The sequence below is a fragment of the Gasterosteus aculeatus genome, chromosome 3 (assembly GCF_964276395.1).
Source record: "Gasterosteus aculeatus chromosome 3, fGasAcu3.hap1.1, whole genome shotgun sequence".
In the NCBI taxonomy this organism is placed as follows: domain Eukaryota; kingdom Metazoa; phylum Chordata; class Actinopteri; order Perciformes; family Gasterosteidae; genus Gasterosteus; species Gasterosteus aculeatus.
The window spans coordinates 16,538,826-16,608,033 of record NC_135690.1 but is presented as its reverse complement, the minus strand read 5'-3'; the positions used below and the strand labels follow the sequence as shown (position 1 = coordinate 16,608,033).

General features: G+C 42.4%; 7 protein-coding genes and 1 pseudogene across 18 annotated transcripts; 7 read left to right on the top strand and 1 right to left on the bottom strand.

The window, feature by feature from the left end:
• Positions 1 to 3,486: 3,486 nt before the first annotated feature.
• LOC120815720 (acyl-coenzyme A thioesterase 1-like) lies at positions 3,487 to 5,277 on the top strand. Its single transcript, XM_078099798.1, has 3 exons — positions 3,487 to 4,089; positions 4,235 to 4,438; positions 4,578 to 5,277. The coding sequence occupies exons 1-3, from the start codon at positions 3,618 to 3,620 to the stop codon at positions 5,183 to 5,185; spliced, it is 1,284 nt and encodes a 427-aa protein (XP_077955924.1). The 5' UTR covers positions 3,487 to 3,617; the 3' UTR covers positions 5,186 to 5,277.
• A 6,990-nt stretch (positions 5,278 to 12,267) lies between these two features.
• On the top strand, positions 12,268 to 14,614 carry LOC144405549 (acyl-coenzyme A thioesterase 1-like). Its single transcript, XM_078099745.1, has 3 exons — positions 12,268 to 13,013; positions 13,146 to 13,348; positions 13,906 to 14,614. Exons 1-3 carry the CDS (start codon positions 12,548 to 12,550, stop codon positions 14,512 to 14,514), a joined length of 1,278 nt encoding a protein of 425 aa, XP_077955871.1. The 5' UTR covers positions 12,268 to 12,547; the 3' UTR covers positions 14,515 to 14,614.
• A 3,668-nt stretch (positions 14,615 to 18,282) lies between these two features.
• LOC144405550 (acyl-coenzyme A thioesterase 1 pseudogene) lies at positions 18,283 to 19,508 on the top strand (annotated as a pseudogene). The gene is made up of 2 exons (XR_013467200.1): positions 18,283 to 18,334; positions 18,807 to 19,508. The product of XR_013467200.1 is annotated as an acyl-coenzyme A thioesterase 1 pseudogene (transcript).
• Positions 19,509 to 24,089: 4,581 nt separating this feature from the next.
• On the top strand, positions 24,090 to 25,854 carry LOC120815721 (acyl-coenzyme A thioesterase 1-like). Its single transcript, XM_078098924.1, has 3 exons — positions 24,090 to 24,315; positions 24,379 to 24,466; positions 25,132 to 25,854. The coding sequence occupies exons 1-3, from the start codon at positions 24,090 to 24,092 to the stop codon at positions 25,745 to 25,747; spliced, it is 930 nt and encodes a 309-aa protein (XP_077955050.1). The 3' UTR covers positions 25,748 to 25,854.
• A 5,230-nt stretch (positions 25,855 to 31,084) lies between these two features.
• Positions 31,085 to 34,781, top strand: LOC120815726 (acyl-coenzyme A thioesterase 1-like). The gene is made up of 3 exons (XM_078099746.1): positions 31,085 to 33,598; positions 33,725 to 33,927; positions 34,067 to 34,781. Exons 1-3 carry the CDS (start codon positions 33,136 to 33,138, stop codon positions 34,673 to 34,675), a joined length of 1,275 nt encoding a protein of 424 aa, XP_077955872.1. The 5' UTR covers positions 31,085 to 33,135; the 3' UTR covers positions 34,676 to 34,781.
• Positions 34,782 to 36,233: 1,452 nt separating this feature from the next.
• Positions 36,234 to 44,761, top strand: LOC120815719 (acyl-coenzyme A thioesterase 1). Of its 8 annotated transcripts, none has more exons than XM_078099741.1 (4): positions 36,234 to 36,361; positions 38,375 to 38,868; positions 38,994 to 39,193; positions 44,061 to 44,761. In XM_078099741.1, the coding sequence occupies exons 2-4, from the start codon at positions 38,415 to 38,417 to the stop codon at positions 44,667 to 44,669; spliced, it is 1,263 nt and encodes a 420-aa protein (XP_077955867.1). In that variant the 5' UTR covers positions 36,234 to 36,361; positions 38,375 to 38,414; the 3' UTR covers positions 44,670 to 44,761. The 8 variants fall into 8 exon arrangements, with proteins under 8 accessions (XP_077955867.1, XP_077955870.1, XP_040026570.2 ...); XM_078099744.1 differs by lacking the exon at positions 44,061 to 44,761 and adding an exon at positions 39,330 to 40,032; XM_078099740.1 differs by having other exon boundaries at positions 36,281 to 37,456.
• A 6,812-nt stretch (positions 44,762 to 51,573) lies between these two features.
• LOC120815727 (acyl-coenzyme A thioesterase 1) lies at positions 51,574 to 57,669 on the top strand. Of its 3 annotated transcripts, none has more exons than XM_078099748.1 (4): positions 51,574 to 51,723; positions 55,989 to 56,478; positions 56,611 to 56,813; positions 56,955 to 57,669. In XM_078099748.1, the coding sequence occupies exons 2-4, from the start codon at positions 56,016 to 56,018 to the stop codon at positions 57,561 to 57,563; spliced, it is 1,275 nt and encodes a 424-aa protein (XP_077955874.1). In that variant the 5' UTR covers positions 51,574 to 51,723; positions 55,989 to 56,015; the 3' UTR covers positions 57,564 to 57,669. The 3 variants fall into 3 exon arrangements, with proteins under 3 accessions (XP_077955874.1, XP_077955873.1, XP_040026574.2); XM_078099747.1 differs by lacking the exon at positions 51,574 to 51,723 and adding an exon at positions 52,511 to 52,576; XM_040170640.2 differs by lacking the exon at positions 51,574 to 51,723 and having other exon boundaries at positions 55,512 to 56,478.
• A 4,855-nt stretch (positions 57,670 to 62,524) lies between these two features.
• LOC120814427 (acyl-coenzyme A thioesterase 6-like) lies at positions 62,525 to 66,272 on the bottom strand. Of its 2 annotated transcripts, XM_040169749.2 has the most exons (4): positions 66,088 to 66,272; positions 63,707 to 64,209; positions 63,372 to 63,574; positions 62,525 to 63,234 (listed from the first exon to the last, which is right to left on the bottom strand). In XM_040169749.2, the coding sequence occupies exons 2-4, from the start codon at positions 64,167 to 64,169 to the stop codon at positions 62,590 to 62,592; spliced, it is 1,311 nt and encodes a 436-aa protein (XP_040025683.2). In that variant the 5' UTR covers positions 64,170 to 64,209; positions 66,088 to 66,272; the 3' UTR covers positions 62,525 to 62,589. The 2 variants fall into 2 exon arrangements, with proteins under 2 accessions (XP_040025683.2, XP_077955862.1); XM_078099736.1 differs by lacking the exon at positions 66,088 to 66,272 and having other exon boundaries at positions 63,707 to 66,079.
• Between the last annotated feature and the right edge of the window lie 2,936 nt (positions 66,273 to 69,208).

Here is a 69,208-nt window from a genome sequence, read left to right as displayed (position 1 = left end):
GGAGTTCAGATGCTGGAGGATGTAGTGGAGAGCCATGTTGACAGCATCGTCCACAGACCTGTTGGCTCTGTAGGCGAACTGCAGGGGGTCCAGGAGGGGGTTAGTGAGGGTCTTCAGGTGGGACAGGACTAGCCGTTCAAAAGACTTCATGACTACAGAGGTCAGGGTGACAGGCCTGTAGTCATTGAGTCCTGTGATCCTGGGCTTCTTGGGAACAGGGATGATGGTGGAGGCCTTGAAGCAGGCTGGTACGTGGCATGTCTCCAAGAAGGTGTTGAAGATGTCAGTGAACACCGGAGACAGCTGGTCAGCACAATGCTTCAGGGTGAGGGGAGACGCAGTCCGGGCCGGCTGCCTTACGGGGGTTTTGTCTTTTAAAGAGCCGGTTAACGTGTATATGAAATAATGTAAATACATAAATGTAAAACAAATACAAATAACTTTATGTAATCTATTTTCCCCAAGACTCCCGCTGACGTCATCAGTCTTTAAATAAAGGAAACAGATTGGCTCCTGCAGGCTCTGTTTCTTAGCATATACATTACATTACAGGTCATTTAGCAGACGCTTTTATCCAAAGCGACTTACATTACACTTTAAACCCATGGCTTTTTCACATTTTTGCCCGGGGAGCAATTAGGGGTTAGGTGTCTTGCTCAGGGACACTTCGACATGGAACATGGGGCAGCCTGGACTCGAACCAACAACCTTGTGCTTCCCAGCACACCTTCTCTAACCCCTGCGCCACGACGACCCATATACCATGTGTGTTCCAAAAGAGATACTGATTATCTGATGAAATGCACAAATCAATCCCTGAATAGCTAAAGTTAAGTACTGAAGAATACTTTGATCACTAATATTGATGTTATATGAACTGTAATTAAACACAAACTGGATAATAAATGTCTGAAGGTTCAGATCACACTGGAACTGTGGCTGAAAATCAATTAACAAGGATTAGTCTAAATATGGCTGTGAATAATGGGGACAAATGATAAGTTGTCACCCACTTTCACATTGAGTTTAACCAATAAAAGCAATTTTAAGATGCTGCCTTGGGCTCTGTAAATATTCAACATTCTTCACATAATTTATGTTTTGAACCATTGAAATCCCCATTTGACGATATAGAAACACACACACACTAATTACACCTGCTCATTCATTCCCAGCTGCTTCTCATTCTCTCATCTCAACATCCGCTCTTCCCCTCACCTGTTCCTACTTCCTCGAATTAGATGCTCTATTTCTAGCCTGCCTCTCCCACTTGTTCTCCGCCAGAGTATTATCTACCCGCCCGACGTACCTAAATCTGCTGTCCTGTACCCGCTGCCTCGTTGTGTCCTGACGGTTCGTACTGAACTGTGTTGTCCCGTTGCTAACCTCTGTTTCCAGCCTCCTGTTTGACGTGGGTGGCCTGCTGTCTGGTGCGCGCTCCCTCGGCCTGGAACTCGTTCCCTGCGCTCACCGGGATTCCCCGTAGCCGGCCAAGCGCCCGCATCTCTTCTGTTAAGCCTTAAGAGCCTTTTGTTTGTGAGACCACCTTGTGGCTACCTTAGTTCCAATTTTGCCTTTTCCGTCCTGAGTTAATTAAAACAGACTTTACCTTCCCTTGCGTTTGGGTCCTCTCCCCTTCACATAGCAACAATTTGAGTGAAGCACAGATACAGAGAGTCTTTTCATGTCTGAAAGCATTGACCGTCATCAAGGACAATCATCTGTCAGCGTGGTTACATGGATTTGAAGGCTTAGTCGGACTGAAATCGAATTATCCGTTTCATTTAAACCCCTTTGTCTGACTGTGCGGTCCGACTACGAGCCGACTAACACCCCTGGATAACTCGATCCGATCCAGCTGGTAGTTCGACTATTGCGGCATGTAACGGTGAATCGGATAAGGAACTGGACTTTGCGTCTTTGCGCATGCTTGAGATCCCGATGGCGTCTTCTCTCCGTTATCAAATCAGCCAATAGCGCCATTCACATTCGCTGTACTCCTATTAACATCATGCAAACATAGTAGAGGGACGTAGCTTCACCTTGCTCTCCGTTCGCCATCTTTCTCGTGATGTTGATGTTGGTAGTGGTGAAGAGGTCAAGCGGAAATTGCTGTATCACAAGTAGTGGTAATGAAAACAGCTTCAGCTATCGGATATGACATGATTCGATTTATTCACTGCCATGTATATTGGGATAATAGCACTTGCCCCGAAAGATGGCATAGTCCAAGTAAGCAAAGATTTGAATTATACCGTCATGTAAACAGAGTCTTGCGGGTTGCAGATGTTCACATCTGGGCATACCAGAATGCTTACTTTAACTTCCTCTCCACCAATTGCATCAAATCCAAAATACCAGAAAATGTATTTTCTGTCTGTAAAAAAATACCAACATATTCATGTAATTACTGTTTACTCTCAGGCTAATTTTGAGAAACAAAGATTCACTGTTAATTAAAGAATAGTCTTTAAATAACCTTTTAGGATCTGAACTTCTGATCAAGGATCACTACTGTTACCGTCGCCCCTTCTGAGACGAGAAGTCAAAAAGAGTCAACTAACTTGTTTAAAAATGATATAGAATTAACTAGCAGAAGCAATACAATTGCAAAGTTAATAACAGTATGAATAGTATAATATTTTGTGAAAAAGAGAAGTCCCATGGTCCAGGTGTAAAGCTAAACTTATCAAGCCGGTTCCAAAAGAATTCTACCATTACCACTGTCTTTGTCCTTCAAAAACTGCTCCAAGGTATTTATGACTCCGTCCTGGCTCCATCTGATGGTCGAATCTGAAATCCCTGACAGACCCGACCGACCCCTGTTCCCTTAATACCACAGTACATTCAATGATCACACCTGAGGCTTAAAGCTTCTTCATGTAAACATGACATAACATGCATAATAACATCATCTAATAGCTAGTACACTTTAACAAAAACACATCCTAAATCATTAGTTCATCTCATTTTAACCATAATATTTAACAGTTTATATGGTACATCCTTTGCCCATAAACAACAAGACAGGAGACACAAAACCTCCATAAAACCATCTTTGGGGAGAAAATGTGGAAGAAATACATCAAGGAAGAATTAAGAGTCCTTCCTCAGATTTAACATTACATTGTGACAGGATGTTAATGTGAACAGTAATTAAATGACTATAAATCGTTTGATTCATATTGTAATTCTTAATATAACATGCAAATGTTTTATAACTAATTTCTAATAACCCACAGAACTACAATTCTATCACTAAATATGATCACATGTATAATATTTTCTACCACTAGGTGTGCTCTTCTGCTTAATCCCTAACAGATTTGAGCATAAGAGAATTCTTTATAAGAGCCAACCATGTGTTCAATCTATTGACTATCAGCGTAGGAACAGTACTTCACCTCTAAATATGAGTCCAAGAGCAAGAGTTAGCTGGTTATATATTATTTAATGTGCTAAATAAGCGAGGAGAAACTTTTACAGAAAAACATTCATGACGTGTTCATCTGCTTTGTCAAAGTGTTTCAAACTCAAGTGAATTTTCAATTTCCAATTTCCTCTTTTACAATTACAGTGAAGATTTGTAAAGAACAAACCACCGCATTTACAGAAAGATGTCCTCCCAAGTCCGCCTGAGTCTGCTGCCGAGAGCCAGATGCATGTTCGACGAGCCCGTCCAGGTGAAGGTGGCCGGTCTCAGGTCGAGACAGATGGTCACCCTGAGAGCCAGATCCACTGACGAGAAGGGAGTGGTGTTCAGCTCCTCGGCCACCTTCAGGGCTGATGGGAGCGGGCAGATCGACCTGGAGAGGGACCCCTCCCTCGGTGGGACCTACACCGGCGTTGAACCCATGGGTCTGCTTTGGTCCATGAGGCCGGACACTTTGCACAAGAGGTTCCAAATAACTAAGTCTCTAAACCCCCACGTGGTGAAGATCTCCGTGCACGAGGAGGAGGAGGAGGAGGGAGACGAGGAGGGCAGGATGCTGGCAGAAGCGACCAATGAGAGGCTCCTGATTGGAGACGCGGTCATTCGGCACACGGTCAGAGAGGGGAATATTCGTGGGGTCCTCTTCACTCCGCCAGGTCGGTGGCCCTTAAGCCTCTAAGTTGCATAAAAAATCTTCACCCAAGAGATCAAAGATACAAAAAAAAGTGACAAAAACAGAACACACATGGCAGCTAGCATGTAGCATGTTCTCTGAATCCTCCCATGTCTTTTCCGATCCAGGAGTGGGTCCATTCCCTGCAGTGCTGGATTTATACATTTTAGGGGGAGGTTTCTCTGAGAAGAGGGGCGCTCTGCTCGCCACTCGAGGATTTGTGGTCCTGACCGTAGTGGCGTACGGTTACGATGACTTGCCCAAGAAGATGAAAGAGATCCATCTGGATTATTTTGAAGAAGCAATACAGTTTTTGAGAAAACAAGATAAGGGGAGTTCTCTAAATCTTTTGAGATTTTTAGTGACATATTTCAGAGTGTGGTTGTCTAACCACCCTTAGAGGACTTAGAGAATACTTCATGCCTATCTGCAGGAAAACTAATGCGTAATTCATTTTGTTCCCCCTGCAGGTTGGCGGTAAAGGAGTTGGTGTGATTTCCATTTCAAAAAGTGGAGATCTGGCACTGTCGATGGCCTCTTACCTGCAAGGTGTCGAGGCCGTAGTGTGGATCAACGGCTGCTCCGCCAACACGCTTCTTCCTCTCTACTATAAGAAGAGCCAGATCCTCCCTGCGTTAATGATTGACCTCAGCAAGCTGATTCCCACTGAGTCCGAGGCCTTCAATACCAAGAAGGTTCTGAACGACCCTCTTGCAGAGGAGAATGAGGCCACGCTGATCCCTGTGGAGCGGGCGGAGGGACGTCTCCTCTTTGTGGCCTCAGAGGACGACCTCAACTGGGACAGCAAGGCTTACGTGGACATGATGGTGGAGCGACTGCAGCGTCACGGGAAGGACAACTTTGAGAGTGTATGTTACCCCGGAGCGGGACACTATCTAGAGCCGCCTTACGGACCCTACTGCCCCTCCAGTTTTCATGCAGTTGTGGGCGGGTCGGTCCTGTGGGGGGGCGAGGCCTGGTCCCACGCTGCAGCTGAGGTCCACCTGTGGAAGAAGATCCAGGAGTTCTTCAGGACTCACATGAGCTGTGATGCTACGCAGACTAAAGCTAAACTCTAGATGCAAATATCACGATGTGAGAGAGATGGGTAACACCTGAGGGGGGTTACAACTGCAATCAAATAATAAAACTACCAAAATATAAACACAAAGCAGGATTACTGAGTTTGTATTAGTATGTGAATTTAACGTATTATATTGATGTTTTATCAAATATACAAAGCAGTCTGTAGTGTTTGCGTTGTGTGGGTTTATACACCAGACAGTTTGATTCATATCCACGGGCGTTTATTCTCCGGCTCTCGCTTACACGTTACTGTTTGCGTACTTCCTGCTCACGTGTCTTGCACGTCTATATCTGCAGGTGACGTGGTTACGTCATGAACATCACACTGTCTAATTGTCTCTTTGTCTTTCGCGAACACTCAAATTCTGACATTACATTCTCTATTAATTTGTCAGCGTCACGACCCGGCAGAACACAGGACACAGTTGCAGGGTTTTAAGGAATTTGTAGTCTTTATTAGTAAGACTGGATCTCCAAGGCAGAGAAATGAATACGAGCTATAACAATTTAGATTACACTTCTACCGATGAATCATTTAGGAAGAAGTGTGGCTATGAAAATGATAAGCACTCTTTGGACGGAGGCAACGTCACTTAACAAAAAACACTCCTTAAAACTGGAGGCACTATGAAAGATTATCAAAACAAAATTCACTCCTTAATAGGAAACAAAGGACGATGAAAACATTAACCATTAACCTAAATGTATGATTTCACAAAATCAGAATTACTCTCTAGGAAGAAAAACAACGGAGCAGAACACCATGACGTGGTTTTAGAGGCTAAGAAACTACGGCGAGGCCGAAGTGAACACAAGGACACAAGGACGGAAACAAAGACACTGCACCGGACAAAGGGAGACGCAGATTATGAGTAGACATGGAGGGCGATGGGGAACAGGTGGACACAACTGGGAATCAGGGAACTGGTGACACATGTGGAAAGGGTAAGTGAGAGTTATTTCAGAATAAAACATAAAATGACAAGACAAACGGACCAGACAAAATAAAACAAACCCAAAAGGTTCACTGCGGTGTGACAGGCAGATTGTCATATTTAGGGGTTTTAATTGAGGAAAGTAGCCTCTAGATGCTGACGTAAGCTTTAAAATAAGGTGATCGAGTCCTGCATTTGTTACAGAACAGTTGATATGGAGATTTTTATCTGCAACTGCTTTGAGCACAATATAAGCAAAATACAAACATTTAAATCAATTACAAATAACTTTATGTAATATATTTTCCCCCAGACTCCCCGCTGACGCCATCAGTGTTTAAATAGAGGGAACAGATCGGCTCCGGCTCCTGCAGGCTGTTTCTTAGCATATACCCTGTGTGTTCCAAAAGAGATAATGATTATCTGATGAAATGCACAAATCAATCACTGGATAGCCAAAGTTAAGTACTGAAGAGTACCTTGTTCACTGATACTGATGTTATATGAACTGTCATTAAACACAAACTGGATCATAAATGTCTGAAGGTTCAGATCCCACTGGAACTGTGGCTGTAAATCAATTAACAAGGATTAGTCAAAATATGGCTGTGAGTAATGGGGACAAATGATAAGTTGTCTTTCACATTGAGTTTAAACAATGAAAGGAATTTTAAGATGTAGAAAAGAGAACTTATATGAGTTAATGAGTTATAGTAACTCATTGTTATAAGTAGGTTTACTCCTGAAACATGGTTCTCTTATTTATTGTCTATTCAACAAATCAGATGAACTCACCCTGTCCAGTCTCTGTTTGTCACACACACGCACGCACACACTTAAGAACGCTCCGTCCCATCGATCAACGTAAAATGATTAACAAGATCAGAGAGGTGACTTTAAAACCCACATCCAACCGTCCGATTCTAAGTGGGCGCCGTGCCGCAGGTAAGACACATTCCTATTTTATTTCTCTTTTATATCTCATGACTTTCTGACAGGAAATAAGATAAAACAAGACAAGTAGTTATTTAAAAACAAACTCTCATATCAATAGTGTGAGTTTGAGTCTGTGTTTTCATGGACAGGCTAATGTCATTACAGCCATTTATTACACACGTCTTGTGAGCGAGTCCTCTCCTGTCGTAGGGAATTCAAACTATTTTTTGAGTGAAGCAGATACAGAGAGTCATTCCATGTCTGAAAGCATTGACCGTCATCAAGGACAATCACGTGTCTTACAGGTTGCAGATGTTCACATCTGGGCATACCTGTATGCTTACTTTAACATCTTCTCCACCAATTGCATCAAATCCAAAATACCAGACAATTTATTTTCTGTCTTTAAAAAATACCAAAATATTCATGTAATTACTCGGTTTACTTTCAGGCTAATTTTGAGAAACGAAGATTCACTGTTAAATAATACTCGAGTTTAAAAATTATAAAGGATTTATTAACCACAGTACATTCAATGATAACACCTGAGGCTTAAAGCTTCTTCATGTAAACATGACATAACATGCATAATAACATCATGCTGCTATTTGGTCGCCCTGACTTGGTCCAGGTCCTTGCCAGGTCCCTCGGCCCACTAGCACCTTACATAGGTTCCCAGGCCAGAAACCTTGGTGTGATTACTGATGGGGCGTTTAAATTGGACAAGCAGGTCGGCTCTGTGGTTAAGGCTAGCTTCTTCCAGCTTCGGCTTCTAGCCAAAGTCCAACCTTATCTAAACAGGGCTGACCTCGAAAAAGTCATGCATGCTTTTATATCTTCGCGCTTGGACCATTGCAACTCCCTGTAAGTCGGTATTAGCCAGTCTGAACTCAACCGTCTACAGCTTGTGCAGAATGCAGCAGCCCGTCTCCTGACCGGGACAAAGAAGCATGGGCACATAAAGACAGTGCTTTCCTCTCTCCACTGGCTTCCGGTTAGGTACAGAATTGATTTTAAGAATCTTTTATTTGTTTTTAAGTCTCTGCATGGACTGGTCCCAGAATATTTATCCAGCCTTATTAATATACATCAATCCTCCAGAGCCCTGAGGTCAGCTGACCAACTGGTTCTGATCGTTCCTCAGTCGTTCCTTAAAACAAAAGAAGATCGAGCTTTCGCAGTAGAGGCTCCCAGACTGTGGAATGCTTTGCCATTTTCTGTGCGGTCTGCGACGAGCCTTTCCACTTTTAAAACTCGCCTTAAGACTCACTTGTTCACATTGGCCTTTGGCTGAGTTAAGTCACCTGCATTGGATCTTTTATTTGTTTGCCTTTTACTGTTTTTTTCTTTTATTTGTGTTGTTTTATTGATGCTGATTGTTTTTTATCCTGTAAAGCACTTTGGCTGACATTGACATCTAATAGATACACTAGTACACTTTAACGATAACACATCCTAAATCATCACAGTTCATCACGTTAACTATAATGTTTAAAAGTTTATATGGTCCAAAATCAAAATATTTGCCTTGCAGGGCTGTCTTACGTAAAAGGAAGGTCAAATGAATGGCAGCTGCGGCTGCCAAACAAAAACCATAAAATTGAGGTTAAATACCTTAATTCAAATAAAATGCTAAAAACCATCCATTTACGGTAATTTTCATTTATGGTTATATAGATAAATACTGTTATTTTACAGATTATTCCTGTATTATTATGATCAGACACCTTCAATAAAGGGATATTGCTAAACATTCTGCCGCAAAAATTTTTTATTTTACAGATTTTTCCTGTTTTTTCATACAGAAACACCTTCAAAAAAGTCATATTACAAAAGGTTTTGCAGTGAAACACTGTTATTTCACAAGTTTTTACTGAATTATTACAATCAAACACCTTCAATAAAGGGATACCCATAAAGCAGTGGTTCTCAACTGGTCTCACTCCGGGACCCACCATCACCCCTTAATGACAAGCTGCGACCCAAATAGAGGAACATTCTCACCGTCTCAAATGTATTTAATGAAAATATGGTGCAGTTTGAACCTGAGATAGTGTCGGGACACAATAGTATGGAGACAGAATACATATACAAACACAAAAACAAGTTTAATGAAAAAAACAAACAGCCAGTTACCTGCTAGTGAGGTCAACAAGCTAACGTTACCTGTTAGTGAGGTAAACAGGCTAACGTTACCTGCTAGTGAGGTCAACAAGCTAACGTTACCTGTTGGTGAGGTAAACAGGCTAACGTTAGCTTGTTTACCTCACTAGAGTTCGCTAACGTTAATATATATAATACAGGGCTCTCAATGCGTGACACTAACTCATTTTGGTCTTTAGTTCCGCTACACATCCAATCTCTCACGCTAAAAAAAGAACCGGTCCGAGCCGCGGTTCCTCTTCAACCTCCCTCCGTCGGCCGTCTTTTGTTCTTCCACAACTCAAATTCGCCTCCATATGTAAGTTAAAAATACTCAGGTCATAATGTAGGTAACAGCAGGGACCAGCAGACCAACCGTGCTGTGCTGCTGTGCCCGGAGCAGCTTTCCGGTAGCAGCCTCCCGCTCAAACAGACGTACTTTCAAATGTGAGCGAGCACACTTCTCATTGGCCAGTTTTCTGAATGACAGGCAGATTATCCGATCTTGTCCAAATCAACGTGGTGAGACAGGCAATAGCAATTGCTTTAGCGTGGTAACTGTCAGGATCTCCTATTCCCCCGAGTCGGTTGATGAGAAGGATCCAGCACGTTGATCAGTTAAGTCAAGTTAAGTCAAAAAGTTAACTTTTATTTAGAAGAGAAAAAGATTACATGAGCAATTCTCCGCAGATATCTGGCTCTAACGATTGCTTGCAAGCAGGAGGTCAAACACACAAGCACGTATCTCTGCATTCTGTGTAATCGCATCGCCGAGCAGTAAAAACGCTGGGTTTTTATACACTTGAAGACAGTTCTTAGCGCCAGTTACGAGAAGCGACAAATTGAGATGAGAACTCAGGTGGAGCTGAGGGTAACACCCAATGCTCCTCTGATCGAAGGTCTGTGAGAGCAAGATAACCCCCTTCCCCAAACACAGCTGCAAACTGTCTTTTTGTATCATGTTGCTCCTTGCACATCAGGGTCAAATACAGGACACTTGAGACACGACTTTAGCGCAAAACAATGTTATAATATATTTCACCAGTACATGCATCTGACATGTGACATATGCACACATAAGAAAATATGATTAGTTTTAAAATAAACAAAAGAAATGTGTGGATTTAGTTTTATTTGTGGGCTGTTAGATTTAATTGATTGGTTGAATGGTGTTTTCATTGCAGTTTCTGAATAAAAATGTAATAATATGGTAAAGTTGTATTAATACCTACAGGCTCACACAAACACATTGCCATTAGGTATCGGGATGAAATCTTTAAACCCATGGTCAGACCCTACACTGATGCATGACATTATGTTTCAATCAGACACCGCCAAGTTTCTCCTCAGACTTTACAGGAGTTCAATGATGCCCTTAGACAGATCGGGGAGGACATCCCATAAGACACCATCCGTTGTCTCGTTGCTCTCGGAGCATGCTGCAATGTTGTCAAGATTGCATACAAGGACGTGATATAGAGAAAATTGAAATTTGGCAAAATGGACTACTCTGCCACATCATTTTATTCACTTTGATTTTTGGGGTGGCTATAAAAGTAAGGCCTCTGATGAAACTTTTATTTCCATCAAAAGATGTGGCGTCCTTTCGGTCCTAAGACATTAATCTGTCCACATCAGTATAGATATTACAAATGATTTTTCACATTGAGATCTGATGTGTTTCCAAAGTGTTCCTTTAATTTTTTTGAGCAGTGTATTTAGTTGTTGATGGAAGCGAGGTCAAATCAACAGCAATTGTGCAGTTTGATAATGCACTACGTCAGTGTATACTCCAGGCTAAATAGTTTGAATATAACCTAGGGATCTCTGCAAATTTGTGTCAAAACGTTCATCAGCAGGCTCAAAACGCTGACCCACAAAACACCATTGATTTTTGGATGCACATTCGGCGCTACCGGAGCTCTGCGTCCGGGTTAAAGTGGCGGAATTAAAGCCGGCCAACACTTTATTTCGCAGATGAAATGTTACCACTACTGCCCTCCCTTACCCCGTCTAAATGCAGTCTTTAGCCAGATTACGCATGCCCATGACAGCATGCACTGCAGCAGCACTGGGTTCCGTTACAAGGTCTAAGGACACCCTCTTAAACCAGCCTCAGGACGCCCAAGGTGAGCTGCCATTACTGCAGAATCGAGCCTCAATCATAAGGTCAGACTCAGCCTCTTTACCCAGTCTGGAGGTGCCCATGTCGGCATAAACTGTAGCAGCCAGGCCCTTCCAAACTCAACATCTATTTAAAAAACACTAAATTATAAATAATAAATTAGATTAGCACTTTTTCGGCCCAGAATATTTAGTGATATCCCTTTATTAAAAGTTGTTTCATCTTAATACTACTGGAAATATCTATAAAATAAATGTGTTTCTCTGTAAAATTGTTAAGGAAAATGTATTTAAATCTATGGTTTTCACACTTAATTTGAATTAAGTTATTTAACCTTTATTTTACGGTTTTTGTTTGGCAGCCACAGCTGCCAGTCATTTTGACAGACAGTTTTTTGTTTATATGATTTGAATGTAATTTTAAAAAACTGTAAAAAAAAACTAGAATTACATTATTTCTTCCGTAAAAAAAGGAGATAAAAATGTAATTTGTAATTATGAGCATAATACTTCAATTTAAAGTTGGACTGTTAATTTACAGATAATATCTTTGTTTTTACAGAGTTTTGCACATAATTTGAAAAACAGAAAAAGTACTGTAAAAATTTAAAGTTATTTCCCGTAAATTAGGATCTTTTTTTATAGTAGACAACCTAACAGGGGACAAAAACTTCCACAAAACAATATTTGGTTAGAAAATGTGGAAGAAATCCATCAAGGTTTAACATTACATTGTAACAGGATGTGACTGAACAGTAATTAAAAAAAATAGTTTGATTCATATTGCAATTATTAATATTACATGCTAATGTTTTAACTAATTTCTAATAACCCACAAACTACAATTCTATCACTAAATATGATGACATGTATTATATTTCTACCACTAAGTGTGCTCTTCTGCTTAAATCAGATGAGCATATAAGAAGAATTCTTTTTAAGAGCCAACAATGTGTTCAATCTATTGACTATCAGCGTAGGAACAGTACTTCACCTCTAAATAGTAGAGTCCAAGAGCAATAATTGGCTGGTAAGATATTATTTAATGTGCGAAATTGGTGAAGAGAAAACATGAAAAAAAAAAACATTTTACAGAAAAATATTCATTACATATGCATCTGCTTTGTCAAAGTGTTTCAAACTAAAGTGAATCTCCAATTTCTCTTTTACAATTACAGTGAAGATTTGTAGAGAACAAACCACCGCATTTTCAGAAAGATGTCCTCCCAAGTCCGCCTGAGTCTGCTGCCGAGAGCCAGATGCATGTTCGACGAGCCCGTCCAGGTGAAGGTGGCCGGTCTCAGGTCGGGACAGATGGTCACCCTGAGAGCCAGATCCACTGACGAGAAGGGAGTGGTGTTCAGCTCCTCGGCCACCTTCAGGGCTGATGGGAGCGGGCAGATCGACCTGGAGAGGGACCCCTCCCTCGGAGGAACCTACACCGGCATTGAACCCATGGGTCTGCTTTGGTCCATGAGGCCGGACGCTCTGCACAAGAGGTTCCAAAGAACAAAGTCTCTAAACCCCCACGTGGTGAAGATCTCAGTGCACGAGGAGGAGGAGGGAGACGAGGAGGGCAGGATGCTGGCAGAAGCGACCAATGAAAGGCTCCTGATCGGAGACGGGGTCATCAGGCGCACGGTCAGAGAGGGGAATATTCGTGGGGTCCTCTTCACTCCGCCAGGTTCTTCTTTGTCTCTATCAAATATTCAAATCCTTTAATAACCAACATTAAAAGTAATGGATTATCAATTATGTTTTGATAAGATTTATCTGCAATGTTATAGTAGTGTTAACCTTCTGTGTTTCGATCCAGGAGAAGGTCCGTTCCCCGCTGTGTTGGATCTCTACACCTCCGGTGGAGGTTTGTCAGAGAAAAGGCCCTCCCTGCTGGCAAGCCGAGGGTTTGTGGTTCTGACTGTAGCGCTCTACGGTCAAAGCGACATGACGAGGAACATCAGAGAGATCCATCTGGATTATTTAGCGGAAGCAGTGGAGTTTTTGAAAAAACAATATAAGGCAAGTTGTTTAAACTGTAAACTCTTAATCTCTGAGAACTGTCAGGATCTCCGATCCCCCCGAGTTGGTTGATGAGAAGGATCCAGCCCATTGATCAATTAAGGTCAAAAAGTTAACATTTATTTAGAAGAGAAAAAGATTACATGAGCAATTCTCCGCAGATATCTGTCTCTAACTATTGCTTGCAAGCAGGAGGTCAAACACACAAGCACGTATTCCAGCGTTCTGTGTAATGGCGTCCCCGAGCAGTCAAAACGCTGAGTTTTTATACACTTGAAGACAGTTCCTAGCGCCAGTTACGAGAAGCCACAAATCAAGTTGAGATAAGAACTCAGGTGAAGCTGAGGGTAACACACAATGCTCCTCTGATCAAAGGTCCGTGAGAGCAAGATGACCCCCTTCCCCAAACACAGCTGCAAACCCTAAATCTTTCTACCTCTCTCCATCTCAGGGTCAACCACTGCGACCTGGCTTTTAGCACAAGACAATTGTTTACTGAATGTTTTTACCACTACATGCATCTCACAGAACACAGTTGTTGTTTTGTTGGACCACAGGTTGGCAGTAAAGGAGTTGGTGTGATATCCCTTTCAAAAAGTGGAGATCTGGCACTGTCGATGGCCTCTTACCTGCAAGGTGTCGAGGCCGTAGTGTGGATCAACGGCTGCTCCGCCAACACGCTTCTTCCTCTCTACTATAAGAAGAGCCAGATCCTCCCTGCGTTAATGGGTGACCTCAGCAAGCTGATTCCCACTGAGTCAGAGGCCTTTAATGGCAAGAAGGTTGTGAACGACCCTCTGGCAGAGGAGAACAAGGCCACGCTGATCCCTGTGGAGCGGGCGGAGGGACGTCTCCTCTTCGTGGCCGCAGAGGACGACCTCAACTGGGACAGCAAGGCTTACGTGGACATGATGGTGGAGCGACTGCAGCGTCACAGGAAGGACAACTTTGAGAGTGTGTGTTACCCCGGAGCGGGACACTATCTAGAGCCGCCTTACGGACCCTACTGCCCCTCCAGTTTGCATGCAGTTGTAGGCGGGCCGGTCCTGTGGGGGGGCGAGGCCAGGTCCCACGCTGCAGCTGAGGTCCACCTGTGGAAGAAGATCCAGGAGTTCTTCAGGGCTCACCTGAGCTGTGATGCTACACAGACTAAAGCTAAACTCTAGATGCAAATATCACGATGTGAGAGAGAGGGGTAACACCTGAGGGGGGGTTACAACTGCAATCAAATAAAACAAGCAAATAATAAAACTACCGAAATATAAACACAAAGATTACTGAGTTTGTATTAGTATGTGAATTTAACGTATTATATTGAGATTTTTTATCAAATATACAAAGCTGTCTAATTGCCTTCTTGCCTTTCGCCAACACTCAAATTATGACATTGATTCGCTATCAATTTCGTAGCGTCACGACCCGGCAGAACACAGGACACAGTTGCAGGGTTTTAAGGGATTTGTAGTCTTTATTAGTAAGACTGGATCTCCAAGGCAGAGAAATAAATACGAGCTGTATATATTATCCATGTGACCGGGGCAACTGATGTGCCTGGCTGCAATGAAACAACGCCACTCTGGGACTTTAACGCAGAGAGTACCACAAATGAATAAAGGTTCTTATTTGTTCAAGAAAAGGTGAGCAGAGAGGTGAATTTCTAGTTTTGAATAGTGTCCAGTTTTATTTATAAGTAAGCTTCAGATTGGCTAGATAACGGTCTAAAAATACGGCTTTTATTACAAAAATACATTCTTCATACTAAAAAAAAATTATGTCAATTGTTACGTCCGGCTGCTCTGTATGTGTTTTCTCCTCCCCCGTGTCTTGGTTTCCAGTCTGTTCCTCACTGGTGTGGCGAGTTGCTGCTGACGATGCAGGCGTGGCCAGCTGTTTCTCCAGCCAATCCAGCGCAGCTCTGCACTATAAATGTTTTGTTTGTGAGAGCTTGGAGGGGGTTGTGTTGGGAGAGATTGACCGAGAGATTGATTGATTGATTGATTAATTGATTGAGAGAGAGAGACATTGAAGTATACATGGTTTATGTTGCTTGTTTAAACTGTGGTCTATTGTACCCTAGTGATGGCAAAGTGAAGCTTTCCAGCCAATTGTATAGTAAAAAGGTTCATTCATTCAATGCATCGCAAACTCTATGATGACCTCTGCTGTTGAAAACCTATAGTGCAAATGTTTCGAATAGACTACCAGTATATTTTGGCCCAATCTCTGTGGGTTGAACATGATTATGAATAGTTGAACCAATAACTCATCTAATAAATACATGGATTCCTATATAAATAAAACGATTGTTTTCCAGGTTTGAATTGTGTCCTTATTTGTGTATTTCAATTCTCTGTACATTGACAAGAAGTGGAACACACTTAGATTCTGCACCTTTGTGCATGTATGTTTGTGATCATGCTAGCAGAAGAATTAATAGAAGCAATGTGTGTAAGCAATGTAATTTTTATTGAGAAACACAATTTTCTTTTTGTAGTTACTATTTCCCCTGCCTTAGAAAAAACGCGCTCACGCGACACGGATGAGGCAGCAATGCTCATAAGATTACGTGCTAATACAAATAGATGTGGGTACACAGGTTTGTGTTTGACCCAATATTTTAGCGGGTCTTCACTCCGAGGAATGTTTGATTCAGCCAAATATCGGGTGGTCTCCTCAATAAACATCCATAATTCCACAATACAAATGACACTTTGCCTGCCTATTGCCAACCTTGTTAGAGGCAATCAAATTGAAGTGCTGCCACATTGTAAATTTGCTCTTTGCTACTACTACTACTACTCGCAAGTTGCAACAACAATGACTTTGACTGTATCAAACAGACAAGCCCGAACCCTGTTTCGATACCATTTGAAACAAATCGAAGCGGTCACGTGACTGTGCGCCGGACCGAAGCTTCAGACGTCACTAATCACGTGATATGTAGCGAACGAACCAAGCACCGATACATTTGCTTCGCCTTGCACTGGTTCATATTTTGACACAGGCTTCAAAGCAGGAGGGTCGGAGGTAACAACACTAGTTCTTACCCCAAGAGCGCTGTGGAGCAAGGCTAGGTAAGATACCCTGGGGTCTACATTCACCCGTAGGAAAAAACTCTGTTAGATTCACTAGATTAGGCGACAGCCGCTGGCTTCTAGTGTATTGTAGCAGTGAGGTAAGTGGTGCGATAGGTTAGTTTGTGGTAGGTAGGTTTAGAGGAGTAGGGAAGCTCAGGGTCCTTTGTTTAGTTTCTTTGCTTTGACCGACCGCTGGCACCGCCCTACTCCACAGGCCTTGTTACCTGTTAGTCCTCCTATCCCGTGTCTTTGTACTTGTGTGTAATTGTTTGTGTTGAAATGTATGTATTGTCACCATAATTTATCAGTGTGTGGAAAATAAACCCACTGTTTATCCATCCATTGTAGCAGCGTGTGTTTTACTTATCGTAGTAGCAAGCTGGTGCCTTAGAATACAGGTTCCCTTATCCAGCGGGCGTGGTCTTGGGTAGTTACGCCCTCCTCCTCTCCAGAGCCGGGGTGGAGGAGTAACATTACTGTACTGCGGTGTTTTTACCAGCACAAGGTGACTGTATCAGGGAGGTCTAAAGGAGTGGGGGAGTGAAGGGGCCACCACCAGGTACCAGAAAGGAAAAGACAGACAGACACAAAAAGTCACATTAGAACAAATATAAAACATGCCAAATAAACAAAAATGAAGCCGTCCACCTAGTGGACCACCACCTATAGACCTATGACCAGCCCACCTGTACTGATATTGAGAGGACCTCAATATAGGACCTACTCTAGTTGGCTTACAAAAAAGAAAAATCAATTAAACACCAGCTTGTCTAGGAAGAAAATAAATTTACTAACAATTCATGAATCTAAATACTAACATAAACAAGGTAACCGTATGAAAACGGAAATGTGAGACTCCCTAAAGGACGTAGTTAGCGGACCAATCGCAGCCTGGTGCGCTGCAGGAGGCTTGCGTTGCAAGCCTAGAAAAATGTCTCGACACACGCAAGGACGCAAGGAGGTGTGAAACGACACGCAAGGGACCCGCAAGGGGGGCTTGCGTCTGCGTCGCTCTGAAAACGCAGAAGCATAAATTAGGCTTTATTCGCTTTGCTCGTTTCGCCTCATTCGTGCCGGATGTTTAAAATTCACCTTATTCGCGACCAGACGCTTCTGTGGATTGACTTTACATGGAATCTACTCGCGCGAATACTGCGAAACTGCTTCGCTTTTGGTGTGAACGCACCATAGGAGCCAACCATGTGTTCTATGTTCTACATCTAATCTATTTACCATCAGCGTAGGAACAGTACTTCACCTCTAAATATGAGTCCAAGAGAAACAATTAGCTGGTTACATATTATTTAATGCCCTAAATTGGCGAGGAGAAACTTTTACATGAAAACATTCATGACGTGTTCATCTGCTTTGTCAAAGTGTTTCAAACTCAAGTGAATTTTCAATTACAGTGAACGTTTGTAAAGAACAAACCACCGCATTTTTAGAAAGATGTCCTCCCAAGTCCGCCTGAGTCTGCTGCCGAGAGCCAGATGCATGTTCGACGAGCCCGTCCAGGTGAAGGTGGCCGGTCTCAGGTCGAGACAGATGGTCACCCTGAGAGCCAGATCCACTGATGAGAAGGGAGTGGTGTTCAGCTCCTCGGCCACCTTCAGGGCTGATGGGAGCGGGCAGATCGACCTGGAGAGGGACCCCTCCCTTGGTGGGACCTACACCGGCGTTGAACCCATGGGTCTGCTTTGGTCCATGAGGCCGGACACTTTGCACATGAAGTTCCAAAGAACTAAGTCTCTAAACCCCCACGGGGTGAAGATCTCAGTTCATGACCAGGAAAAGGAGGAGGGCAGGATCCTGGCAGAAGCGACCAATGAAAGGCTCCTGATCGGAGACGGGGTCATCCGGCGCACGGTCAGAGAGGGGAATATTCGTGGTGTCCTCTTCACTCCGCCAGGTTCTTCTTTGTCTCTATCAAATATTCAAATCCTTTAATAACCAACATTAAAAATAATGGATTATCAATTATGTTTGATAGGATTTAGCTGCAGTGTTATAGCAGTGTTAACCTTCTGCGTTTCAATCCAGGAGAAGGTCCGTTCCCCGCTGTGTTGGATCTCTACACCTTCAGTGGAGGTTTGTCAGAGAAAAGGGCCTCCCTGCTGGCCGGCCGAGGGTTTGTGGTTCTGACTGTAGCGCTGTACGGTCACAGCGACAGGGCGAGGAACATCAAAGAGATCCATCTGGATTATTTAGAGGAGGCAGTGGAATTTTTGAAAAAACAATATAAGGCAAGTTGTTTGAACTGTAAACTCTTAATCTCTGAGAATACAGTTGTTTTTTGGGACACCTTTTTGCAGGTTTTCTGTCTATAACACTGCCAAAATATTTAATAACAAGCAGCTAATCGTTGGTGTGTTGGACCACAGGTTGGTGGTAAAGGAGTTGGTGTGATATCCATTTCAAAAAGTGGAGATCTGGCACTGTCGATGGCCTCTTACCTGCAAGGTGTCGAGGCCGTAGTGTGGATCAACGGCTGCTCCGCCAACACGCTTCTTCCTCTCTACTATAAGAAGAGCCAGATCCTCCCCGCGTTAATGATTGACCTCAGCAAGCTGATTCCCACTGAGTCGGAGGCCTTCAATGGCAAGAAGGTTATGAACGACCCTCTGGCAGAGGAGAACGAGGCCACGCTGATCCCTGTGGAGCGGGCGGAGGGACGTCTCCTCTTCGTGGCCTCAGAGGACGACCTCAACTGGGACAGCACGGCTTACGTGGACATGATGGTGGAGCGACTGCAGCGTCACGGGAAGGACAACTTTGAGACTGTATGTTATCCCGGAGCGGGACACTATCTAGAGCCGCCTTACGGACCATACTGCCCCTCCAGTTTTCATGCAGTTGCGGGCGGGCCGGTCCTGTGGGGGGGCGAGGCCAGGTCCCACGCTGCAGCTGAGGTCCACCTGTGGAAGAAGATCCAAGAGTTCTTCAGGGCTCACCTGAGCTGTGATGCTACACAGACTAAAGCTAAACTCTAGATGCAAATATCACGATGTGAGAGAGATGGGTAACAGCTGAGGGGGGATTACAACTGCAATCAAATAATAAAACTACCAAAATATAAACACAAAGCAGGATTACTGAGTTTGTATTAGTATGTGAATTTAACGTATTATATTGATGTTTTATCAAATATACAAAGCAGTCTGTAGTGTTTGCGTTGTGTGGGTTTATACACCAGACAGTTTGATTCATATCCACGGGCGTTTATTCTCCGGCTCTCGCTTACACGTTACTGTTTGCGTACTTCCTGCTCACGTGTCTTGCACGTCTATATCTGCAGGTGACGTGGTTACGTCATGAACATCACACTGTCTAATTGTCTCTTTGTCTTTCGCGAACACTCAAATTCTGACATTACATTCTCTATTAATTTGTCAGCGTCACGACCCGGCAGAACAGCCTTTCCACTTTTAAAACTCGCCTTAAGACTCACTTGTTCACATTGGCCTTTGGCTGAGTTAAGTCACCTGCATTGGATCTTTTATTTGTTTGCCTTTTACTGTTTTTTTCTTTTATTTGTGTTGTTTTATTGATGCTGAATGTTTTTTATCCTGTAAAGCACTTTGGCTGACATTGACATCTAATAGATACACTAGTACACTTTAACGATAACACATCCTAAATCATCACAGTTCATCACGTTAACTATAATGTTTAAAAGTTTATATGGTCCAAAATCAAAATATTTGCCTTGCAGGGCTGTCTTACGTAAAAGGAAGGTCAAATGAATGGCAGCTGCGGCTGCCAAACAAAAACCATAAAATTGAGGTTAAATACCTTAATTCAAATAAAATGCTAAAAACCATCCATTTACGGTAATTTTCATTTATGGTTATATAGATAAATACTGTTATTTTACAGATTATTCCTGTATTATTATGATCAGACACCTTCAATAAAGGGATATTGCTAAACATTCTGCCGCAATTTTTTTTTATTTTACAGATTTTTCCTGTTTTTTCATACAGAAACACCTTCAAAAAAGTCATATTACAAAAGGTTTTGCAGTGAAACACTGTTATTTCACAAGTTTTTACTGAATTATTACAATCAAACACCTTCAATAAAGGGATACCCATAAAGCAGTGGTTCTCAACTGGTCTCACTCCGGGACCCACCATCACCCCTTAATGACAAGCTGCGACCCAAATAGAGGAACATTCTCACCGTCTCAAATGTATTTAATGAAAATATGGTGCAGTTTGAACCTGAGATAGTGTCGGGACACAATAGTATGGAGACAGAATACATATACAAACACAAAAACAAGTTTAATGAAAAAAACAAACAGCCAGTTACCTGCTAGTGAGGTCAACAAGCTAACGTTACCTGTTAGTGAGGTAAACAGGCTAACGTTACCTGCTAGTGAGGTCAACAAGCTAACGTTACCTGTTGGTGAGGTAAACAGGCTAACGTTAGCTTGTTTACCTCACTAGAGTTCGCTAACGTTAATATATATAATACAGGGCTCTCAATGCGTGACACTAACTCATTTCGGTCTTTAGTTCCGCTACACATCCAATCTCTCACGCTAAAAAAAGAACCGGTCCGAGCCGCGGTTCCTCTTCAACCTCCCTCCGTCGGCCGTCTTTTGTTCTTCCACAACTCAAATTCGCCTCCATATGTAAGTTAAAAATACTCAGGTCATAATGTAGGTAACAGCAGGGACCAGCAGACCAACCGTGCTGTGCTGCTGTGCCCGGAGCAGCTTTCCGGTAGCAGCCTCCCGCTCAAACAGACGTACTTTCAAATGTGAGCGAGCACACTTCTCATTGGCCAGTTTTCTGAATGACAGGCAGATTATCCGATCTTGTCCAAATCAACGTGGTGAGACAGGCAATAGCAATTGCTTTAGCGTGGTAACTGTCAGGATCTCCTATTCCCCCGAGTCGGTTGATGAGAAGGATCCAGCACGTTGATCAGTTAAGTCAAGTTAAGTCAAAAAGTTAACATTTATTTAGAAGAGAAAAAGATTACATGAGCAATTCTCCGCAGATATCTGGCTCTAACGATTGCTTGCAAGCAGGAGGTCAAACACACAAGCACGTATCTCTGCATTCTGTGTAATGCATTCTGCCGAGCAGTAAAAACGCTGGGTTTTTATACACTTGAAGACAGTTCTTAGCGCCAGTTACGAGAAGCCACAAATTGAGATGAGAACTCAGGTGGAGCTGAGGGTAACACCCAATGCTCCTCTGATCGAAGGTCTGTGAGAGCAAGATAACCCCCTTCCCCAAACACAGCTGCAAACTGTCTTTTTGTATCATGTTGCTCCTTGCACATCAGGGTCAAATACAGGACACTTGAGACACGACTTTAGCGCAAAACAATGTTATAATATATTTCACCAGTACATGCATCTGACATAACTTAGCACACATAAGAAAATATGATTAGTTTTAAAATAAACAAAAGAAATGTGTGGATTTAGTTTTATTTGTGGGCTGTTAGATTTAATTGATTGGTTGAATGGTGTTTTCATTGCAGTTTCTGAATAAAAATGTAATAATATGGTAAAGTTGTATTAATACCTACAGGCTCACACAAACACATTGCCATTAGGTATCGGGATGAAATCTTTAAACCCATGGTCAGACCCTACACTGAATGCATGACATTATGTTTCAATCAGACACCGCCAAGTTTCTCCTCAGACTTTACAGGAGTTCAATGATGCCCTTAGACAGATCGGGGAGGACATCCCATAAGACACCATCCGTTGTCTCGTTGCTCTCGGAGCATGCTGCAATGTTGTCAAGATTGCATACAAGGACGTGATATAGAGAAAATTGAAATTTGGCAAAATGGACTACTCTGCCACATCATTTTATTCACTTTGATTTTTGGGGTGGCTATAAAAGTAAGGCCTCTGATGAAACTTTTATTTCCATCAAATGATGTGGCGTCCTTTCGGTCCTAAGACATTAATCTGTCCACATCAGTATAGATATTACAAATGATTTTTCACATTGAGATCTGATGTGTTTCCAAAGTGTTCCTTTAATTTTTTTGAGCAGTGTATTTAGTTGTTGATGGAAGCGAGGTCAAATCAACAGCAATTGTGCAGTTTGATAATGCACTACGTCAGTGTATACTCCAGGCTAAATAGTTTGAATATAACCTAGGGATCTCTGCAAATTTGTGTCAAAACGTTCATCAGCAGGCTCAAAACGCTGACCCACAAAACACCATTGATTTTTGGATGCACATTCGGCGCTACCGGAGCTCTGCGTCCGGGTTAAAGTGGCGGAATTAAAGCCGGCCAACACTTTATTTCGCAGATGAAATGTTACCACTACTGCCCTCCCTTACCCCGTCTAAATGCAGTCTTTAGCCAGATTACGCATGCCCATGACAGCATGCACTGCAGCAGCACTGGGTTCCGTTACAAGGTCTAAGGACACCCTCTTAAACCAGCCTCAGGACGCCCAAGGTGAGCTGCCATTACTGCAGAATCGAGCCTCAATCATAAGGTCAGACTCAGCCTCTTTACCCAGTCTGGAGGTGCCCATGTCGGCATAAACTGTAGCAGCCAGGCCCTTCCAAACTCAACATCTATTTAAAAAACACTAAATTATAAATAATACATTAGATTAGGACTTTTTCGGCCCAGAATATTTAGTGATATCCCTTTATTAAAAGTTGTTTCATCTTAATACTACTGGAAATATCTATAAAATAAATGTGTTTCTCTGTAAAATTGTTAAGGAAAATGTATTTAAATCTATGGTTTTCACACTTAATTTGAATTAAGTTATTTAACCTTTATTTTACGGTTTTTGTTTGGCAGCCACAGCTGCCAGTCATTTTGACAGACAGTTTTTTGTTTATATGATTTGAATGTAATTTTAAAAAACTGTAAAAAAAAAACTAGAATTACATTATTTCTTCCGTAAAAAAAGGAGATAAAAATGTAATTTGTAATTATGAGCATAATACTTCAATTTAAAGTTGGACTGTTAATTTACAGATAATATCTTTGTTTTTACAGAGTTTTGCACATAATTTGAAAAACAGAAAAAGTACTGTAAAAATTTAAAGTTATTTCCCGTAAAATTAGGATCTTTTTTTATAGTAGACAACCTAACAGGAGACAAAAACTTCCACAAAACAATATTTGGTTAGAAAATGTGGAAGAAATCCATCAAGGTTTAACATTACATTGTAACAGGATGTGACTGAACAGTAATTAAAAAAAATAGTTTGATTCATATTGCAATTATTAATATTACATGCTAATGTTTTAACTAATTTCTAATAACCCACAAACTACAATTCTATCACTAAATATGATGACATGTATTATATTTCTACCACTAAGTGTGCTCTTCTGCTTAAATCAGATGAGCATATAAGAAGAATTCTTTTTAAGAGCCAACAATGTGTTCAATCTATTGACTATCAGCGTAGGAACAGTACTTCACCTCTAAATAGTAGAGTCCAAGAGCAATAATTGGCTGGTAAGATATTATTTAATGTGCGAAATTGGTGAAGAGAAAACATGAAAAAAAAACAACATTTTACAGAAAAATATTCATTACATATGCATCTGCTTTGTCAAAGTGTTTCAAACTAAAGTGAATCTCCAATTTCTCTTTTACAATTACAGTGAAGATTTGTAGAGAACAAACCACCGCATTTTCAGAAAGATGTCCTCCCAAGTCCGCCTGAGTCTGCTGCCGAGAGCCAGATGCATGTTCGACGAGCCCGTCCAGGTGAAGGTGGCCGGTCTCAGGTCGGGACAGATGGTCACCCTGAGAGCCAGATCCACTGACGAGAAGGGAGTGTTGTTCAGCTCCTCGGCCACCTTCAGGGCTGATGGGAGCGGGCAGATCGACCTGGAGAGGGACCCCTCCCTCGGAGGAACCTACACCGGCATTGCAGATAAGATTTATCTGCAATGTTATAGTAGTGTTAACCTTCTGTGTTTCGATCCAGGAGAAGGTCCGTTCCCCGCTGTGTTGGATCTCTACACCTCCGGTGGAGGTTTGTCAGAGAAAAGGCCCTCCCTGCTGGCAAGCCGAGGGTTTGTGGTTCTGACTGTAGCGCTCTACGGTCAAAGCGACATGACGAGGAACATCAGAGAGATCCATCTGGATTATTTAGCGGAAGCAGTGGAGTTTTTGAAAAAACAATATAAGGCAAGTTGTTTAAACTGTAAACTCTTAATCTCTGAGAACTGTCAGGATCTCCGATCCCCCCGAGTTGGTTGATGAGAAGGATCCAGCCCATTGATCAATTAAGGTCAAAAAGTTAACATTTATTTAGAAGAGAAAAAGATTACATGAGCAATTCTCCGCAGATATCTGTCTCTAACTATTGCTTGCAAGCAGGAGGTCAAACACACAAGCACGTATTCCAGCGTTCTGTGTAATGGCGTCCCCGAGCAGTCAAAACGCTGAGTTTTTATACACTTGAAGACAGTTCCTAGTGCCAGTTCCGAGAAGCCACAAATCAAGTTGAGATAAGAACTCAGGTGAAGCTGAGGGTAACACACAATGCTCCTCTGATCAAAGGTCCGTGAGAGCAAGATGACCCCCTTCCCCAAACACAGCTGCAAACCCTAAATCTTTCTACCTCTCTCCATCTCAGGGTCAACCACTGCGACCTGGCTTTTAGCACAAGACAATTGTTTACTGAATGTTTTTACCACTACATGCATCTCACAGAACACAGTTGTTGTTTTGTTAGACCACAGGTTGGCAGTAAAGGAGTTGGTGTGATATCCCTTTCAAAAAGTGGAGATCTGGCACTGTCGATGGCCTCTTACCTGCAAGGTGTCGAGGCCGTAGTGTGGATCAACGGCTGCTCCGCCAACACGCTTCTTCCTCTCTACTATCAGAAGAGCCAGATCCTCCCTGCGTTAATGATTGACCTCAGCAAGCTGATTCCCACTGAGTCGGAGGCCTTCAATGGCAAGAAGGTTATGAACGACCCTCTGGCAGAGGAGAACGAGGCCACGCTGATCCCTGTGGAGCGGGCGGAGGGACGTCTCCTCTTCGTGGCCTCAGAGGACGACCTCAACTGGGACAGCACGGCTTACGTGGACATGATGGTGGAGCGACTGCAGCGTCACAGGAAGGACAACTTTGAGATTGTGTGTTACCCCGGAGCGGGACACATTCTAGAGCCGCCTTACGGACCCTACTGCCCCTCCAGTTTGCATGCAGTTGTCGGGAGTCCGGTCCTTTTGGGGGGAGAGGCCTGGTCCCACGCTGCTGCTGAGGTCCACCTGTGGGAGAAGATCCAGGAGTTCTTCAGGACTCACCTGAGCTGTGATGCTACGCAGACTAAAGCTAAACTCTAGATGCAAATATCACGATGTGAGAGAGATGGGTAACAGCTGAGGGGGGGGTTACAACTGCAATCAAATAAAACAAGCAAATAATAAAACTACCGAAATATAAACACAAAGCATGATTACTGAGTTTGTATTAGTACGTGAATTCAACGTATTATATTGAGATGTTTTATCAAATATACAAAGCTTTCTAATTGCCTCTGTCTTTGGCCCACTCAAATTATGACATTACATTCTCTATTTGGCAGCGTCACGCCTGGCAGAACACAGTTGCAAGGTTTTAAGGGATTTGTAGTCTTTATTAGTAAGACTGGATCTCCAAGGCAGAGAAATAAATACGATCTGTAACTATTGTCTAGATCACACTTCCACCAATAAATAATTTAGGAAGAAGTGTGGCTATAAAAACTAAATCGACCAAAAGTCGCTTCACTCGAGGAAAACAAAAAGGCTTCTAACTTCATCAGAATACTGGGTAAGCACTCTTTGGACGGAGGCAACGTCACTTAACAAAAAACACTCCTTAAAACTGGAGGCACTACGAAAGATTATCAAAACAAAATTCACTCCTTACGGAGGGAACAAAGGACGATGAAAACATTAACCATTAACCTAAATGTATGACTGCACCTGTGGAAGAAGATCCAGGAGGTCTTCAGGACTCACCTGAGCTGTGATGCTACGCAGACTAAAGCTAAACTCTAGATGCAAATATCACGATGTGAGAGAGATGGGTAACAGCTGAGGGGGGGTTACAAATGCAATCAAATAAAACAAGCAAATAATAAAACTACTACTAAAAAAAACACAAAGCTTGGTCAGGAGTTTGTATTAGAATTTTAATTTAACTTATTATATTGAGATGTTTTATCAAATATACAAAGCTTACATACAAAAAAATTTCCTCTTTGCCTTTTGCCAACACTCAATTTATGACATTACATTCTCTAGATTTGGCGGAGTCACGACCCGGCAGAACACAGGACACAGTTGCAGGGTTTTAAGAGATTTGTAATCTTCATTAGTAAGACCAGGGCTGTAGTGGAGGGTAAACGCACGTAAACGCCGTTTACGCACCTCTAGAATTTTGGAAATAGCGTTTACGCACCTCTAAGCGGCATTTACGCACCTCAAAGTTCCCTGTAAACACACGTTGTGGATCAGCCCAGTGGTCCCCAACCTTTCTTACCTCACGGACCGGTTTCATGTCAGACAATATTTTGCGGACTGGTCGAGACGGTCCGACGGGGTGGGTAGTAGTCGCGCGCTCTGTGTTCACCGGTCGTGCACGGTAAAAGGACAAGAAAAACGCCTGGTGACGCGTAGATTACAAAACAAGTCAGTTCTCAATGTGAAAAAAAAAACATGCTGTATAGGCTATTTATGGGGACATAGGTAGTACATGAGTGTTCCTTTAACTCATGTTGTCAGTGTAATTGACAGGCTGCTTTACTGGTTAACTCTTAAATTCAACATATTTTTCAGGCAGTGAGAGGACAGGAGAAACACCAGGTCCAATAGAGAGGAGAAGCACAGAGGAGCCATGAACCCCAGAACGCCCAGGAGGCCCTCTGGGCACTACTGTAAAAAGGAGACTCCATATGTAGATAGTTCTTAATCTGCAATTGTCTTGTTGTGTTGTCATACTTTTCTTTAGTGTTTTCTTAAATTTAACGTTTAACATAATGCAATATAGCCAGGACAGCCTTACAGAGTCGCGACGCTTTGTGTTGCGTTCCTTCGCATCGCGTTGAGGTCTGTATGATCACAAAATTCAGAGTTTGCCCACCTCCAATTTTACCACTACAGCACTGAGTAAGACTGATCTCCAAGGCAGAGAAATAAATACGAGCTGTATATATTATCCATGTGACCGGGGCAACTGATGTGCCTGGCCGCAATGAAACAATGCCACTCTGGGACTATAACCCAGAGAGTACCACAAATGAGTAAAGGTTCTTATTGGTTCAAGAAAGGGGAGCAAAGAGATGAATTTCCAGTTTTGAATAGTGTCCAGTTTTATTTATAAGTAAGCCTCAGATTGGTTAGATAACTGTCTTGGTTTAAAAATACAGCTTTTGTTAGAAAAATATCTTTATGCTAAAAAATTGTCACTATAGTGCAGCGTTTTTACCAGCACAAGGTGACTGTATCAGGGTAGTCTAAACTAGCGGGGGAGTGAAGGGGGACGGGACACACACACGCCAAATAGAAAAAAATGAAGCCCTCCACCTAGTGGACCACCACCTATAGACCTATGACCAGCCCACCTGTACTGATATTGAGAGGACCTCAGTATAGGACCTACCCCAGTTGGCTTACAAAAAGGAAAAAAACAAAAGAAACACCAGCTTGTCTAGGAAGAAAATTAATTTACTAACAATTCAGGAATCTAAATACTAACATAAACATGGTAACCATAAATACAAAACATTTGCAAAAGAGGGGCAAAAACCGCAGTGGCTAGAGCTCAGCTACCACCAACAGCAGACATCACTTCCCCGTTCCTGTTACAAAAAAAGAAGCACGTCATACACAATGTGTAAAATTCCACTTAACATCATGGCACCACTATGTAGTGTTGTTACCTCCCACCCTCCTGCTTCGAAGCTTGTGTTGAAATATGAACCAGTGCAGGGCGAAGCAATCAGTGACGTCCGAAGCTTCGTTCCGGCGCACAGTCATGTGACCGCTTCGAATTGATTCAAATGGGCGCAAAACAGGGTTGGGGCTTGTCTGTTTGATACAGTCAAAGTCAGTGTTGTTGTAGTAGTATTAGTAGCAAATTTACAATGGAACTTGTGGCAAAGAGAGGTCGCTCCGAGATGTGGGAGCACTTCAATTTGATTTCCTCTAACAAGGTTTGTAATAGGCAGACAAAGTGTCATTTGTATTGTGTAATTATAGATGTTTATTTTTATTGTGGAGACCACCCGATATTTGGCTGAATCAAACATTCCACAGAGTGAAGACCCGCTAAAATATTGGATCAAACACAAACATGTGTACCCACATCTATTTGTATTAGCACGTAATCTTATGAGCATTCCTGCCTCATCGTGTCGTGTAAGCGCCTTTTTTGTAAGGCAGGGGAAATAGTATCCAAGAAACCGACTCAACCCCAATTCTGTGGAGAAAATTGTGTTTCTCAATGAAAATCAATAATAACTTCATGCCCCATCCCATGTGTCCACAAGCACTTCAATATCCTGTCATAAGAAACCTGCCCAAAAGCACAATCACTGCCCCACTGACCTTTCCTCTGCAAATCACTGCCCACATTCAAACAATTCACATAAGTCCCTATGACTGCCATGAACTGCACATGCAGTAGGAAGCACTTGCTGATATTTTAAATTATATTGCCTACATCACACACACACCTCTATTATATATCTTCTATTAATTATTCTGCTAGTATGATCACAAACATACATGCACAAAGGTGCAGAATCTAAGTGTTAAAATTCTTTCCAATGTACAGAGAATTGAAATACACAAACAAGGACACAATTCAAACCTGAAAAACAATAGTTTTATTCATATAGGAATCCATGTATTTATTAGATGATTTATTGGTTAACTTTTCATAATCATGTTCAACCCACAGAGACTGGGCCAAAATATACTGGTGGGCTATTCGATACATTTGCACTACAAGTTTTCAACAGCAGAGGTCATCGTAGAGTTTGCGATGCATTGAATGAATGAACCTTTTTCCGATACAATTGGCTGGAAAGCTTCACTGGTTCAGAAAGCTTCACTTTGCCATCACTACCGCTATGGAGCATATTAAAACAAAAGCAATGAAAACCCTGCTCTACTTCAAAAACAGACATACCTGGAAATTGCACACTGTATAGTCACACATGGCGAGTTCTGCACAGATGGGGTGGGAGCTCTGTGACGAATCTCCTTTAGCGCTCAGTCCTGCACCTTGACTACCTGTAGTCATTCCTGAGACCAGTGTGGAGATGGGAAAACCTGAGGCAAAGCCTACATTTAAAGGAAACCAGGAAGTAATCTGGCCTCACCTGTTGGGAATCGCTAATTAGAGGGGTGTGGCCCAACAGGTAGAGGGAGGGGGAGATCTACCCATCACATCTAGATTAGCTTCTACCAATAAATAATTTAGGAAGAAGTGTGGCTATAAAAATGATGGAGCAAAAGTCGCTCTACTCGAGGAGGAAAACAAAAAGGCTTTTAACTTCATCAGAATACCTAGAGAATAAACTAGAGGCACTATGAAAGATTATCGAAACAAAATTCACTCCTTACGGAGGAAACAAAGGACGATGAAGACAATAACCATAACCCTAAAGGTATGATACAAAATCAAAATTACTCTCTTGGGGGAAAAACAACGGAGCAGAACACCATGACGTAGTTTTAGAGGCTCAGAAACTACGGCGAGGCTGAAGCGAACACAAAGACACAAGGACGGAAACAAAGACACTGGCACCGGACAAAGGGAGACGCAGACTATTAGTACACATGGAGGGCGATGGGGAACAGGTGGACACAACCGGGAATCAGGTAACTGGTGACACATGAGGAAAGGATAACTGACCGGAAACGAGAGGAGAGTTCAAGCAGATTGTCATATTTAGGGGTTTTAATCACCTGCATTTGTTACAGAACAGTTGAAATGGAGATTTTATCTGCAACTGCTTTGAGGACAATATAAGCTAAGCACATACATTTAAAACAATTACAAATAACTGTGTTCAATGTAATCTTTTTTCCCCCAGACTCCCTGCTGACGTTATCACTGTTTAAATAGAGGGAACAGATCGGCTCTGGCTCTTGCAGGCTCTGTTTCTTAGCATATACCCTGTGTGTTCCAAAAGAGATAATGATTATCTGATGAAATGCACAAATCAATCACTGAATAGCTAAAGTTAAGTACTGAAGAGTACTTTGATCACTGATACTGATGTTATATGAACTGTCATTAAACACAAACTGGATAATAAATGTCTGAAGGTTCAGATCACACTGGAACTGTGGCTGTAAATAAATTAACAAGGATTAGTCAAAATATGGCTGTGAATAATGGGGACAAATGATAAGTTGTCACCCACTTTCACATTGAGTTTAAACAATGAAAGGAATTTTAAGATGCTGCCTTGGGCTCTGTAAATATTCAACATTCTTCACATAAATGTTTTGAACCATTGAAATACCCGTTTGACGATGTAGAAAAAATAACTTATATGAATTGTTATAAGTAGGTTTACTCCTGAAACATGATTCTCTTCTTTATTGTCTATTCAACAAATCAGATGAACTCACCCTGTCCAGTCTCTGTTTGGCTCACACACACACACACACAAACACACACACTTAGGAACGCTCCGTCCCATCGATCAACATAAAATGATTGACAGGATCAGAGAGGTGACTTTAAAACCCACATCCAACAGTCTGATTCTAGGTGAGCCCCGTGCTGCAGGTAAGACACATTCCTATTTTATTTCATCTCATGACTTTCTGACAGGAAATAAAAAGATGAGAAGAGCGAGTCCTCTCCTGTCGTAGGGAATTAAAAAATGTATTTGAGTGAAGCAGATACAGAGAGTCATTTCATGTCTGAAAGCATTGACCGTCATCAGGGACAATCACCTGTCTTACAGGTTGCAGATGTTCACATCTGGACATACCTGTATGCTTACTTTAACATCGTCGCCACCAATTGCATCAAATCCAAAATACCAGACAATTTATTTTCTGTCTTTAAAAAATACCAACATATTCATGTATTTACTCAGGTAACTTTCAGGCTAATTTTGAGAAACGAAGATTCACTGTTAATTAAAAAATAATCTTTAAACACCCTTTGGTTCTGTGGAGTTCTGAACCTCTGATCAAGGGTCACTACTGTTACCGTCGCCCCTTCTGAGACGAGAAGAAGAAAAGAGTCAACTAACTCAAGTTTAAAAATGATAAAGTATTTATTAACTAGCGGAAGCAATACAATTACACAGTTAAGAACAGTAAGAATAGTATAATATTTTGTGGAATAGAGAAGTCCCATGGTCCAAGTGTAAAGCCATTTATCAAGTTGGTGCCAAAATAATTCTACCAGCCCTTCCCCTGTGTTTGTCCTTCAAAAACTGCTCCAAGGTATTTATGACTCCCTCCTGGCTCCATCTGATGGTTGAATCTGAAATCCCTGACTGACCGATCCCTGTTCACTTAATACCACAGTACATTCAATGATCACACCTAAGGCCTAAAGCGTCTTCATGTAAACATGACATAATATGCATTATACCATAATCTAATAGCTAGTACACTTTAACAGTAACTCATCCTAAATCATCACAGTTCATCACATGTCAACCATTATGTTCATCGGTTTATAGGGTCCAAAATCAAAATATTTGCCTTGCAGGGCTTTCCTACATCCTTTGCCCATAAACAACCTGACAGGAGACTAAAACTTCCACAAAACCATCTTTGGGGAGAAATTGTGGAAGAAATCCATCAAACCATCCATTCACACTGCACATGTCACTTTAACTGTCATTTTTCACTTTGTCATCACTCGTCACTTTCTTACTTGTTCGCAAGTGCACTTTATGCTTAATATTTGTTAACTTTTTTAATATTTTACATTACATTTAACTTTTACTTTATACTCTTGTTTTATACTAACCCATAGCCTTATTCTACTAACCCCTTGCATTGGCATTTCATTTTACTTCATTTTATAACTTGTGCACTACTGTCTTGTCTATTGTTACACTGTCTACTGTCACGCACAAAAAGCCAAGACAGATTCCTCGTATGTTTCACATATTTTGGCAATAAATGTTTCCTGATTCCTGAAAGAAGAATTAAGAGTCCCTCCTCAGATTTTGGGGAGAAAATGTGGGAGAATTAAGAGTCCTTCAACAGGTTTAACGTTACATTGTGACAGGATGTTAATGTGAACAGTAATTAAATGACTATAATTTGTTAGTTTCATATTGCAGTTTTAATATAACATGCAAATGTTATAACTAATTTCTAATAACCCACAAACTACAGTTCTATCACTAAATATGATCACATGTATTATATTTTATACCACTAGGTGTGCTCTTCTGCTTAAATCCCTAACAGATTTGATCATAATAGAAGATTACTTAAGAGCCAACCATGTGTTCAATCTATTGACTATCAGCGTAGAAACAGTACTTCACCTCTAAATATGAGTCCAAGAGCAACAGTTAGCTGGTTACATTATTTAATTCCCTAGATTGGCGAGGAGAAACTTTTACAGAAAAACATTCATGACGTGTTCATCTGCTTCGTCAACGTGTTTCAATCTCAAGTGAATTTTTAATTTCGTCTTTTACAATTACAGTGAACATTTGTAAAGAACAAACCACAGCATTTTCTGAAAGATGTCGTCTGAAGTCCGCCTGAGTCTGCTGCCGAGAGCCAGATGCATGTTCGACGAGCCCGTCCAGGTGAAGGTGGTCGGTCTCAGGTCGGGACAGATGGTCACCCTGAGAGCCAGATCCACTGACGAGAAGGGAGTGGTGTTCAGCTCCTCGGCCACCTTCAGGGCTGATGGGAGCGGGCAGATCGACCTGGAGAGGGACCCCTCCCTCGGTGGGACCTACACCGGCGTTGAACCCATGGGTCTGCTTTGGTCCATGAGGCCGGACGCTTTGCACAAGAGGTTCCAAAGAACTAAGTCTCTAAACCCCCACGTGGTGAAGATCTCAGTGCACGAGGAGGAGGGAGACGAGGAGGGAAGGATGCCGGCAGAAGCGACCAATGAGAGGCTCCTGATCGGAGACGGGGTCATCCGGCGCACAGTCAGAGAGGGGAATATTCGTGGTGTCCTCTTCACTCCGCCAGGTTCTTCTTTGTCTCTATCAAATATTCAAATCCTTTAATAACCAAAAAATAATGGATTATCAATTATGTTTGATAGGATTTAGCTGCAGTGTTATAGTAGTGTTACCCTTCTGTGTTTCGATCCAGGAGAAGGTCCGTTCCCCGCTGTGTTGGATCTCTACACCTCCGGTGGAGGTTTGTCAGAGAAAAGGGCCTCCTTGCTGGCCCGTCGAGGGTTTGTGGTTCTGACTGTAGCGCTGTACGGTAACATCGACATGTCGAGGAACATCAGAGAGATCCATCTGGATTATTTAGAGGAGGCGCTGGAGTTTTTGAAAAAACAATATAAGGCAAGTTGTTTGAACTGTAAACTCTTAATCTCTGAGAATACAGTTGTTTTTTGGGACACCGTTTTGTAGTTTTTCTGTCTACCACTCTGCCAAAAATATTTAATAACAAGCAGGTAATCGTTGGTGTGTTGGACCACAGGTTGGCAGTAAAGGAGTTGGTGTGATATCCATTTCAAAAAGTGGAGATCTGGCACTGTCGATGGCCTCTTACCTGCAAGGAGTCGAGGCCGTAGTGTGGATCAACGGCTGCTCCGCCAACACGCTTCTTCCTCTCTACTATAAGAAGAGCCAGATCCTCCCTGCGTTAATGATTGACCTCAGCAAGCTGATTCCCACTGAGTCGGAGGCCTTCAATGGCAAGAAGGTTATGAACGACCCTCTGGCAGAGGAGAACGAGGCCACGCTGATCCCTGTGGAGCGGGCGGAGGGACGTCTCCTCTTCGTGGCCTCAGAGGACGACTTCAACTGGGACAGCACGGCTTACGTGGACATGATGGTGGAGCGACTGCAGCGTCACGGGAAGGACAACTTTGAGATTGTATGTTATCCCGGAGCGGGACACTATCTAGAGCCGCCTTACGGACCATACTGCCCCTCCAGTTTTCATGCAGTTGCGGGCGGGCCGGTCCTGTGGGGGGGCGAGGCCAGGTCCCACGCTGCAGCTGAGGTCCACCTGTGGAAGAAGATCCAAGAGTTCTTCAGGGCTCACCTGAGCTGTGATGCTACACAGACTAAAGCTAAACTCTAGATGCAAATATCACGATGTGAGAGAGATGGGTAACAGCTGAGGGGGGGTTACAACTGCAATCAAATAAAACAAGCAAATAATACAACTACCGAAATATAAACACAAAGCATGATTACTGAGTTTGTACTAGTACGTGAATTTAACGTATTTAATTCAGATGTTTTATCAAATATACAAAGCTGTCTAATTGCCTCTTTGCCTTTCGCCAACACTCAAATTCTGACATTACATTCTCTAGATTTAGCAGCGTCACGACCCGGCCGAACACAGGACACAGTTGCAGGGATTTAAGGGATTTGTAGTCTTTATTAGTAAGACTGGATCTCCAAGGCAGAGAAATAAATACGATCTGTGACTATTGTCTAGATCACACTTCTACCAATAAATAATTTAGGAAGAAGTGTGGCTATAAAAACTAAATCGACCAAAAGTCGCTCCACTCGAGGAGGAAAACAAAAAGGCTTCTAACTTCATCAGAATACCGGGTAAACACTCTTTGGCCGGAGGCAACGTCACTTAACTAAAATTACTCCTTAAAACTGGAGGCACTACGAAAGATGATCAAAACAAAATTCACTCCTTACGGAGGGAACAAAGGACGATGAAAACATTAAACTATTAACCTAAATGTATGATTTCACAAAATCAGAATTACTCTCTTGGAGGAAAAACAACGGAGCAGAACACCATGAGGTGGTGTTAGAGGCTTAAACAGGAATTGACAAGACAAATGGAGCAGACAAAATAAAACAAACCCGACAAGTTCACCGCAGTTTGACAGGCAGATTGTCATATTTAGGGGTTTTAATCGAGGAAAGTAGCCACTAGATTCCGATGTAAGCTTTAAAATACGATGACCGAGTCCTGCATTTGTTACAGAACAGTCGATATGGAGATTTTTATCTGCAACTGCTTTGAGGACAATATAAGCTAAGCACATACATTTAAAACAATTACCAATAACTTTATGTAATCTTTTTTCCACCAGACTCCCTGCTGACGTTATCAGTGTTTAAATAGAGGGAACAGATCGGCTCCGGCTCCTGCAGGCTCTGTTTCTTAGCATATACCCTGTGTGTTCCAAAAGAGATAATGATTATCTGATGAAATGCACAAATCAATCACTGAATAGCTAAATTTAAGTACTGAAGAGTACTTTCATCACTGATACTGATGTTATATGAACTGTCATTAAACACAAACTGGATCATAAATGTCTGAAGGTTCAGATCACACTGGAACTGTGGCTGTAAATAAATTAACAAGGATTAGTCAAAATATGGCTGTTAAAAATGGGGACAAATGATAAGTTGTCACCCACTTTCACATTGAGTTTAACCAATAAAAGCAATTTTAAGATGCTGCCTTGGGCTCTGTAAATATTCAACATTCTTCACATAATTTATGTTTTGAACCATTGTAGAAAAAAGACCTTATATGAGTTATTCATAAGTCATTGTTATAAGTAGGTTTACTCCTGAAACATGATTCTCTTCTTTATTGTCTATTCAACAAATCAGATGAACTCACCCTGTCCAGTCTCTGTTTGGCACACACACACACACACACAAACACACTTAGGAACGCTCCGTCCCATCGATAAACATAAAATGATTGACAGGATCAGAGAGGTGACTTTAAAACCCACATCCAACAGTCTGATTCTAGGTGAGCGCCGTGCTGCAGGTAAGACACATTCCTATTTTATTTCATCTCATGACTTTCTGACTGGAAATAAAAAGATGAAACAAGACAAGTAATCATTTAAAAATGAACTCTAATATCAATAGTGTGAGTTTGAGTCTGTGTTTTCATGGACAGGCTAATGTCATTACAGCCATTTATTACACACGTCTGTGAGCGAGTCCTCTCCTGTCGTAGGGAACTCAAACAAGTATTTGAGTGAAGCAGATACAGAGAGTCATTTCATGTCTGAAAGCATTGACCGTCATCAGGGACAATCACCTGTCTTACAGGTTGCAGATGTTGACATCTGGGCATACCTGTATGCTTACTTTAACATCTTCTCCACCAATTGCATCAAATCCAAAATACCAGACAATTTATCTTCTGTCTGTAAAAAATACCAACATATTCATGGAATTACTCGGTTTACTTTCAGGCTAATTTTGCGAAACGAAGATTCACTGTTAGTTAAATAATAGTCTTTAAACATCCTTTGGTTCTCTGGAGTTCTGCACCTCTGATCAAGGGTCACTACTGTTACCGTCGCCCCTTCTGAGACGAGAAGAAGAAAAAAGTCAACTAACTCAAATATAGAATCTATTAACTAGCAGAAGCCATACAATTAAAAATTTAAGAACAGGATGAATAGTATAATATTTTGTGAAATGGAGCTGGTTCCAAAATAATTCTACCAGCCCTTCCCCTGTCTTTGTCCTTCAAAAACTGCTCCAAGGTATTTATGACTCCCTCCTGGCTCCATCTGATGGTCGAATCTGAAATCCCTGACTGACCGATCCCTGTTCACTTAATACCACAGTACATTCAATGATCACACCTCAGGCCTAAAGCTTCTTCATGTAAACATGACGAAACATGCTTAACATCATCTAATAGCTAGTACACTTTAACAAAAACACATCCTAAATCATCACAGTTCATCACGTTAACTATAATGTGTAACAGTTTATATGGTCCAAAATCAAAATATTTGCCTTGCAGGGCTTTCCTACATCCTTTGCCCATAAACAACCTGACAGGAGACTAAAACCTCCACAAAACCATCTTTGGGGAGAAAATGTGGAAGAAATCCAAACGGTTTGTACCCCTTCCATCTGGCAGGACGCTGAGGTCCATCAGGACTAAGACCTCCCACCACACAAACAGTTTCTTCCCGTCGGCAGTCGGGCTCATAAACAGAGCCGATCCCCCCCAGACTGACTATAACATTCCACCGGTCACTCCTCTTCATACTGCACATGTCACTTGTCACTTTGTTACTTGTTCGCTAGTGCACTTTATGCTTAATATTTTTTAAACTTCAATATTTTACATTTTTAACTAACTTTCTCTTATTTTATACTAACCCATAGCAATAGAATTTCATTTTACTTCATTTTGTTACTTGTGCACTGCTGTCTTATTGTTACACTGTCTACTGTCACGCACAAACCGCCAAGACAGATTCCTTGTATGTTTGACATATTTTGGCAAACAATGATTCCTGATTCCTGATCCTTGAAGAATTAAGAGTCCTTCAACAGGTTTAATGTTACATTGTGACAGGATGTTAATGTGAAGAGTAATTAATTGACTATTGTTTGATTCATATTGAAATTATTAATACAACATGCTAATGTTATAACTAATTTCGAATAACCCACAAACTACAATTCTATCACTAAATATTATCGCATGTATTATATTTTATACCACTAGGTGTGCTCTTCTGCTTAAATCCCTATTATGATTTGATCATAATAGGAGATTTCTTTATAAGAGCCAACCATGTGTTCAATCTATTGACTATCAGCGTAGGAACAGTACTTCACCTCTTAATATGAGTCCAAGAGCAACAGTTAGCTGGTTAGATTATTTAATGCCCTAGATTGGCGAGGAGAAACTTTACAGTAAAACATTCATGACGTGTTCATCTGCTTCGTCAAAGTGTCAAAGTCCGAATTTTCAATCTCCAATTTCTCTTTTTAGATTTAATTTCCTCTTTTACAATTACAGTGAAGATTTGTAAAGAACAAACCACCGGATTTTCAGAAAGATGTCCTCCCAAGTCCGCCTGAGGCTGCTGCCGAGAGCCAGATGCGTGTTCGACGAGCCCGTCCAGGTGAAGGTGGCCGGTCTCAGGTCGAGACAGATGGTCACCCTGAGAGCCAGATCCACTGACGAGAAGGGAGTGGTGTTCAGCTCCTCGGCCACCTTCAGGGTTGATGGGAGCGACCTGGAGAGGGACCCCTCCCTCGGTGGGACCTACGCCGGCGTTGAACCCATGGGTCTGCTTTGGTCCATGAGGCCGGACACTTTGCACTTGAAGTTCCAAAGAACAAAGTCTCTAAACCCCCACATGGTGAAGATCTCAGTGCACGAGGAGGAGGGAGACGAGGAGGGCAGGATGCTGGCAGAATCAACCAATGAGAGGCTGCTGATCGGAGACGGGGTCATCCGGCGCACAGTCAGAGAGAGGAATATTCGTGGGGCCCTCTTTACCCCCGCAGGTTCTTCTTCATCTCCATCAAATATTCAAATCCTTCAATAACCAACATTAAAAACAATGGCTTATGTTTTGATGTGAGGATTTAGTTGTGATATGGTAGTGTTAACCTTCTGTGTTTCGATCCAGGAGAAGGTCCGTTCCCCGCTGTGTTGGATCTCTACACCGGTGGAGGTTTGTCAGAAAAAAGGCCCTCCCTGCTGGCCAGCCGAGGGTTTGTGGTTCTGACTGTAGCGCTGTACGGTCACAGCGACATGCCGAGAAACATCAGAGAGATCGATCTGGATTATTTAGAGGAGGCAGTGGAGTTTTTGAAAAAACAATATAAGGCAAGTTGTTTGAAATGTAAACTCTTAATCTCTTAGAATACAGTTTTTTGGGACACCTTTTTGCAAGTTTTCTGTTTATAACACTGCCAAAAGTATTTAATAACAAGCAGCTAATCGCTGGTGTGTTGGACCACAGGTTGGCAGTAAAGGTGTTGGTGTGATATCCCTTTCAAAAAGTGGAGATCTGGCACTGTCGATGGCCTCTTACCTGCAAGGAGTCGAGGCCGCAGTGTGGATCAACGGCTGCTCCGCCAACACGCTTCTTCCTCTCTACTATAAGAAGAGCCAGATCCTCCCCGCGTTAATGATTGACCTCAGCAAGCTGATTCCCACTGAGTCGGAGGCCTTCAATGGCAAGAAGGTTCTGAACGACCCTCGTGCAGAGGAGAACAAGGCCACGCTGATCCCTGTGGAGCGGGCGGAGGGACGTCTCCTCTTTGTGGCCTCAGAGGACGACCTCCACTGGGACAGCAAGGCTTACGTGGACATGATGGTGGAGCGACTGCAGCGTCACGGGAAGGACAACTTTGAGATTGTGTGTTACCCCGGAGCGGGACACTATCTAGAGCCGCCTTACGGACCCTACTGCCCCTCCAGTTTTCATGCAGTTGTGGGCGGGCCGGTCCTGTGGGGGGGCGAGGCCAGGTCCCACGCTGCTGCTGAGGTCCACCTGTGGAAGCAGATCCAGGAGTTCTTCAGGACTCACCTGATCTGTGACGCAGACCAAAGCTAAACTCTAGATGCAAATATCACGATGTGAGAGAGATGGGTAACAGCTGAGGGGGGTTACAACTGCAATCAAATAAAACAAGCAAATAATAAAACTACCGAAATATAAACACAAAGCATGATTACAGAGTTTGTCTGAGTACGTGAATTTAACGTATTTTATTGAGATGTTTTATCAAATATACAAAGCTGTCTAATTGCCTCTTTGCCTTTCGCCAACACTCAATTTATGACATTACATTCTCTAGATTTAGCAGAGTCGCGACCCGGCCGAACACAGGACACAGTTGCAGGGTTTAAAGGGATTTGTAGTCTTTATTAGTAAGACTGGATCTCCAAGGCAGAGAAATAAATACGAGCTTTATATATTATCCATGTGACCGGGGCAACTGATGTGCCTGGCTGCAATGAAACAATGCCACTCTGGGACTATAACCCAGAGAGTACCACAAATGAATAAAGGTTCTTATTTGTTCAAGAAAGGTGAGCAGAGAGATGAATTTCCAGTTTTGAATAATGTCCAGTTTTATTTATAAGTAAGTTTTAGATTGGTTAGACAACTGTCTCGTTTAAAAAATAAAGCTTTTGTTACAAAAATATCTTTATGCTAAAAATTTTTCACTATAGTGCTGTGTTTTTACCAGCACAAGGTGACTGTATCAGGTAAGTCTAAAGGAGCGTGGGAGTGAAGGGGGACAGGACACACGCACACGAGGAAACAAAGGACGATGAAAACATTAACCATTAACCTAAATGTATGATTTCACAAAAGCAGAATTACTCTCTAGGAAGAAAAACAACGGAGCAGAACACCATGACGTAGTTTTAGAGGCTCAGAAACTACGGCGAGGCTGAAGTGAACACAAGGACACAAGGACGGAAACAAAGACACTGGCACCGGACAAAGGGAGACGCAGACTATTAGTAGACATGGAGGGCGATGGGGAACAGGTGGACACAACTGGGAATCAGGTAACTGGTGACACACCAGGAAAGGGTAAGTGAAATGAAATGAGAGGAGAGTTCACCGCGGTGTGACAGGCAGATTGTCATATTTAGGGGTTTTAATCGAGGAAAGTAGCCTCTAGATGCCGATGTAAGCTTTAAAATACGGTGACCGAGTCCTGCATTTGTTACAGAACAGTCGATATGGAGATTTTATCTGCAACTGCTTTGAGGACAATATAAGCTAAATACATACATTTAAAACAATTACAAATAACTTTATGCAACCTATTTGCCCCCAGACTCCCTGCTGACGTTATCAGTGTTTAAATAGAGGGAACAGATCGGCTCCGGCTCCTGCAGGCTCTGTTTCTTTGCATATACCCTGTGTGTTCCAAAAGAGATACTGATTATCTGATGAAATGCACAAATCAATCACTGAATAGCCAAAGTTAAGTACTGAAGAGTACTTTGATCACTTTTAGTGATGTTATATGAACTGTCATTAAACACAAACTGGATAATAAATGTCTGAAGGTTCAGATCACACTGGAACTGTGGCTGTAAATCAATTAACAAGGATTTGTCAAAATATGGCTGTGAGTAATGGGGACAAATGATAAGTTGTCACCCACTTTCACGTTGAGTTTAAACAATGAAAGGAATTTTAAGATGCTGCCTTGGGCTCTGTAAATATTCAACATTCTTCACATAATTTATGTTTTAAACCATTGAAATACCAGTTTGACGATGTAAGAAAAAAGAACTTATATGAGTTATTTGTTATAAGTAGGTTTACTCCTGAAACATGATTCTCTTCTTTATTGTCTTTTCAACAAATCAGATGAACTCACCCTGTCCAGTCTCTGTTTGGCTCACACACACACACACACACACACACACCCACACACACACACACACACACACACACACACACACACACACAGACACACACACACACACACACACACACACACACACACGCACACACTTAGGAACGCTCCGTCCCATCGATAAACATAAAATGATTGACAGGATCAGAGAAGTGACTTTAAAACCCACATCCAACAGTCTGATTCTAGGTGAGCGCCGTGCTGCAGGTAAGACACATTCCTATTTTATTTCATCTCATGACTTTCTGACTGGAAATAAGATGAAACAAGACAAGTAATAGTTTAAAAATGAACAGTGTGAGTTTGAGTCTGTGTTTTTATGGACAGGCTAAAGTCATTACAGCCAATTATTACACGTCTGTGAGCGAGTCCTCTCCTGTCGTAGGGAATTCAAAAATGTATTTGAGTGAAGCAGATACAGAGAGTCAATTCATGTCTGAAAGCATTGACAGTCATCAAGGAAAATCACCTGTCTTACAGGTTGCAGATGTTCACATCTGGGCATACCTGTATGCTTACTTTAACATCTTCGCCACCAATTGCATCAAATCCAAAATACTAGACCACTTTTTTGAAAAAAATACCAACATATTCATGTAATTACTCAGTTAACTTTCAGGCTAATTTTGAGAAACGAAGATTCACTGTTAATTAAATAATAGTCTTTAAACATCCTTTGGTTCTTTGATCTGTGGAGTTCTGAACCTCTGATGGATCACTACTGTTACCGTCGCCCCTTCTGAGACGAGAAGTAGAACAGAGTCAACTAACTTGTTTAAAAAAAGTAAAAAAAGTAAAGAAGATTTTCTTAACTAGCAGAAGCAATACAATTACAAAGTTAAGAACAGTATGAATAGTATAATATTTTGTGAAATAGAGAAGTCCCATGGTCCAGGTGTAAAAGCTAAACCAAGTCGGTTCCAAAAGAATTCTACCAGCCCTTCCCCTGTGTTTGTCCTTCAAAAACTGCTCCAAGGTATTTATGACTCTCTGCTGGCTCCATCTGGTGGTCGAATCTGAAATCCCTGACTGACCTGCTTAAAACCCTGACCGATTTGAGCATAATAGAAGATTACTTAAGAGCCAACCATGCGTTCAATCTATTGACTATCAGCGTAGGAACAGTACTTTACCTCTAAATATGAGTCCAAGAGCAACAGTTAGCTGGTAACATTATTTAATGTGCTGAATTGGCGAGGAGAAAGTTTTACAGAAAAACATTCATGATGTGTTCATCTGCTTCGTCAAAGTGTTTCAAATTCAAGTGAATTTCCTCTGTTACAATTACAGCGAACATTTGCAAAGAACAAACCACCGCATTTTCAGAAAGATGTCGTCCCAAGTCCGCCTGAGTCTGCTGCCGAGAGCCAGATGCGTGTTCGACGAGCCCGTCCAGGTGAAGGTGGCCGGTCTCAGGTCGAGACAGATGGTCACCCTGAGAGCCAGATCCACTGACGAGAAGGGAGTGGTGTTCAGCTCCTCGGCCACCTTCAGGGCTGATGGGAGCGGGCAGATCGACCTGGAGAGGGACCCCTCCCTCGGTGGGACCTACACCGGCGTTGAACCCATGGGTCTGCTTTGGTCCATGAGGCCGGACGCTTTGCACAAGAGGTTCCAAAGAACAAAGTCTCTAAACGCCCACGTGGTGAAGATCTCAGTGCACGAGGAGGAGGAGGAGGAGGGAGACGAGGAGGACAGGATGCTGGCAGAAGCGACCAATGAGAGGCTGCTGATCGGAGACGGGGTGATCCGGCGCACGGTCAGAGAGGGGAATATTCGTGGGGTCCTCTTCACTCCGCCAGGTCGGTGGCCTTTTGTTGCATAAAAAATCTTCACCCAAGAGATCAAAGATACAATGAATTGACCTTTTTTCTAATTGAAAGTGACAAAAACAGAACACACATGGCAGCTAGCATGTAGCATGTTCTCTGAATCCTCCCATGTCTTTTCCGATCCAGGAGTGGGTCCTTTCCCTGCAGTGCTGGATTTATACATTTTAGGGGGAGGTTTCTCTGAGAAGAGGGGCGCTCTGCTCGCCACGCGAGGATTTGTGGTCCTGACCGTAGTGGCGTACGGTTACGATGACTTGCCCAAGAAGATGAAAGAGATCCATCTGGATTATTTCGAAGAAGCAATACAGTTTTTGAGAAAACAAGATAAGGGGAGTTCTCAAAGTCTTTTGAGATTTTTGGTGACACATTTCAGAGTGTGGTTGTCTAACCACCCTTGGAGGACTTAGAGAATACTTCATGTCTATCTGCAGGAAAACTAATGCGTAATTCATTTTGTTCCCCCTGCAGGTTGGCGGTAAAGGAGTTGGTGTGATATCCATTTCAAAAACCGGAGATCTGGCACTGTCGATGGCCTCTTACCTGCAAGGTGTCGAGGCCGTAGTGTGGATCAACGGCTGCTCCGCCAACACGCTTCTTCCTCTCTACTATAAGAAGAGCCAGATCCTCCCCGCGTTAATGATTGACCTCAGCAAGCTGATTCCCACTGAGTCGGAGGCCTTCAATGGCAAGAAGGTTCTCAACGACCCTCTTGCAGAGGAGAACGAGGCCACGCTGATCCCTGTGGAGCGGGCGGAGGGACGTCTCCTCTTCGTGGCCGCAGAGGACGACCTCAACTGGGACAGCAAGGCTTACGTGGACATGATGGTGGAGCGACTGCAGCGTCACGGGAAGGACAACTTTGAGATTGTGTGTTACCCCGGAGCGGGACACTATCTAGAGCCGCCTTACGGACCCTACTGCCCCTCCAGTTTGCATGCAGTTGCGGGCAGGCCGGTCCTGTGGGGGGGCGAGGCCAGGTCCCACGCTGCAACTGAGGTCCACCTGTGGAAGAAGATCCAGGAGTTCTTCAGGACTCACATGAGCTGTGATGCTACGCAGACTAAAGCTAAACTCTAGATGCAAATATCACGTGTGAGAGTAATGGGTAACACCTGAGGGGGGATTACAACTGCAATCAAATAATAAAACTACCAAAATATAAACACAAAGCATGATTACTGAGTTTGTATTAGTATGTGAATTTAAGGTATTATATTGATGTTTTATCAAATATACAAAGCAGTAGTGTTTGCGTTGTGTGGGTTTATACACCACAGTTTGATTCATATCCACAGGCGTTTATTCTCCGGCTCTCGCTTACACGTTACTGTTTGCGTACTTCCTGCTCACGTGTCTTGCGAGTCTATATCTGCAGGTGACGTGGTTACGTCATGAACATCACATTGCCCTTTTTTTTTATTGAACAAATACAAACCTGTCATTGTAACATTCTGAAAACTGGGCTTGCTATTACATCAAATCAAACAAACTTCAACTTCAGCAATCATACCTGCTGTACTGAATGTTGTACTCATATTTATAGCGTAATTCTAATTTTAGATTGCTAAAAGGGGAAATCACCAAACTTCTTAACCTTGGCTAATACTGTCCCTTTCAAATCACAACATTTCTTGTGCTTACAGTCCCTAAGCTAAGTATAGTCCTGTAGGTAGGCTGGAGGACGTCTGTTGTGGCTTGAGGGATATCTTGGCGTTGTGGTGCTCTTGGAGGCATCACTGCAGTCATCATCATCAGGGTCTAGTGGGATGTCCAATATTTCTGGTGAGATCTTCTTGAAGAATGAAGCATTCCTGACAATGGAGTGTCCTTTTCTGACTGCTGTGATCATGGATCATTTGGCTTTGGTCAGGGTGTATGGCTTACTGTTATATGGTGTGGTGAGCTTATTGTGCTTGGGTTGACGATGAAGCACAGTGTCACCTGGAGTGAGTGTGTGTGGTGTAGCACGACAATGAGAGTCTGCATGAGATTTCATTTTGGCTTTGGCCTTGCTGTCCTTTGCCCTCACTTCAGAGTCTGATCGTGTGAGTGAATGAAGGAATTTTCGTGTACACCTTGCGTTGGAATAATAGTTCTGCAGGCGAGCTTTCTGTTGTACTGTGGGGTGTAGATCACAACTCTGGGGATTCCAAACATGGAGAAGACTTTGTCCATGACCGGAATGACTGTGTTCGCCGATGTTGACCTCACGCTCTCTACAACTGGATAGTGTGTATACTCCTCCGCGATGACAAGCAAGTACTCTCCAGTCGGAAGCAGTCCATAGAAATTTGCACTTACACTATGCCAAGGAACCTCTGGAAGAATTGACATTTTTAGCGGCTCCTTGTGTGTGACTGGTGTGTTAGAATGACATGCGAGACAACTGCGTACTGCGACTTCTGCTTTGCGATCGATATCTGGAAACCACACCTTGGTTCGGAGTAGTGCTTTTGTTTTGACAATGCCCTGGTGTCCCTCATGGGCTAGTTGTAACACTCTGTCTTGTAGGGCTTTGGGAATCACTATTCTAGTGCCCCGCAGTATAATGTCAGATGCATGTGATGTTAGTTCACTGCTAACTTGTCTAAACTGCTTTAGTATATCAGCATGTTGTGACTGTCAGTTTTATGCCATGTGTTGTGTCTGATGTGAGCACTAACCTCTTGAAGCATTGGGTCTGCAAGTGTCTCTGCCTTGATCTCTGTGAGTGTCATTGCTTTAGGTGTAGCATGACTCGCAATGAAGTTCACATACTCCTCTGCCACTTTTGCTGCACGAGTGCTGTCACCTGTCTCAGACAACAAGGGATGCCGAGACATGTAGTCAGCTGGGTTGTCAGCCCCCTTCCTGTATTCAACCTTGAAGTCGTAAGGCTGAAGCCTCAGTCCCCATCTCTCGATCCTGGCAGGTGGTTTGGACTTGGCATTGTTCCATATGATTTCCAGCGCCTTGTGATCCGTCACTAGAGTTAGAGGATGACCATAAATGTACAGGTGGAAATGTTCACAGCTCCACGCTATGGCCAGTGCTTCTTTTTCCGTTTGAGAGTATCTCCTCTATACATCGCTAAGGGACCGACTGGCATATGCAATCATGTACTTAGCCCCTTGCACGTCTTTTTGACAGAGGATAGCACCCAGTCCAACAGGGCTAGCATCTATTATCAGTTCCGTTTCTCTGCCTGGGTAGAAATATGACATCGTAGTCTCACTGGTTAGACGGTCTTTCAGTGTCTGTGCTGTTCTGGGCCCCATACCCAGGGTGTGTCTTGTCTGGTCAGCTTGCGCAGCGGTTCTGAGATTGAGGAGAAATCTTTGATGAAAGATGAAAATGCGGTTCTGCAGTGAATGGCGCCCAGGGCGAGACCACCTTTCAGCGCCCCCCCCCCCCCCCCCCCAAAAAAAAAAAAAAATTCTGCAGTTATATTTTATTTTTTTATTTTAACATAAGTGAGAGAATTACATTAGAAAAACACAATTAGCAGAATCCAGTTACTCTTGCAATTACAACAGGAAACACACATTTGCATAAAATATACAATACAAAAGAACAATATACAAACAAAATAGAATAAATATTGTAAATAGCACAAATTCTTCATCACACAAATGGAGACACACTAAATACAATCAAACTGTTTCACTATTGCACTAAGAACAGAAAACACAAACTAAATCTAAAACCTGACGTTTCTGGCCTTCCTTGATGCAAAATCATCAATAATGTCTTTGTATGAAATCTGCTCCCCTATTGAATGATTGATGCTGATGACACCAAGGCCAGTGAGCCGTTTCTGGGACAGGAAACATTAGCTCCTCGGTTACAGCCTTGAATTCTATGCATGGCACACTTAGTTCTGACGGTTAAACAATACTTTGTCACAAAATACAGTTGTAGCAAATACCAATGTTTGTCTTTGAAACTACCTACAGATTTGAGAATTCCGTTGGTTAATGACAGGACCTAACATTAAACCAAATGATGGAAATAAATAATAACTGAACTTGTGACAGTTTTGTTTCAAAGCACATATTATGGTGAAATTACAAACCTCGTGTTTGTTGAGTTAAAACCAAATTATTATTATTATTATTAAGCAACGTAGCAAAAAGGCTAACAGACGAAAGAGTTACCCCACCAATTAATTTATGACACATGTATAATCATACAGAGAGACAACATATTTGCATACCTCCATCTTTTGCTCGTTTCTCCTCCTCTTCTATTCTTTTCTTTCTGTAGTGGGAACCTGATGATTTTAACCTTTTTCTGTCCATCTCTGTTTTTATTTGCCTCTGACTCGACAAGCAACAGATTTCCCATCCCCCCAACACTGTCAGTCACAACCAGAAGTCAAGACTTAACTAAATTAACCTTGGTGACAGGTGACACATAATCGTTTTGTATTACCAATTTTTATTGGCCATTTCACACAATTCATTAAAAACAAAAATGTGCAGGAACTATAGGCTTGCATTTCTCATCATTGAAATGTGCGTGACTTGTAAGAAAGTTGGGGTGTGACTGACTTAAGCCCACTAATTACATTAGCGTATTTAACAGTGAATCCCCTGACCCCTGCTCCCCCCCCTTATCCGACCGTTCCATTTGGGTGACCCAGAGGTGAACTGTCCCCCGCGCGCCCCTCCCTTTTCCCCTTCTCAAACACACAGCTTCTGTGCACAGCACCTCCAACAAGCAGGGCGCCTGCAGCCGCAGGGGGCCACAATCTGCCAATTCCCCCATACAGTGAAACGATAGATGATAGAAAACTGCTTCGCGGAGCAGAGGATTTTTTTTCTTTTTCCAGCGCTCGTGCCGCCCCCCCCATGAGCCATGAAAAAATGTCGCCCCGGGCGGCTGCCCGGTTCGCCCATGCCCAGAACCGCCACTGACCCCAGCAGACTCCTGATTTCTCCTGGATTCTGGGGGTCTGCAGCCTGCTGAACTGCAATCACCTTCTTGGGATCTGCTGAAACAGGTCCTGCTGAGAAGATGAAACCAAAGAACTCAAGCCTTGACTTATTGAACTCACATTTTTCCCGATTGAGTGTGAGACTGCTTTCCCTGAGTCGCTGGAACAGTGCTCGAAGGTTGTTGTCATGGTCAGTCTGGGAGGCTCCGTAGACAATGATGTCGTCGCTGAGGTCCTTCACACCAGAGAGACCTTGCAGTGTCTGGCATATAGCATTTTGAAATACTTCCGCAGCAGAGAATATACCAAAACTCAGTCTCTTGTAGCGCCTCAACCCATTGTGTGTGGTGAAGGTAATAGTATCCAGCTGGTGGTATCCAGCTCTCAAATCCAGTTTTGAAAATACTGTTGCTCCGTTTAGCTCGTGTATCACGTCGTCCATGGTGGGAGTTATGTGCCGTTCTCTCTCTATAGCTGTGTTAGCTTGGCGCATATCAACACAAAGTCTGACTTTGTCAGGGTATTTAGGCTTGGGAGGTGCAACGATAAGTGAGACCCAAGGTGTCGGGCCATTGACCTCCTCAATGATGTCATCTGCCTCGAGTTTCTGAAGCTCATCTTCGACCTTCTGGGGAATGTGGAACGGTACACGTCGATGTGGTTGGCATGAAGGCTTGTCAGGATTTATGTGAAGCTTTACCTGAAAGTCCTCCAGTTTTCCGATCCCTTGAAACAGTTCCGGATGATTTTCCACCAGCTCATCTGCGACTGTGCGACGCTGTTGTGTGGACGACACTGCTGTGACTATTTTAATCAGTCCCAGTGCTTTGGATGTTTTGTAGCTGAGCACGTTGAATCCATCCCCTTCAACTACAAAGAATGTGCACATTGTCTTTTCCGGTCCTTTCTCCACACTGCACTTGAGTGGTAATGGAACTTTGGAGCGAAACGGGTAAATCTTGGTGCTGGTGTGGTTCAGTTGAGGACGTGGCATCCGTTTCTCGAAACTTGTTTCGCTAACACAGTTTGCAGAGGCTCCTGAATCAATTCAAACTACCATGCTACTGCCATTTAACTTGATGTGTGTCTGTGGCAGCTCTGAGACATTTTCAGCATCTACTACAAACACATAAGCGTCATCACTGCTGGAAGAGTTGCGTTCCTGTTCTTCACCTGCTGTCTTTGTTATGTGAAGAGCCTTCAGTTATCAAGCTCCTCTTTTGTGGAACCAGGTTCCACTTTCAGTCTGGGGGGCAGATTCGGTCAGCTCTTTTAAAGTAAAACTTAAAACTTTCCTCTTTGATTCTGCCCATAGTTAGGGCTGGCTCAGGTTAGCCCAGACCAGCCCTTAGTTAAGCTGCTATAGGCTTAGACTGCCGGGGGACTTCTTAGGACACACCGAGCTCCTCTCTCACTCTCTCGTTCTACCATAATTCACGTTTTATTAATGTACATGACTAATTCAGCTTCTGTCCGGGAGGTTTTTTTGTGCTTTCTCCCCTATCAGGTCTCCGTAGATCGTGGTTCCTTCGGGTCCCTGGTCCTGACACCTACCGTGGCCCTGCTGACGCCTGCTGCGGCCATCATCATCATCATCATCATTATTATTTTAGATATTAATCATATTACTGTACTCGTAAACCAACATTACCCTCTCCTAAAGTCTCTGTGCTCTCCCTCCCCACAGGCTTCTGTGGATGGTGGTTCTATCTGATGGTGGTTGCCCCTGCAGTGGTCCTGCTGTGCGCCTGGCTTACTACTCACAGTTACTTGAATCATTTCTGTCATATAATTGCATGTATTATATATTGTTCATTCTGTACACATGGCATCCATTGTAGTCTGTCCATCCCGGGAGTGGGATCCCTCCTCTGACGTTCTCCCTAAGGTTTCTTCCCTTTTTTCCCTCTTGGAAGAGTTTTTTCATTTTTTGGGGAGTTTTTCCTGTGCCGATGGTGGGTTTCGGGACAGAGGATGTTGTATGTGTACAGAGTGTAAAGCCCTCTGAGGCAAATTTGTAATTTGCGATTATGGGCTATACAAAATAAAATGAATTGAATTGAATTGAATTGATGGACTTTTTTATGGTGTTGGTTTGCCTTGTACTGTGGTTGTTTTGTGCTAATGTCCTTGGTTTTAGAGCGACATTGCTTAGCAAAGTGATTCAGCTTACCACAGTTTCTGCATTGTTTGCTTCTAGCAGGATATTCTCCTTCATGAGGATATTTACCTCCACAGTTCCTGCAGCTGCTGTCTGAACGTTGTTTTTCTGACCATCGTCTGCTGTTTGGATGCTTCTGCACGGTCTTTCGATCCAGCACGATCAAGAAGCTTTTCTAGGCCAAGTTCAGGTTCCCGTAGCGATTTCCTGCGCAGCCTGGATGATGCACAGCTTTGTATGATTTGCGTTTTAATCTCTGTGTTGACATCTGCAAACTCACAGTTCCTAGCTAGCATCCTTAGCCTCATATGATAACTGTCCACATTTTCTCCTGGTTCCTGTACCGTTTTTCTGAAGATGTATACTTGATACTGCACGTTTGCACATCTATATCTGCAGGTGACGTGGTTACGTCATGAACATAACACTGTCTAATTATCTCTTTGTCTTTCGCCAACACTCAAATTCTGACATTACATTCTCTATTAATTTGTCAGCGTCACGACCCGGCAGAACACAGGACACAGTTGCAGGGTTTTAAGGGATTTGTAGTCTTTATTAGTAAGACTGGATCTCCAAGGCAGAGAAATGAATATGAGCTATAACAATTTAGATTACACTTCTACCGATGAATCATTTAGGAAGAAGTGTGGCTATGAAAATGATAAGCACTCTTTGGACGGAGGCAACGTCACTTAACAAAAAACACTCCCTTAAAAAACTGGAGGCACTATGAAAGATTATCAAAACAAAATTCACTCCTTACGGAGGAAACAAAGGACGATGAAAACATTAACCATTAACCTAGATGTATGATTTCACAAAATCAGAATTACTCTCTAGGAAGAAAAACAACGGAGCAGAACACCATGACGTGGTTTTAGAGGCTAAGAAACTACGGCGAGGCCGAAGTGAACACAAGGACACAAGGACGGAAACAAAGACACTGGCACCGGACAAAGGGAGACGCAGACTATTAGTACACATAGAGGGCGATGGGGAACAGGTGGACACAACTGGGAATCAGGGAACTGGTGACACATGTGGAAAGGGTAAGTGAGAGTTATTTCAGAATAAAACATAAAATGACAAGACAAACGGACCAGACAAAATAAAACAAACCTAAAAGGTTCACTGCGGTGTGACAGGCAGATTGTCATATTTAGGGGTTTTAATCGAGGAAAGTAGCCACTAGATGCTGACGTAAGCTTCAAAATAAGATGATCAAGTCCTGCATTTGTTACAGAACAGTCGATATGGAGATTTTTATCTGCAACTGCTTTGAGCACAATATAAGCTAAATACATATATTTAAAACAATTACAAATAACTTTATGTAATATATTTGCCCCCAGACTCCCCGCTGACGTCATCAGTGTTTAAGTAGAGGGAACCGATTGGCTCCGGCTCCTGCAGGCTCTGTTTCTTAGCATGTACACTGTGTGTTCCAAAAGAGATAATGATTATCTGATGAAATGCACAAATCAATCACTGAATAGCCAAAGTTAAGTACTGAAGAGTACCTTGTTCACTGATACTGATGTTATACGAACTGTAATTAACTGCTTTGGGCTCTGGAAATATTCAATATTCTTGAACCATTGAAATACTTGTTTGACGATGTAGAAAAAATAACTTGAGTTATTTATAACTCATTGTTATAAGTAGGTTTACTCCTGAAACATGGTTCTCTTCTTTATTGTCTATTCAACAAATCAGATGAACTCACCCTGTCCAGTCTCTGTTTGGCTCACACACACACACACAAACACACACACAAACACAAACACACACACTTAGGAACGCTCCGTCCCATCGTTCAACATAAAATGATTGACAGGATCAGAGAGGTGACTTTAAAACCCACATCCAACAGTCTGATTCTAGGTGAGCGCCGTGCTGCAGGTAAGACACATTCCTATTTTATTTCATCTCATGACTTTGACAGGAAATAAAAAGATTAAACAAGACAAGTAATCGTTTTAAAATAAACTCCAATATCAACAGTGTGAGTTTGAGTCTGTGTTTTCATGGACAGGCTAAAGTCATTACAGCCACTTATTACACACGTCTGTGAGCGAGTCCTCTCCTGTCGTAGGGAATTCAAACAAGTATTTGAGTGAAGCAGATACAGAGAGTCATTTCACGTCTGAAAGCATTGACAGTCATCAGGGACAATTACCTGTCTTACAGGTTGCCCCCCTTTCAACTCCTTCACATTTTCAGCTATTTAAGCCGTTCAAATATTAAAATATTCAGCTCATTTCTGGCTTTAGGCCTATGACTTTTCAGCTTTCTACCTCTCAAGCTTGAATTTATATAAATCAGTAATCATGAATATTTCTTCTAATGGTTTTTCTATGGAGATTGTGTTCAAATCCTCTTAAACTTCTTCAACTTTCAGATTTTTCAGCTTAGCCAATCTTTCAGCTACAAACACTTGTCTTTCAAATATTGACACAAGTCTCAACTATGTTATGAAAAAACTGCTTGTCGATATCTATTCTACTTTTTTCATAATCACTGATTATGTTTCACTAGTTCTTCGCTCCATTTTTGACTTTTACATGAGTGTGTAATGTGTCTGCTAGAGGGGGGACCTCGAGGGCTAGAGTGTGGGGCAGCGCCAGAATCTGGTTAAAAAAACATGGAACTTCTGTCCTTGCAGCCAAAGTATACACTCTTGAGGCTTCATTTCTTCAGATTAATGAGGGCATGGTTGTGCTGATTGGATTAATGTGTTCATAGAATCCCAGAGTTCTTTAGTTTTGGCTTATTGAGTGTTAGAGTGACACAACCTCTGCCAAAAGCCCCATAGGCTCCAATACAAATCTGCCGACATATTTCCCAAAAAATCCAGAAGGTACACGTTTTGTAAACTGCGACAGGAGGCGTTTTTATTACCGGACAGACATAAAAAACGCATCCATGCGTTCGGTAGACTCTTGGGTCTCGTAAAAACGTTGTATTTTTCAGATAGGTGTTATAGTTTTGCGCTGAATGTCATTTGTTTGAGGTGTGGATTCTGTGTAACTCGCTGTCCTGTGTCTGCCCTTTGCAGCAGCTCGTTAATGAGCCCAGGTGCGCCGTTGCCGTGGTTACTCGCACACACACGCTGCAGTATCTCTGTCTGTGACTCACAGCTGCTCCTGTTACCTGATTAGTGGAGTCACATGACGCAGCTATGCTTTCTGTCAACAGACCAATATGATAAAGACACTCCCCCCCCTCCACCATGACCTCTTCTCACTGTTAATCACTCACTCAGTCAGTCTGTCTGTCTAATTCTCCTCCCCTCGCCCTCTCTATCGCTTCCTCCCCACCCCTCCCTTCCTCACCCTCTCACCCTTCCTCCCTCTATCTACACCCCCCCACCCCACCCAATCCTTTAGGTGCGCCGTTGCCGTGGTTAATCGCACACACATGCTTCAGTATCTCTGTCTGTGACTCACAGCTGCTCCTATGACCTGGTTAGTGGAGTCAAATGACGCAGCTATGCTTTCTGTCAAAAGACCAATATGATAAAGACACTAGCCTCCCCTCCACCCTGACCTCTTCTTACTGTTAATCACTCACTCAGTCAGTCTGTCTGTCTATTTCTCCTCCTCTCTCTCTCCTTCTATCTCTTCCTCACCACCCCTCCCTTCCTCACCCTCTCACCCTCTCTCTCTCTATCTACACCCCCCCACCCCACCCAATCCAACAATTTCAAAATAAAAGCCCCGTGGAGGGAATTCTTACTGTAATGTTTGTGATGAGGCCTATTAATTAAAAACTTCTTAGTTTGAATAACAAACATTCAGTCTCCCAACCCCCCCTCACCCAATTCCATCATTACAAAATAAAAGCCTCAATGATTATCTGTACCTTAACCATGAAGCTCAGAATGAAGCGGTTTCGTTGAAATACGTATTGCTCTTTCAAATACTACCACAACCACAACGAATATTACTAGTACTTCTAGTACTACAACTGATACTTCTACTACCATACTACTAGTATTTCTACTGCTATTAATACTACAACTACTACTAATGTTATTACAAATACTACTATGGCTAACTAGTATTAGTATTCCAGCTGTTTCTACTGCTATTGATACTAAACCGACTTCTACTGCTAGTACTACTAATACCACAATTACAACTATAACTAATACTACTACTAATATTACTACAAACTATTTTAAACCTCTTTTTATTCATCTCAGCTTTTGTTATTTCTGTGCTTTTTAATATCCAATTAAGCTCCTGCAACTTCTGTATTTTTTAGAAAATCTATTGAAATTCAGCTTCCCCACTTCCTGTATTTTCAGCAGTTTTTTAAAATAATTTCTGCTTTTCCTATGCCTCTATTAACAGCAATGTTTTAGTATTCATTTCATTTTTTTTGCAATATCTCACATTTATTTTAGCTGTTTTCATTTCTGCTTTTTCAGCAAATCTATTGAAATTCCTTTCGGCTTCTCCCATTTCTGTATTTTCAGCAATTTCAAATTAATTTCAGCTTTTCTAATATCTGTAATTTCATCAGCAGTCAAAAAGAGTCAACTAACTCGTTTAAAGATTATATAGAATTTAACTAGCAGAAGCAATACGATTACAAAGTCAAAAACAGTATGAATAGCATAACATTTTGTGAAATAGAGAAGTCCCATGGTCCAGGTGTAAAGCTAAACTTTTCAAGCTGGTTCCAAAATAATATAATATATATATATAATATAATAATAATTCTACCAGCCCTTCCCCTGTCTTTGTCCTTCAAAAACTGCTCCAAGGTATTTATAATTCCCTCCTGGCTCCATCTGATGGTCGAATCTGTGGAAGAATTGAAAGTCCTTCCTCAGGTTTAACGTTACATTGTGATAGGATGTTAATGTGTACTGTAATTAAATGACTATAAATTGTTTGTTTCATATTGTAATTATTATATAACATAATAATGTTATAACTAATTTTTAATAACCCACAAACTACAATTCTTCAATATGATCACATGTATTATATTTTCTAACACTAGGTGTGCTCTTCTGCTTAAATCCCTAACAGATTTGAGCATAATAGAATTCTTTATAAGAGCCAACCATGTGTTCAATCTATTGACTATCAGCGTAGGAACAGTACTTCACCTCTATATATGAGTCCAAGAGCAAGAGTTAGCTGGTAACATATTATTTAATGTGCTAAATTGGCGAGGAGAAAACATGAAAAAAAAAACATTTTACAGTAAAACATTCATGACGTGTTCATCTGCTTTGTCAAAGTGTTTCAAACTCAAGTGAATTTTAAATTTCCAATTTCCTCTTTTACAATTACAGTGAACAAACCACAGCATTTTCAGAAAGATGTCCTCCCAAGTCCGCCTGAGGCTGCTGCCGAGAGCCAGGTGCATGTTTGACGAGCCCGTCCAGGTGAAGGTGGCCGGTCTCAGGTCGAGACAGATGGTCACCCTGAAAGCCAGATCCACTGACGAGAAGGGAGTGTTGTTCAGCTCCTCGGCCACCTTCAGGGCTGATGGGAGCGGGCAGATCGACCTGGAGAGGGACCCCTCCCTCGGTGGGACCTACACTGGCGTTGAACCCATGGGTCTGCTTTGGTCCATGAGGCCGGACACTTTGCACATGAAGTTTCAAAGAACTATGTCTCTAAACCCCCACATGGTGAAGATCTCAGTGCACGAGGAGGAAAAGCAGGAGGGGGGCAGGATGCTGGCCGAAGTGACCAATGAGAGGCTCCTGATTGGAGACGGGGTCATCCGGCGCACGGTCGGAGAGGAGAATATTCGTGGGGTCCTCTTCACTCCGCCAGGTTCTTCTTTGTCTCTATCAAATATTCAAATCCTTCAATAACCAACATTAAAAGTAATGGATTATCAATTATGTTTTGATAGGATTTAGCTGCAGTGTTATAGTAGTGTTAACCTTCTGTGTTTCGAACTAGGAGAAGGTCCGTTCCCCGCTGTGTTGGATCTCTACACCTTCAGTGGAGGTTTGTCAGAGAAAAGGGCCTCCTTGCTGGCCGGCCGAGGGTTTGTGGTTCTGACTGTAGCGCTGTACGGTCAGAGCGACATGGCAAGGAACATCAAAGAGATCCATCTGGATTATTTTGAGAAGGCAGTGGAGTTTTTGCAAAAACAATATAAGGCAAGATGTTTGAACTGTAAACTCTTAATCTCTGAGAATACAGCTGTTGTTTTTTGGGACACCTTTTTGCAGGTTTTCTGTCTACAACACTGCCAAAATATTTAATAACAAGCAGCTAATCGTTGGTGTGTTGGACCACAGGTTGGCGGTAAAGGAGTTGGTGTGATATCCCTTTCAAAAAGTGGAGATCTGGCACTGTCGATGGCCTCTTACCTGCAAGGAGTCGAGGCCGTAGTGTGGATCAACGCCTGCTCCGCCAACACGATTCTTCCTCTCTACTATCAGAAGAGCCAGATCCTCCCTGCGTTAATGATTGACCTCAGCAAGCTGATTCCCACGGAGTCAGAGGCCTTCAATACCAAGAAGGTTCTGAACGACCCTCGTGCAGAGGAGAACGAGGCCACCCTGATCCCTGTGGAGCGGGCGGAGGGACGTCTCCTCTTCGTGGTCTCAGAGGACGACCTCATCTGGGACAGCAAGGCTTACGTGGACATGATGGTGGAGCGACTGCAGCGTCACGGGAAGGACAACTTTGAGATTGTGTGTTACCCCGGAGCGGGACACATTCTAGAGCCACCTTACGGACCCTACTGCCCCTCCGGTTTTAATGCAGTTGTGGGCGTGCCGGTCCTGCGGGGGGGCGAGGCCAGGTACCACGCAGCAGCTGAGGTCCACCTGTGGAAGAAGATCCAGGAGTTCTTCAGGACTCACCTGAGCTGTGAAGCTACGCAGACTAAAGCTAAACTCTAGATGCAAATATCACGATGTGAGAGAGATGGGTAACAGCTGAGGGGGGGTTACAACTGCAATCAAATAAAACAAGGAAAAAATAAAACTACCAAAATATAAACACAAACCCTGATACTCAGTTTGTATTAGTATGCGAATTTAACTTATTATATTGAGATGTTTTATCAAATATACAAAGCGTGTCATGAAGGTACGTTGGGGAAGGTAGGAACAAAAAAAAGGACTTTAATAGTCAAAATTTCCAAAACCCAAAAGGCCAAGGGGCAAAAACGCAGACAAGAACAGGAGACAGGAACTATGACGTGGACATGGACTTCTGTACAATTAACAATGACGCGACGCGAAGTGAGAAGAGACACACATGGCTTAAATACATTAGGGAGGTGCCGGTGAATGGACACAGGTGGAAACGATCATGACACGACAGACAATCACACGGGAAGACAGGACAAGGCAGGAAGTGAAGTTACCAGGGAGACAAGAGGCAGAAAACTACAAAATAAAACAGGACATGAACCCAAACCGTGACAAAGCTGTCTAATTGCCTATTTCGTAAATACTCAAATTATGACATTACATTCTCTGTTAATTTGGCAGCATCACGACCCAGCAGAACACAGGACACAGTTGCAGGGTTTTAATGGATTTGTAGTCTTTATTAGAAAGACTGGATCTCCAAGGCAGAGAAATAAATATGGGCTATAAAAATTATGTAGATCACGCTTCTACCAATAAATAATTTAGGAAGAAGTGTGGCTATAAAAATTATCGAGCAAAAGTCGCTCCACTCTAGGAGGAAAAAAAAGGCTTCTAACTTCATCAGAATACCGGGTAAACACTCTTTGGACGGAGGCAACGTCACTTAACAAAAAACACTCCTTAAAACTGGAGGCACTATGAAAGATTATCAAAACAAAATTCACTCCTTACGGAGGAAACAAAGGACGATGAAAACATTAACCATTAACCTCAATGTATGATTTCACAAAATCAGAATTACTCTCTTGGGGGAAAAACAATGGAGCAGAACACCATGACGTGGTTTTTGGGGCTCAACACAAGGACAGAAACAAAGACACTGGCACCGGACAAAGGGAGACGCAGACTATTAGTACACATGGAGGGCGATGGGGAACAGGTGGACACAACCGGGAATCAGGGAACTGGTGACACATGAGGAAAAGGGTAATGGTGCGTTCACACCAAAAGCGAAGCGAATTTTCGTCCCGCTTCACTCGCGCCTGGAAGGGGGCGTGGCTTGTCTCCGTTACGTGTCTCCGTAAAGACAGTTATGTTTCCACCGTGGCAATAAATAACCACAATTTCTGCTCTTTATTTGTTGTGTGAATTACACAAACGTCGGAACCGCAATCGGTGCTGTGTTCGGGTTCATGCGACTCCTCCAGGAAGCGCGTCTGGATGACAGGCGGAGTAACGTGTATTTATTTATTTGTTTATTTATTTTTTCATAGACTTTATTGCCCCGTGCATCGCCACTGCTGCTTTTCATCGCGGACACATTTGTCCTGTATTTTCCTCCACAACCTTGTGCACCTCTCGACCGGCAAACCGGCGTTTGCGGCGATCTCCCTCCGTGAATCCAACCCGCTTCTACAACCCGCCAATGACGGCTTGTATAAGCGGTCATATTTACGCATTTCTTCCGACAAAAGTTCTTCAATCTGATCCGTTTCTCTCGTAAACATTCTTCGTTTTAATAATGGCGGGATTGTGCTATGAAAGCGGAAACGTGAGACTCCGTAAACGACGTAGTCAGCGGACCAATCGCAGCCTGGTGCGCTGCGCGAGGCTTGCGTCGCTTTCGACACAAGCCTAGAAAAATGGGTCGTCACACGCAAGGACGCAAGGAGGTGTGAAAAGACACGCAAGGGGTGTCCAGCGTCTGCGTCGCTCTGAAGACGCAGAAGCATAAACTAGGCTTTATTCGCTTCGCTCGTTTCGCCTCATTCGCAAAACGTTGTATTGTTTGTATTAGTACGTGAATTTAACGTATTATATTGAGATGTTTTATCAAATATACAAAGCTGTCTAATTTCCTCTTTGTCTTTCGCCAACACTCAAATTCTGACATTACATTCTCTATTAATTTGGCAGCGTCACGACCCGGCAGGACACAGTTGCAGGGTTTTTATGGCGTTATATTTGTGCCACAATCCTGAGCGCGTAATTTAAAGTTTTGAGCACAGAGAACTCATGGACTCATGGACCATGGAAATACTTTATAATTTTTAAACTCGAGTCAGTTGACTCTTTTTGACTTCTCGTCTCAGAAGGGGCGACGGTAACAGTAGTGATCCTTGATCAAAGGTTCAGAACTCCACAGATCAAAGAACCAAAGGATGTTTAAAGACTATTATTTAATTAACTTCTTTCGAATCTTCGTTTCTCAAAATTATAAGTAAACCGAGTAATTACATGAAGATGTTGGTATTTTTGATTTGATGCAATTGGTGGAGAAGATGTTAAAGTAAGCATACAGGTATGCCCAGATGTGAACATCTGCAACCTGTAAGACAGGTGATTGTCCCTGATGACGGTCAATGCTTTCAGACATGAAATGACTCTCTGTATCTGCTTCACTCAAATACTTGTTTGAATTCCCTACGACTGGAGAGGACTCGCTCACAGACGTGTGTAATAAATGGCTGTAATGACATTAGCCTGTCCATAAAAACACAGACTCAAACTCACACTATTGATATTGGAGATTATTTTTAAATGATTACTTGTCTTGTTTCATCTTTTTATTTCCTGTCAGAAAGTCATGAAATTAAATAAAATAGGAATGTGTCTTACCTGCAGCACGGCGCTCACCTAGAATCAGACGGTTGGATGTGGGTTTTAAAGTCACCTCTCTGATCCTGTCAATCATTTTATGATGATAGATTGTGACGGAGCGTTCCTAAGTGTGTGTGTTTGTGTGTGTGTGTGAGCCAAACAGAAACTGGACAGGGTCAAACCTACTTATAACAATGAGTTATGAATAACTTATGTAAGTTATTTTTTCTACATCGTCAAACGGGTATTTCAATGGACCATCCATCCATCCATTGTCAAACTGCTTATCCTGCACACAGGGTCACGGGGGGGCTGGAGTCCATCCCAGCCAACTTCGGGCGATAGACAGGGTACATCCTGGATTGGTCGCCAGCCAACACAGACCAATACAACTATTCACACATCTACGGGCAATTTAAAGTCCCCAATTAACCTGATCCCCAGAGCATGTCTTTGGACTGTGGGAGGAAGCCGGAGAACCCAGAGAGAACCCACGCAGACATGGGGAGAACATGCAGACTCCCCACAGAAAGGCCACTGGGCGGAACCTTCTTGCTGTGAGGTGACAGTGCTAACCACCACGCCACCGTGCCGCCCCGGTATTTCAATGGTTAAAAACATAAATTATGTGAAGAATGTTGAATATTTACAGAGCCCAAGGCAGCATCTTAAATTGCTTTTATTGGTTAAACTCAATCTGAAAGTGGGTGACAACTTATCATTTGTCCCCATTACTCACAGCCATATTTTGACTAATCCTTGTTAATTTATTTACAGCCACAGTTCCAGTGTGATCTGAACCTTCAGACATTTATTAGCCAGTTTGTGTTTAATGACAGTTCAAATAACATCACTATCAGTGAACAAGGTACTCTTCAGTACTTAACTTTGGCTATTCAGTGATTGATTTGTGCATTTCATCAGATAATCATTATCTCTTTTGGAACACACAGGGTATATGCTAAGAAACAGAGCCTGCAGGAGCCGGAGCCAATCTGTTCCCTCTATTTAAACACTGATAACGTTAGCAGGGAGTCTGGGGGCAAATAGGTTGCATAAAGTTATTTGTAATTGTTTTAAATGTATGTATTTAGCTTATATTGTCCTCAAAGCAGTTGCAGATACAAATCTCCATATCGACTGTTCTGTAACAAATGCAGGACTCGATCACCTTATTTTAAAGCTTACATCGGCATCTAGAGGCTACTTTCCTCGATTAAAACCCCTGTATATGACAATCTGCCTGTCACACCGCGGTGAACTTGTTTGGTTTGTTTTATTTTGTCTGCTCCATTTGTCTTGTCTTTTTCTGTTTTATTTTGAAATAGTAACTCTCCACTCATTTCAGGTCACTTACCCTTTCCTCATGTGTCACCAGTTCCCTGAGTGACGCCGGGTGCGAAAAGTGGTCGGTTCTTCTGGTGGTCGGTGGAAGGATCTTTTTTCAGTAGAGACATGGACCCGCCTCCTCCTCCTCGTGCAAATGACATGTTAATGAGTATCTTCACGACCACGGGTTTGCCGTAAATCATTGTTTCTAACTTTATTGAGAATCAGGCACAACACAGCGACCTGCAAGTAGCGCAGCGTCTTAAATAAAGTGACGTATGTCTTAATGCGATGCTTTAGAAATGAACACAAAGGGATTCTGTATTTGTTCATAAAGCCTGAAAAGGGTCATTTGGCCAATGTTTTGATAACCGGCCGCTGCCAGCGGAGAGAGAGCACCAGCGGACTAGTTAAAAGCTTTTTTGTTTTCCTCCTAGAATGCAGCATCTTTTGGTGGTTCATGTCCGGTTTTATTTTGTAGTTCTCTGCATCATGTCTCCCTGGTAACTTCACTTCCTGGCTTGTCCTGTCTTCCCCTGTGATTGTCTGTCGTGTCATGATTGTTTCCACCTGTGTCCAATCACCTGCACCTCCGTAGTGTATTTAAGCCATGTGTGTCTCTTGTCACGTCATTGTTAATTTCACGGAAGCCCATGTCCACGTCATAGTTCTTGTCTCCTGTTCTTGTCTGCGTTTTTTGTCTGTTAAAGTCATTTTTTGTTTCTTGAGTCATACCTTCCCAAACGTAACTTCCTGACAAGCTTTGTATATTTGATAAAGACATCAATACAATACGGTAAATTCATGTACTAATACAAACTCAGTAATCAGGCTTTGTGTTTATATTTTGGAAGTTTTAATATTTGCTTGTTTCATTTGATTGCAGTTGTAACCCCCCTCAGCTGTTACTCATCTCTCTCATATCGTGATATTTGCTTCTAGAGTTTAGCTTTAGTCCTGCGTCACAGCTCAGGTGAGTCCTGAAGAACTCCTGGATCTTCTTCCACAGGTGGACCTCAGCTGCAGCGTGGGACCAGGCCTCGCCCCCCAACAAGACTGGCCCGCCGACAACTCCATGAAAACCGGAGGGGCAGTAGGGTCCGTAAGGCGGCTCTAGACAGTGTCCCGCTCCGGGGTAACATACACTCTCAAAGTTGTCCTTCCCGTTACGCTGCAGTCGCTCCACCATCATGTCCACATAAGCCTTGCTGTCCCAGTTGAGGTCGTCCTCTGAGGCCACAAAGAGGAAACGTCCTTCCGCCCGCTCCACAGGGATCAGCGTCTCCTCGTTCTCCTCTGCACAAGGGTCGTTCAGAACCTTCTTGGTATTGAAGGCCTCTGACTCAGTGGGAATCAGCTTGCTGAGGTCAATCATTAACGCGGGGAGGATCTGGCTCTTCTTATAGTAGAGAGGAAGAAGCGTGTTGGCGGAGCAGCCGTTGATCCACACTACGGCCTCGACTCCTTGCAGGTAAGAGGCCATCGACAGTGCCAGATCTCCACTTTTTGAAAGGGATATCACACCAACTCCTTTACTGCCAACCTGTGGTCCAACACACCAACGATTAGCTGCTTGTTATTAAATACTTTGGCAGAGTGGCAGACAGAAAAAGTACAAAAAGGTGTCCCAAAAAAACCTGTATTCTCAGAAATTAACAGTTTACAGTTCAAACAACTTGCCTTATATTGTTTTTTCAAAAACTCCACTGCCTCCTCTAAATAATCCAGATGGATCTCTTTGATGTTCCTCGCCCTGTCGATGTTACCGTACAGCGCTACAGTCAGAACCACAAACCCTCGGCCGGCCAGCAGGGAGGCCCTTTTCTCTGACAAACCTCCACTGAAGGTGTAGAGATCCAACACAGCGGGGAACGGACCTTCTCCTGGATCGAAACACAGAAGGTTAACACTACTATAACACTGCAGCTAAATCCTATCAAAACATAATTGATAATCAATTACTTTTAATGTTGGTTATTAAAGGATTTGAATATCTGATAGAGTCAATAAAGAACCTGGCGGAGTGAAGAGGGCCCCACGAATATTCCCCTCTCTGACCGTGCGCCGGATGACCCCGTCTCCGATCAGGAGCCTTTCATTGGTCTCTTCTGCCAGCATCCTGCCCCCCTCTTCCTTTTCCTGGTCATGAACTGAGATCTTCACCACGTAGGGGTTTAGAGACTTAGTTTTTCGGAAATCTTTGTGCAAAGTGTCCGGCCTCATGGACCAAAGCAGACCCATGGGTTCAACGCCGGTGTAGGTCCCACCGAGGGAGGGGTCCCTCTCCAGGTCGATCTGCCCGCTCCCATCAGCCCTGAAGGTGGCCGAGGAGCTGAACACCACTCCCTTCTCGTCAGTGGATCTGGCTCTCAGGGTGACCATCTGTCTCGACCTGAGACCGGCCACCTTCACCTGGACGGGCTCGTCGAACATGCATCTGGCTCTCGGCAGCAGCCTCAGGCGGACTTGGGAGGACATCTTTCTGAAAATGCTGTGGTTTGTTCTTTACAAATCTTCACTGTAATTGTAAAAGAGAAATTGGAGATTGAAAATTCGCTTTAGTTTGGAAAACTGACAAACCAGATGAACACGTCATGAATGTTTTTCTGTAAAGTTTCTCCTCGCCAATCTAGGGCATTAAATAATGTTACCAGCTAACTGTTGCTCTTGGACATATATTTAGAGGTGAAGTACTGTTCCCACGCTGATAGTCAATAGATTGAACACATGGTTGGCTCTTAAGTTATCTCCTATTATGATCAACTCTGTTAGGGATTTAAGCAGAAGAGCACACCTAGTGGTAGAAAATATAATACATGTGATCATATTTAGTGATAGAATTGTAGTTTGTGGGTTATTAGAAATTAGTTATAACATTAGCATGTAATATTAATAATTGCAATATGAATCAAACGATTCATAGTCATTTAATTACTGTTCACATTAACATCCTGTCACAATGTAACATAAAACCTGTTGAAGGACTCTTAATTCTTCCACATTTTCTCCTCAAAATCTGAGGAAGGACTCTTAATTCTTCCTTCAGGAATCAGGAATCATTTTTTGCCAAAATATGTCAAACATACAAGGAATCTGTCTTGGCGGTTTGTGCGCGACAGTAGACAGTGTAACAATAGACAAGACAGCAGTGCACAAGTTATAAAAGGAAGTAAAATGAAATGCTAATGCAATGGGATAGTAGAATCAAGCTATGGGTTAGTATAAAATAAGAGAATGAAGTTAGAGTTCAAATTTTAAAATATTAAAAAAATATTGAGCATAAAGTGCACTAGCGAACAAGTAACAAAGTGACGACAAAGTGAAAAATGACAGTAAAAGTGACCAGTGGAATGTTATAGTCAGTCATAGAATACAGGTCAAGACCATATAAACTGATGAACATAATGGTGACATGTGATGAACTGTGATGATTTAGGATGTGTTTTTGTTAAAGTGTACTGGCTATTAGATGATGTTATTATGCATGTTTCGTCATGTTTACACGAAGAAGCTTTAAGCCTCAATGAATGTACTGTGGTAATAAGTAAACAGGGATCGGTCAGTCAGGGATTTCAGATTCGACCATCAGATGGAGCCAGGACGGAGTCATAAACACCTTGGAGCAGTTTTTGAAGGACAAAGACAGGGGAAGGGCTGGTAGAATTATTTTGGCACCAACTTGATAAATGGCTTTACACCTGGACCATGGGACTTCTCTATTTTACAAAATATTATACTATTCATACTTTTCTTAACTTTAATTGTATTGCTTCTGCTAGTTAATGAATTCTATATAATTTTTAAACTTGAGTTAGTTGACTCTTTTTGACTTCTCGTCTCAGAAGGGGCGACGGTAACAGTAGTGATCCTTGATCAGCGGTTCAGAACTCCACAAATCACAGAACCAAAGGATGTTTAAAGACTTATTTAATTAACAGTGAATCTTAGTTTCTCAAAATTAGCCTAAAAGTAAACCGAGTAATTACATGAATATGTTGGTATTTTTTACAGACAGAAGATAAATTGTCTGGTATTTTGGATTTGATGCAATTGGTGGCGAAGATGTTAAAGTAAGCATACAGGTATGCCCAGATGTGAACATCTGCAACCTGTAAGACAGGTGATTGTCCCTGATGACGGTCAATGCTTTCAGACATGAAATGACTCTCTGTATCTGCTTCACTCAAATACTTGTTTGAGTTCCCTACGACAGGAGAGGACTCGCTCACAGACGTGTGTAATAAATGGCTTTAATGACATTAGCCTGTCCATAAAAACACAGACTCAAACTCACACTATTGATATTAGAGTTAATTTTTAAATGATTACTTGTCTTGTTTCATCTTATTTCCAGTCAGAAAGTCATGAGATGAAATAAAATAGGAATGTGTCTTACCTGCAGCACGGCGCTCACCTAGAATCAGACGGTTGGATGTGGGTTTTAAAGTCACCTCTCTGATCCTGTCAATCATTTTATGTTGGTCGATGGGACGGAGCGTTCCTTAGTGTGTGTGTGTGTGTGTGTGTGTGTGTGTGTGTTTGTGTGAGCCAAACAGAGACTGGACAGGGTGAGTTCATCTGATTTGTTGAATAGAAAATAAAGAAGAGAATCATGTTTCAGGAGTAAACCTTCTTATAACAATGAGTTATGAATAACTCATTTAAGTTAGTTTTTCTTACATCGTCAAACGGGTATTTCAATGGTTCAAAACATAAATTATGTGAAGAATGTTGAACTTATCATTTGTCCCCATTATTCACAGCCATATTTTGACTAATCCTTGTTAATTTATTTACAGCCACAGTTCCAGTGTGATCTGAACCTTCAGACATTTATGATCCAGTTTGTGTTAAATGACAGTTCATATAACATCAGTATCAGTGATCAAAGTACTCTTCAGTACTTAACTTTAGCTATTCAATGATTGATTTGTGCATTTCATCAGATAATCATTATCTCTTTTGGAACACACAGGGTATATGCTAAGAAACAGAGCCTGCAGGAGCCGGAGCCGATCTGTTCCCTCTATTTAAACACTAACGTCAGCGGGGAGTCTGGGGGAAAAAATATTACATAAAGTTATTTGTAATTGTTTTAAATGTATGTACTTAGCCTATATTGTCCTGTTAAATGTTGAATATTTACAGAGCCCAAGGCAGCATCTTAAATTGCTTTTATTGTTTAAACTTAATGTGAAAGTGGGTGACAACTTATCATTTGTCCCCATTATTCACAGCCATATTTTGACTAATCCTTGTTAATTGATTTAAAGCCACAGTTCCAGTGTGATCTGAACCTTCAGACATTTATTAGCCAGTTTGTGTTTAATGACAGTTCAAATAACATCACTATCAGTGAACAAGGTACTCTTCAGTACTTTGGCTATTCAGTGATTGATTTTTGCATTTCATCAGATAATCATTATCTCGTTTGGAACACACAGGGTATATGCTAAGAAACAGAGCCTGCAGGAGCCGGAGCTGATCTGTTCCCTCTATTTAAACACTGATAACGTTAGCAGGGAGTCTGGGGGCAAATAGGTTGCATAAAGTTATTTGTAATTGTTTTAAATGTATGTGCTTAGCTTATATTGTCCTCAAAGCAGTTGCAGATAAAAATCTCCATATTGACTGTTCTGTAACAAATGCAGGACTTGATCACCTTATTTTAAAGCTTACATCGGCATCGAGTGGCTACTTTCCTCGATTAAAACCCCTAAATATGACAATCTGCCTGTCATGAGACATGGACCCGCCTCCTCCTCCTTGTGCAAATGACATGTTCATGAGTATCTGCACGACCACGGGTTCGCCGTAAATTATTGTTTCTAACTTTATTGAGAATCAGGCACAACACAGCGACCTGCAAGTAGCGCGGTAATAAAGTGATGTACAGAAGGTCTTAATGCGACGCTTTAGAAATGAACACAAACGGATTCTGTATTTGTTCATAAAGTCTGAAAAGGGTCATTTTCAACGTTTTGTTAACCGACCGCAACCAGCGGAGAGAGAGCACCAGCCGACTGACAACAGCCACCCCCGTCCCCCCTCCGCACGCCGGCCAAAATTGCACTTTTATGTTCATGTTGAGTTTGTATCGTTATGGTTGAAATGCACTTATTGTAACCTTAGTCGCTTTGGATAAAAGTGTTAGCTAATGTAATGAACGGCCTGTTAGCCTCGTCTGTATGGGGCGCCATTTTTAAAATGTTGCACGTTACAAGGGTGCGGATAGTCGTGGTCAAATCCTCGGTGATGGTCCGGTCAAAGGGGGGTTGCGCAACGATTCGCGCCCGTGCACCCCACGCATGACATCAACGTGGACAGTATGTGGCCTCCTACCTAAAATAAGTTTGACACCCCTGCTCTATAACGAGAGCTAATTCATTCGGACTTGCCAGCTTGTCTGGCTGCAGCGTGAATTACCATAAAAATTGAAATGTTCAGTGGTCACGTCTGACATGTAGAGTGAACATTTAACATTTATATTTGTTGGAATGCATTAAGCATTCCAAGTATTGTTCTTTGAATCTTTATTTGAACTTCTATTTCTTCTGTGCAACCTTTCAACTTCTTCACACTTTCAGCTATTAAAACCGTTCAAATATTAAAATATTCAGCTCTTTCATGGAAGGGGGGCTATGACGTTTTAGCTTTTTACTTCTTATGCTTGAATCTATATAAATCAATAATCATTAATATTTTAGCCAATCTTTCAGCTACAGACACCATTTGAACTTTTAAATGTTGACACTAGTCTCAACTATTACATAAAAAAACTGCTTGTTGATATCTATTCTACTTTTTTCATAATCACTGATTATGTTTCACCAGTTCTTCGCTCCGTTTCTGAGTTTTACATGAGTGTGTATTGCGTTTCTTAGAGTGAAAGCTAAAGGGCTGGAGAGTAGAGCAGCGTCAGAATCTGGTTAACAAAATATGGAACTTCTGTACTCAGAGCCAAAGTATACACTCTAGAGGCTTCATTTTAGGTGAAAGTGATGGCATGGTTGTGCTAATTGCATTAATGTGGCTATGGAGTTCTTTAGTTTTGGCCTACGGAGACCAACAGTCACACAACCTCTGCCAAAAGCCCCATAGGCTCCAATACAAATCTGCCGACATATTTCTCAAAAAATCCAGAAGGTACCCGATTTGTAAACTGCCACGGGAGCCACATTTATTACCGGACAGACATAAAAAACACCTCCCTGCGTTCGGTAGAGTCTTGGGTCTCTCACAAACTTCTTATTTTTAGATAGCTGTTATAGTTTTGCGCTAGAGGACACTTGTTTGAGGTGTGGCTTCTTGGTAAAATCTGTTTACTGCGCGGTCTGTGATCAGCCGTCTCCATGACGACCACACAGCCTCGTTGACAGCACTCACTCTCCCTCCCCTACGTAGTCTGACAGGCACACAGGTCTGGGGAGAACATGGCGCTAGCTAACACGCTAGCTAACATGGCGCTATGCCAGCTAACATGGCGCTAGCTAGCATAGCGCTAACATGGCGCTAGC

Coding starts and splice junctions, on each gene's coding strand:
- LOC120815720 (XM_078099798.1), top strand. CDS start 3,618: ATGTCCTCCCAAGTCCGCCTGAGTCTGCTGCCGAGAGCCAGATGCATG. Junction 4,090..4,234: donor GGTCCTCTTCACTCCGCCAG/GTCGGTGGCCCT, acceptor TTTCCGATCCAG/GAGTGGGTCCATTCCCTGCA. Junction 4,439..4,577: donor TTTGAGAAAACAAGATAAGG/GGAGTTCTCTAA, acceptor TCCCCCTGCAGG/TTGGCGGTAAAGGAGTTGGT.
- LOC144405549 (XM_078099745.1), top strand. CDS start 12,548: ATGTCCTCCCAAGTCCGCCTGAGTCTGCTGCCGAGAGCCAGATGCATG. Junction 13,014..13,145: donor GGTCCTCTTCACTCCGCCAG/GTTCTTCTTTGT, acceptor GTTTCGATCCAG/GAGAAGGTCCGTTCCCCGCT. Junction 13,349..13,905: donor TTTTGAAAAAACAATATAAG/GCAAGTTGTTTA, acceptor GTTGGACCACAG/GTTGGCAGTAAAGGAGTTGG.
- LOC120815721 (XM_078098924.1), top strand. CDS start 24,090: ATGTCCTCCCAAGTCCGCCTGAGTCTGCTGCCGAGAGCCAGATGCATG. Junction 24,316..24,378: donor CCTCGGAGGAACCTACACCG/GCATTGCAGATA, acceptor GTTTCGATCCAG/GAGAAGGTCCGTTCCCCGCT. Junction 24,467..25,131: donor TCCCTGCTGGCAAGCCGAGG/GTTTGTGGTTCT, acceptor TTGTTTTGTTAG/ACCACAGGTTGGCAGTAAAG.
- LOC120815726 (XM_078099746.1), top strand. CDS start 33,136: ATGTCGTCTGAAGTCCGCCTGAGTCTGCTGCCGAGAGCCAGATGCATG. Junction 33,599..33,724: donor TGTCCTCTTCACTCCGCCAG/GTTCTTCTTTGT, acceptor GTTTCGATCCAG/GAGAAGGTCCGTTCCCCGCT. Junction 33,928..34,066: donor TTTTGAAAAAACAATATAAG/GCAAGTTGTTTG, acceptor GTTGGACCACAG/GTTGGCAGTAAAGGAGTTGG.
- LOC120815719 (XM_078099738.1), top strand. CDS start 43,091: ATGTCGTCCCAAGTCCGCCTGAGTCTGCTGCCGAGAGCCAGATGCGTG. Junction 43,563..43,718: donor GGTCCTCTTCACTCCGCCAG/GTCGGTGGCCTT, acceptor TTTCCGATCCAG/GAGTGGGTCCTTTCCCTGCA. Junction 43,923..44,061: donor TTTGAGAAAACAAGATAAGG/GGAGTTCTCAAA, acceptor TCCCCCTGCAGG/TTGGCGGTAAAGGAGTTGGT.
- LOC120815727 (XM_078099748.1), top strand. CDS start 56,016: ATGTCCTCCCAAGTCCGCCTGAGGCTGCTGCCGAGAGCCAGGTGCATG. Junction 56,479..56,610: donor GGTCCTCTTCACTCCGCCAG/GTTCTTCTTTGT, acceptor GTTTCGAACTAG/GAGAAGGTCCGTTCCCCGCT. Junction 56,814..56,954: donor TTTTGCAAAAACAATATAAG/GCAAGATGTTTG, acceptor GTTGGACCACAG/GTTGGCGGTAAAGGAGTTGG.
- LOC120814427 (XM_040169749.2), bottom strand. CDS start 64,169: ATGTCCTCCCAAGTCCGCCTGAGGCTGCTGCCGAGAGCCAGATGCATG. Junction 63,575..63,706: donor GGCCCTCTTCACTCCGCCAG/GTTCTTTATTGA, acceptor GTTTCGATCCAG/GAGAAGGTCCGTTCCCCGCT. Junction 63,235..63,371: donor TTTTGAAAAAACAATATAAG/GCAAGTTGTTTG, acceptor GTTGGACCACAG/GTTGGCAGTAAAGGAGTTGG.